Source organism: Nerophis ophidion, linkage group LG05 (genome assembly GCF_033978795.1).
Source record: "Nerophis ophidion isolate RoL-2023_Sa linkage group LG05, RoL_Noph_v1.0, whole genome shotgun sequence".
Taxonomy (NCBI): Eukaryota; Metazoa; Chordata; class Actinopteri; order Syngnathiformes; family Syngnathidae; genus Nerophis; species Nerophis ophidion.
In genome coordinates, this window is record NC_084615.1 from 14,149,577 (window position 1) to 14,209,586 (window position 60,010).

Genomic DNA, 60,010 nt, shown 5'->3' on the forward strand with positions numbered 1-60,010 from the left:
AAACACTAAAAACACAACAGAATATCCGAATAAAGGAGGTGATGTAAACCGTTTTTCGCCAGAGCGTGCTAGAGACTGTACAAGAGTACAGACCAGACGTTTCTCCTCAAAATTGAGCCAAATTGAATTTTTGTCTCTGTTTGATTCTTTGCTTCTTGTCCTGTTTCATAGATGTCATCAGTGTTTGAACCTGACAGCGATGATAGTCACACACACACCTGGTGCGGCGATATTGTTCTCTGCATTTGACCCATCACCCTTGATCACCCCGTGTGAGGTGAGGGGAGCAGTGAGCAGCTGCGGTGGCCGCGCCCGGGAATATGTTTTTGTTGATTTAACCCCCCAATTCCAACCTTTGATACTGAGTACCACGCAGGGAGGTAATGGCTCCCATTTTTATAGTCTTTGGTATGACTCGACCTCCCCATCTCAGGGCGGACCATTTCTGTGTGTCCATCAGTGATGACATCATCAGCATCAGCATCATCCCACATAAGCACTAACTGTATTCTGGTTGTAGGCCTTTTTGTTGTATTGTTGTTTAATGCACACAAAGGTCGTCCCGATACCAATATTTTGGTACCGGCACCAAAATGTATTTCGATACTTTTGTATATAAAGGGGACCACAAAAAATGGCATTATTGGCTTTATTTTAACATTAGTAACATATGTTTATTATTGCAATTTAGTCTTTAAAAAAAAGTTGAACATACTCGACAACTTGTCTTTTAGTAGCAAGTAAACAAACAAAGACTCCTAATTAGTCTGCAGTAACATATTGTGTCATTTATACACCTATTATTTTGTACACATTATGAGGGACAAACTGTAAAAATGGACTATAAATCTACTTGTTCATTTACTGTTAATATCTCTTTCAACATATTCTATCTACACTTCTGTTAAAATGTAATAATCACTTATTCTTCTCTTCTTTGATACTTTACATTAGTTTTGGACGATACCACACATTTAGGTATCGATCCGATACCAAGTAGTTACAGGATCATACATTGGTCATATTCAAAGTCCTCATGTGTCCAGGGACCTATTTACTGAGTTTATGAATATAATATGAATTTTAAAAAAAAGAAGAAAGATTTTGTGACGATAGAAAATATCAATGTAATCATAGTAGTATTAACTGTCATACATGGACTTGGACCTGGATTGTTTCTTCTACGCAAAGGATAGTTGGGAGGAGCTAGACGTGAATGTGAGTACATTTTGATTTATTTAACACTATAAGTAAAAAAAAAAAAAAAGGCAAACAAAGGGCACGCACAATGGCGGAGAACAAATACTTGGCTACAAAAAAACAAATGACTAGCACAAGGGCTGCAAACTATAAACATGAACAAAAACTTGCGCTGTGGCATGAACAACAAAACTTACGTGGCGTGGACAAAACGAACAGCATAACATGGCATGAAGCAGATAGGAATAGGGAGGCATGTAGGTAGGTACAAAGTTGCCAGGACGAAGTACCGGCAACTGTGGTTTAAAAAACAGCTATGATAATGATTAGCAGGTGTGAGAACTGAGGACCGGGGCGTGACTTGGAGACGAGGTGAAAACTAATGAGTTACTATGGAAACAATAACAAACCAGGAAGTGCAAAACAGGAAACGAGTCTCCAAAAAACAAAACCGAACATGACAAAAACAAAACATGATCCATGGGTGTGACAATTAACTAGATACGTTCCTGTACTTGGTTTCATTACAGTATCATTATAATTTTTTTTTTAAATAAGAAAGATTTTGTGATGCTAAAAAATATCAATGTAATCATAGTAGTATTAACTGTCATACATGGACTTGGACCTGGATTGTTTCTTCTACGCAAAGGATAGTTGGGAGGAGCCAGACTTGAATATGAGTACATTTCGATTTATTTAACACTATAACTATAAAAAAAAAAGGCAAACAAAGGGCACGCACAATGGCGGAGAACAAATACTCGGCTACAAAAAAACAAATGACTAGCGCAAGTGCTGCAAACTATAAACATGAACAAAAACTTACGCTGTGGTATGAACAACAAAACTTACGTGGCGTGGACAAAACGAACAGCATAACATGGCATGAAGCAGATAGGAATATGGAGGCATGTAGGTAGTTACAAAGTTGCCAGGACGAAGAACCGGCAACTGTGGTTTAAATGATAACTATGATAATGATTAGCAGGTGTGGGAACTGAGGACCGGAGCGTGACTTGGAGACGAGGTGAAAACTAATGAGTTACTATGGAAACAATAACAAACCAGGAAGTGCAAAACAGGAAACGAGTCTCCAAAAAACAAAACCGAACATGACAAAAACAAAACATGATCCATGGGCGTGACAATTAACTAGATACGTTCCTGTACTTGGTATCATTACAGTATCATTTGAATTTTTTTTTAAAATAAGAAAGATTTTGTGATGCTAAAAAATATCAATGTAATCATAGTAGTATTAACTGTCATACATGGACTTGGACGTGGATTCTTTCTTCTACGCAAAGGATAGTTGGGAGGAGCCAGACGTGAATGTGAGTACATTTTGATTTATTTAACACTATAACTAAAAAAAAAAAAAAAGGCAAACAAAGGGCGCGCACAATGGCGGAGAACAAATACTCGGCTACAAAAAAACAAATGACTAGCACAAGGGCTGCAAACTATAAACATGAACAAAAACTTACGCTGTGGCATGAACAAAACTTACGTGGTGTGGACAAAACGGACAGCATAACATGGCATGAAGCGGATAGGAATATGGAGGCATGTAGGTAGGTACAAAGTTGCCAGGACGAAGAACCGGCAACTGTGGTTTAAATAATAGCTATGATAATGATTAGCAGGTGTGAGAACTGAGGACCGGGGCGTGACTTGGAGACGAGGTGAAAACTAATGAGTTACTATGGAAACAATAACAAAACAGGAAACAAGTGTCCAAAAAACAAAACCGATCATGACAAAAACAAAACATGATCCATGAGCGTGACAATTAACTAGATACGTTCCTGTACTTGGTATCATTACGGTATCATTTGAATTTTTTTTTAAAATAAGAAAGATTTTGTGATGCTAAAAAATATCAATGTAATCATAGTAGTATTAACTGTCATACATGGACTTGGACGTGGATTGTTTCTTCTACGCAAAGGATAGTTGGGAGGAGCCAGACGTGAATGTGAGTACATTTTGATTTATTTAACACTATAACTGTTATGTTTGACTAAAGGAGGACGTGACGGAAAACGGACACCAGGTGGCAGTATGTCCAAATATTTATTAATATATATATATATATATATATATATATATATATATATATATATATATATATATATATATATATATATATATATTTATATTAATTAACAAATGTATATATGTAATAATCAATCAACAGAAAACATACTAAGTAAATGGAGCGTGGCAAAAACTATAGAGTGTATGGTGTTAGTCTAAGTGTGTAAATTAACTGAAGTGTGTTTTACCCAAGTGTTGACAAAAGAGAACGCGAAAGTCCGTGGGGCAGGCAGAGGGTTCAGGTCAAACGAGCGAGGAGTCGAGGTACAAAGGAGGCAGTCAGAATCCAGAGGGAGATCCAGGGAAAAGAGTGAGACGCACAGCTCACCTTGCGGGCGATGGAGAATTCTGTGGGGACACGGGAGAAGACACCGAGAACACGTAGAGGTACAGGGCACAGGGAGAGCAGGTTTGCATAACGCAGGGTGATTGCTTACAGTACGCATTTGGAACTAAGTTCCCGCCCGGATCCCTGTGTCCACTGGTCTTTTATGCTGCTCATCGTCAGTCACAGGTGTGTCCTGCAGCCGGCTGTGGCGGAGAGTGGGCGCGGTCCGCTTGATGAATGCGGGGGCGTGTCTGGAGTGCGCTGTCGGCGGGTCCTCTGGTTGGACTCGCAGCGGAGAGAGACGCGGAATGCGCATGCCCCACAACAGTATCCCCCCCCTATGGACAGATTCCAGATGTCCTAGAATCTGAACACCCCCAAAAGCAGGAACAAAAATCAAGGGAGGGTGGAGGGGTGAACTGGTGGTGGGTCGCCAGCCCAAGTGTCTCAGAAGCCATCGGGGACAAGTCTGGTGGCGGCGTCGGGTGGACCGCCGCTGCGGCCGGCGAGGTGGACGACCAAAGAACGGTCAACGTCTTGGCCGTCGGTAAGGCGGGCGCGAATGGTGCCCTGGTGCGGGCCGCCGGACACGAGGAGGTGGACGGCACTGTAGTGAGTACCGCCGGACACAAGGAGGTGGGCGGCGCCGTGCTGCAGCCCGCCGGACACGAGGAGATGGCTGAGGAGCTGAAACCAGTGCTACTGGCTGAGGGGCGGAGGTCAGGGCCAGCCTGGGTATGGGTGCTAGCTCACAGGCTAGCCTGGGGACAGGTGCTAGCTCAGGGGCTTGCCAAGGGGCTGGTGCTAGCTCGGGGGATAGACCGGGGGCTAGCTCGGGGACTGCCGCTGGCTCGGGGGCTAGCTCGGGGACTGCCGCTGGCTCGGGGACTGCCGCTGGCTCGGGGACTGCCGCTAGCTCGGGGGCTGGCTCGGGGACTGCCGCTAGCTTGGGGGCTGGCTCGGGGACTGCCGCTAGCTCGGGGGCTGGCTCGGGGACTGCCGCTAGCTCGGGGGATGGCTCGGGGACTGACGCTAGCTCGGGGGCTGGCTCGGGGACTGACGCTAGCTCGGGGGCTGGCTCGGGGACTGACGCTAGCTCGGGGGCTTGCTCGGGGACTGACGCTAGCTCGGGGGCTGGCTCGGGGACTGGCGCTAGCTCGGGGGCTAGCTCGGGGACTGGCGCTAGCTCGGAGGCTAGCTCGGGGACTGCCGCTAGCTCGGAGACTAGCTGTGGGTCTTGTGCTAGCTCAGGGGCTAGTCGAGGGGCTGGTGCTAGCTCAGGCGCTAGCTTCGGGACAGGTACTAGCTCGGAGGCTAGCCAGGGGACTGGTGGCTGCGGCTGGGAAAAACGGAAGATAGGTGGGATATCTCGGGCACGGGGAAGTCTGTCTGGTTGCAGCTGTGCTACCACATTAGCACAGCCACCAGTACAAAAATGAAAAACAGATGGTATAGGTATGGCAGGGGTTTGCCTGGCTGGGTGTGGATGCGCCACCACATCAGCACAGTCACCAGCACTATCCCCCCCTTCCGAACGCGGATGCCAAACGCCTCCAGCTGACTGAAGAATTGTCACTAAGGGTGGGAGGTGGGTGGCCAGGCGCCGGGCAAATTCATCCCTCCCCGTATTGAAATTAAACAGTCCCTTGACGGAGTGTTGAGGGCTATAAAAATTGTCCATGGTGGAGGAAAAAGACATCCTGAGAGGGGCAAAAAGGAAGGAGGAAAGGCGAGAAAACAAAAAAAAAAAAAAAAAGTCACTGGGACAGAGCTAAAGTCACTGGGGGCTATGAAAACAAAAACAACAAAAAATACTGTGCCGTCAGGTCCTACTATTTAATTTTTCTGGCGGGAACTTACTGTTATGTTTGACTAAAGGAGGACGTGACGGCAAACGGACACCAGGTGGCAGTATGTCCAAATATTTATTAATATATATATATATATATATATATATATATATATATATATATATATATATATATATATATATATATATATATATATATATATATATATTTATATTAACAAATGTATATATGTAATAATCAATCAACAGAAAACATACTAAGTAAATGGAGCGTGGCAAAAACGATAGAGTGTATGGTGTTAGTCTAAGTGTGTAAATTAACTGAAGTGTGTTTTACCCAAGTGTTGACAAAAGAGAACGCGAAAGTCCGTGGGGCAGGCAGAGGGTTCAGGTCAAACGAGCGAGGAGTCGAGGTACAAAGGAGGCAGTCAGAATCCAGAGGGAGATCCAGGGAAAAGAGTGAGACGCACAGCTCACCTTGCGGGCGACGGAGAATTCTGTGGGGACACGGGAGAAGACACTGAGAACACGTAGAGGTACAGGGCACAGGGAGAGCAGGTTTGCATAACGCAGGGTGATTGCTTACAGTACGCATTTGGAACTAAGTTCCCGCCCGGATCCCTGTGTCCACTGGTCTTTTATGCTGCTCATCGTCAGTCACAGGTGTGTCCTGCAGCCGGCTGCGGCGGAGAGTGGGCGCGGTCCGCTTGATGAATGCGGGGGCGTTTCTGGAGTGCGCTGTCGGCGGGTCCTCTGGTTGGACTCGCAGCGGAGAGAGACGCAGAATGCGCATGGCCCCACAACAATAACTAAAAAAAAAAAAAAGGCAAACAAAGGGCGCGCACAATGGCGGGGAACAAATACTCGGCTACAAAAAAACAAATGACTAGCACAAGTGCTGCAAACTATAAACATGAACAAAAACTTGCGCTGTGGCATGAACAACAAAACTTACGTGGCGTGGACAAAACGAACAGCATAACAAGGCATGATGCAGATAGGAATATGGAGGCATGTAGGTAGGTACAAAGTTGCCAGGACGAAGAACCGGCAACTGTGGTTTAAATAATAGCTATGATAATGATTAGCAGGTGTGAGAACTGAGGACCGCGGCGTGACTTGGAGACGAGGCGAAAACTAATGAGTTACTATGGAAACAATAACAAACCAGGAAGTGCAAAACAGGAAACAAGTGTCCAAAAAACAAAACCGAACATGACAAAAACAAAACATGATCCATGGGCGTGACAATTAACTAGATACGTTCCTGTACTTGGTATCATTACAGTATCATTTGAATTTTTTTTTAAATAAGAAAGATTTTGTGATGCTAAAAAATATCAATGTAGTCATAGCAGTATTGACTAGATACGCTCCTGTACTTGGTATCATTACAGTGGATGTGAGGTGTAGATCCACCCATGGCATTTGTTTACATTGTGACGCTGGTGAGCTATTGTATCCTCCTACGGTGTGTAGTGAAGCATGTTTAGCTATTCCTCGTCCTCCAGTGATAATACTACTTGTAAGAAACTTACTTTATTTGTTGCCATGGAGGCGAGGATTAGTGATTTAGAAGTAGCTAAAACACTGCTGACTGCGGATGGATGTTAGCCGCTAGCTCGCTAGCCATGTCATAAAGGACAAACTGTAAAAATGGACTATAAATCTACTTGGTCATTTACTGTTACTATCTACACTTCTGTTCAAATGTAATAATCACTTATTCTTCTCTTCTTTGATACTTGACATCAGTTTTGGATGATATCCTCGTCATCTTGGTGAGGATTGTGTTGAGGGGGTGTGTGAACTCCCAGCATCCTCATGTCATGCTACCACTCCTGCTCCTCTCCTGAGTCACGCCGTAGCTCTCGCCGCACACATTTCACTTTGGGCCACACCTCCGTATCGCTCCAATTTGTCCTCACTGTGAAGACACAAGACTGGGAGGACTGCTGCTGACCTTCAACACACCACATCAACCATCCAACTGGGCTTGACCTCGCTTTAGGAGACATGACTCACAACTAGCCACCCTTTGCTCTGATTACTGCTGTGCACACTCTTGGCATTCTCTCCATGAGCTTCAAGAGGTAGTCACCTGAAATGGTGTGCTTAAATCCCCTGAAGAGCAGAGAAACCTGCAAGACAGGCTGGTAGGGTTGAAATTGCCTCTGTGTTTTTTCCTGACCTAACACACACACACGTGTATATATATATATATATATATATATATATACATATGTATATATATATATATATATATATATATATATATATATATGTATATATATATATATATATATATATAAACAAACCCCATTTCTATATGAGTTGGGAAATTATGTTAGATGTAAATATAAACAGAATACAATGATTTGCAAATCCTTTTCAACCCATATTCAGTTGAATGCACTACAAAGACAACATATTTGATGTTCAAACTCATAAACTTTTTTTTTGTTGAAAATAGTAATCAACTTAAAATTTCATGGCTGCAACACGTGCCAAAGTAGTTGGGAAAGGGCATGTTCACCAGTGTGTTACATAACATTTTCTTTTAACAACACTCAATAAACGTTTGGGAACTGAGGAAACTAATTGTTGAAGCTTTGAAAGTGGAATTCTTTCCATTTCTTGTTTTATGTAGAGCTTCAGTCGTTCAACAGTCCGGGGTCTCCGCTGTCGTATTTTAAGCTTCATAATGCGCCACACATTTTCCATGGGAGACAGGTCTGGACTGCAGGCGGGCCAGGAAAGTACCTGCACTCTTTTTTTACAAAGTAACGCTGTTGTAACACTTGTCTTGCTGAAATAAGCAGGCGCGTCCATGAAAACGTTGCTGGGATGACAACATATGTTGCTCCAAAACCTGTATGTACCTTTCAGCATTAATGGTGCCTTCACAGATGTGTAAGTTACCCATGCCTTGGGCACTAATACACCCCCATTCCATCACAGATGCTGGCTTTTGAACTTTGCGCCTATAGCAATCCAAATGGTTATTTTCCTCTTTGTTCTGGAGGACACCACGTCCTCTGTTTCCAAATATAATTTGAAATGAGGACTCGTCAGACCACAGAACACCTTTCCATTTTGCATCAGTCCATCTTAGATGAGCTCGGGCCCAGGCAAGCCGGCGACGTTTCAGGGTGTTGTTGATAAATGGATTTGGCTTTGCATAGTAAAGTTTTAACTTGCACTTACAGATGTAGCGAGCAACTGTAGTTACTGACAGTGGTTTTATGAAATGTTCCTGAGCCCATGTGGTGATTTCCTTTACACACTGATGTCGGTTTTTGATGCAGTACTGCCTGAGGGATCAAAAGTCCGTAATATCATCGCTTACGTGCAGTGATTTCTCCAGATTCTCTGAACTTTTTGATGATTTTACGGACCGTAGATGGTAAAATCCCTATTTTGTTGTTCTAAAACTGTTCGACAATTTGCTTACAAAGTGGTGACCCTCGCCCCATCTTTGTTTGTGAATTACTTAGCATTTCATGGAAGCTGTTTTTATACCCAATCATGGCACCCACCTGTTCCCAATTAGCCTGCACACCTGTGGGATGTTCCAAATAAATGTTTGATGAGCATTCCTCAACTTTACCAGTATTTATTGCCACCTTTCCCAACTTCTTTGTCACGTGTTGCTGGCATCAAATTTTAAAGTTAATGATTATTTGCAAAAAAATAAATAAAAAATGTTTATCAGTTTGAACATCAAATATGTTGTCTTTGTAGCATATTCAACTGAATATGGGTTGAAAATGATTAGCAAATCATTATATTCTGTTTATATTTGGAAATGGGTTTTGTGTATATATATATATATATATATATATATATATTGTTTTCATTTCATTTCAGGATTTGTGTAACAGTCTTATGAAAAAGGCATTGAAACAACCACTCACTTGTGTTTATAATTTCTTTCTTTATTTATTTTTCTAAACAAAACAAAGCATTGCTTCTAGCATGTATTCAATAAAAAAAACACAGACATCAACAGTGTTAATGGGTTATTATACATGAATTATATAACATGACTTGGACAAACGGCTTCAGTAATTAATAGCTGACAATAGGTCCAAAAATATACTCTTATGATTAGACGCTTTAAATATTTTACATTATTTCTAAACTGCAAAGAGTAATAGAAAAAAAGATTATAATGAATAACTATAATACATAATGATATTTAACAGAAAACACAGAAAAAAAGGTAAGAGATCCAAGGTATTAACAGGACATTCATGTCATATTTACTTCAGGCACAAGAGGTTCATGTTCTTGTCTAAGATTAAAGGCTACTAAAAGGATAAAAAGGCAAAGTAAAACTCTGTCAGTGTTGTGTTGTGTTGTGTTGTGTTGTGTTGTGTACGAGTGTGGGCGGCTGCGATGGCCGAGTCACTCTTGGCTGCAAACCATCCAGCACTCGTCCGCTTGCTTTCTTTTGCCAGCACCTCAAAGCTGGCAGTGACGTCTCTACATGAACTGAAATAGGTGATATGAACTAAGTCAGGGGTGTCCAAACTTTTTCCACTGAGGGCCGCACACTGAAAAATCAAAGCAAGCGGGGGCCATTTATTTTAAAAACCAATACAATGTATGTGTAAAAATATACATTTAGGCCTCCACTCAGGCTTGATCCCAAGGACCCCACAGGATTTTGGTCGAAAAAATATTTAAAATGTGTCATTTTTTTATTCAAGGTTTAAATCTCTAGATCAACATTAGGTCTATCTGTCAATATAACGTTTTTAAAGATTTAAGTTGAATGCCCTTTTTGTCAAAGAAAACCCTGTTTTGTTATGGAAAAAAAACACAAAAATATGCAATAGTGGAATATTTGAGATTATAGAATAATTGGAGCCTTAAAAATGTCAACAAATAACACCATTGATTTCAATGTGTTATTTTTTTTAGCAATGACAGAAAAAAAATGCACTTAAATTATATTATTTGGGATTCAAAAGGGTCCTACTCATTAAAAATATAATTTTTTTTTTTTTTTACTGTTTACTTTTAACACAATCGTCTTGAGATCAACTTCAGATCCATCTGTCAATTATAACTTTTATTGTTGTTTATGTTTTTTGTTTGTTCTTATTAGGCCCTACTTTAGAAAAAAAACAACGTTGTTTTTTATATGGAAACACAAAATATGCAAGTTTCCCCCAGTAGAATATTTGAGATTATAGAATAATTGGAGCCTTAAAAATGTCAACAAATATGTTATTTTTTTTAGCAATGACAGAAAAAAAAAAATCGCACTAAAATGATTGGGGATTCAAAAGGGTCCTACTCATTAAAAATAAAAAACTTTTTTTTTTTTTACTGTTTACTTTAAACACAATCGTCTTGAGATCAACTTCAGATCCATCTGTCAATTATAACTTTTATTGTTGTTTATGTTTTTTATTTGTTCCTATTAGGCCCTTCTTTAGAAAAAAAACAACAACTTTGTTTTTTATATGGCAAACACAAAATATGCAATAGATTCCTCCAATAGAATTTTAAAGTGGAATATTTGAGATTATAGAATAATTGGAGCCTTAAAATGTCAACAAATATGTTATTAATTTTTTTTAGCAATGACGGAAAAAAAAATCGCACTAAAATGATTGGGGATTCAAAAAGGTCCTACTCATTAAAAATAAAAAACTTTTTTTTTTTTTACTGTTTACTTTAAACACAATCGTCTTGAGATCAACTTCAGATCCATCTGTCAATTATAACTTTTATTGTTGTTTATGTTTTTTATTTGTTCCTATTAGGCCCTTCTTTAGAAAAAAACAAAACACTTTGTTTTTTATATGGCAAACAAAATATGCAATAGTTTCCCCCAATAGAATTTTAAAGTGGAATATTTGAGATTATAGAATAATTGGAGCCTTAAAAATGTCAACAAATAACAACATTGATTTCAATGTGTTATTTTTTTTTTTTTTTAGCAATGACAGAAAAGAAAAAAAATCGCATTAAAATTATTGGAGATTCAAAAGGGTCCTAGTCATTTTTTTTTATTGTTTACTTTAAACACAATCGTCTTGAGATCAACTTCAGATCTATCTGTCAATTATAACTTTTATTGTTGTTTATGTTTTTTGTTTGTTCTTATTAGGCCCTTCTTTAGAAAAAAAACCAACTTAGTTTTTTATATGGCAAACAAAAAATATGCAAGTTTCCCCCAGCAGAATTTTAAAGTGGAATATTTGAGATTATAGATTAATTGGAGCCTTAAAAATGTCAACAAATATGTTATTATTTTTTTTAGCAATGACAGAAAAAAAAAATCGCACTAAAATGATTGGGGATTCAAAAGGGTCCTACTCATTAAAAATAAAAACCTTTTTTTTTTTTTTTTTTTTTTTTTTTTTACTGTTTACTTTAAACACAATCGTCTTGAGATCAACTTCAGATCCATCTGTCAATTATAACTTTTATTGTTGTTTATGTTTTTTGTTTGTTCTTTTTAGGCCCTTCTTTAGAAAAAAAAACAACAACTTTGTTTTTTATATGGCAAACACAAAATATGCAAGTTTCCCCAAGTAGAATTTTAAAGTGGAATATTTGAGATTATAGAATAATTGGAGCCTTAAAAATGTCAACCAATATGTTATTATTTTTTTTAGCAATGACAGAAAAAAAAAATCGCACTAAAATGATTGGGGATTCAAAAGGGTCCTACTCATTAAAAATAAAAAACTTTTTTTTTACTGTTTACTTTAAACACAATCGTCTTGAGATCAACTTCAGATCCATCTGTCAATTATAACTTTTATTGTTGTTTATGTTTTTTATTTGTTCCTATTAGGCCCTTCTTTAGAAAAAAAACAACATTGTTTTTTATATGGCAAACACAAAATATGCAACAGTTTCCCCCAGTAGAATTTTAAAGTGGAATATTTGAGATTATAGAATAATTGGAGCCTTAAAATGTCAACAAATATGTTATTATTTTTTTTAGCAATGACAGAAAAAGAAAATCGCACTAAAATGATTGGGGATTCAAAAGGGTCCTACTCATTAAAAATAAAAATACATTTTTTTCTGTTTACTTTAAACACAATCGTCTTGAGATCAACTTCAGATCCATCTGTCAATTATAACTTTTATTGTTGTTTATGTTTTTTATTTGTTCCTATTAGGCCCTTCTTTAGAAAAAAACAACACATTTGTTTTTTATATGGCAAACACAAAATATGCAATAGATTCCTCCAATAGACTTTTAAAGTGGAATATTTGAGATTATAGAATAATTGGAGACTTAAAAATGTCAACAAATAACACCATTGATTTCCATTTGTTATTATTTTTTTAGCAATGTTTTTTGTTTGTTCTTATTAGGCCCTTCTTTAGAAAAAAACTTTGTTTTTTATATGGCAAACACAAAATATGCTACATTTTCCACTAAAGATATCTCCAAGTGGAATATTTAATGTGACATTGATATTATTATTTAAAGAAAATAAACGCCTGCATGGCAGCTTTGTGTTATTAGAGTAAACATTGCAACATTTTCTTGTCACATTTCACCTGTTTACTCTTTTATAACATTTTTTTAGTTTTTTATTCTTTTAATCGTATTTTTAGAATGTGCTTAGAGCCGTTAAAAAACTATCCGCGGGCCGCAAATGGACACCCCTGAACTAAGTACTAAGATCCACCTCTGAATTTATTGTGTGAATGCTCCAAAACATTCACACATATTTTTTCTACACATCTTCTTCTTCTCCTCCAGATTTTGTCGTGCTCTACCTTCCACATTTTTCACCCGATTGAAACAGTTCCAACTTCAAACTGTTCAGCCTATTCGGGAATCGTGGACTTTCCCTTGAATAAATAAAAACATTCCCAGAATTCCAGGTTTTCTCGGGACATTTTTCCCCCACTAAAAAAAGAATTTCAAACTCAATTTCCACATTTTCCAACCGATTCAAACTATTCCACATTCGACACATTCCACTCATACTGGACATTCAAACTATTTTTTTTTCAAGTTCCCAAAAATTCCAGGAATTCCTATAATTCCTGTTTTTTTCCCACCCTTATATTCCTTCCACGTTTTTCAACCCCTGTCAACCGTTCCACCGTCCAATCATTCCTCTTAATCAGGACAAAAACGGAACTTGTTTGAACTTGAAAAAAATTCCCGGTTTTCTCAAAATTCCCTAATACCCATCCATCCATCCATTTTCTACCGCTTATTCCCTTTCGGGGTCGCGGGGGGCGCTGGCGCCTATTTCAGCTAAAAACTGTTTCTACTTCAACATTTCTTGCCTGATTTAAACAATTCCAGCACCAACCAATTCAGATATAATGTTAAAAACTCTATTTAAAGGGCTGTTAAACATTTTTCATGCTCTGGTTCTCAAAATATTCGACTTATAATTAATTATTCCTACTTTGCAATCATTCATATATCGCGGTCAAGCGGCTTTTTTCCTCCACGTTGAACCCTGTGATTTATACAATGCTGCAGTTAATTTATGGATTTTTACACGCTTTAAATGCCGCCAATAAATTAGGCTTTGTCGCATCGAAGCAATGGAATTACCGAACGGATCAACGGCGGATTGATAAAATTGTTAGCATCAAATTGAACGCAATCGCACAATCGTTCGGTCGGCCATTTAGCATGTTATGGACTCACCATCATCATGGAGAAGCAACAACAAAATGCAACAAAACACGGCCCCAAAATCCACCATCACTGACGGGGAAGGCCGGATTGCCACGCTCCCAAGAAGACGTATTTAGCGTTTTAGAGTCCTACTGAAACCCAACTTCTACCGACCACGCAGTCTGATAGTTAAATGCCGCCAATAAATTAAGCCTTGTCGCATCACAGCAATGGAATTACCGAACGGATCAACGGTGCACCGATTAAATTGTTAGCATTAAATAGAACGCAATCGCACAATTGTTCGGTCGGCCATTTAGCAGGTTGTGGACTCACCATCATCACGGAGAAGGAACAACAAAATGCAACAAAACACGGCCCCAAAATCCACCATCACTGACGGGGAAGGCCGGATTGCCACGCTCCCAAGAAGACGTATTTAGCATTTTAAAGGCCTACTGAAACCCAACTTCTACCGACCACGCAGTCTGATAGTTAAATGCCGGCAATAAATTAAGCCTTGTCGCATCAAAGCAATGGAATTACCGAACGGATCAACGGTGCACCGATTAAATTGTTAGCATTAAATAGAACGCAATCGCACAATCGTTCGGTCGGCCATTTAGCAGGTTGTGGACTCACCATCATCACGGAGAAGGAACAACAAAATGCAACAAAGCACGACCGCAAAATCCACCATCACTGACGGGGAAGGCCGGATTGCCACGCTCCCAAGAAGACGTATTTAGCGTTTTAGAGGCCTACTGAAACCCAACTTCTACCGACCACGCAGTCTGATAGTTAAATGCCGCCAATAAATTAAGCCTTGTCGCATCAAAGCAATGGAATTACCGAACGGATCAACGGTGCACCGATTAAATTGTTAGCATTAAATAGAACGCAATCGCACAATCCTTCGGTCGGCCATTTAGCAGGTTGTGGACTCACCATCATCATGGAGAAGCAACAACAAAATGCAACAAAACACAGCCCCAAAATCCACCATCACTGATGGGGAAGGCCGGATTGCCACGCTCCCAAGAAGACGTATTTAGCGTTTTAAAGGCCTATTGAAACCCAACTTCTACCGACCACGCAGTCTGATAGTTAAATGCCACCAATAAATTAAGCCTTGTCGCATCAAAGCAATGGAATTACCGAACGGATCAACGGTGCACCGATTAAATTGTTAGCATTAAATAGAACGCAATCGCACAATCCTTCGGTCGGCCATTTAGCAGGTTGTGGACTCACCATCATCATGGAGAAGCAACAACAAAATGCAACAAAACACGGCCCCAAAATCCACCATCACTGATGGGGAAGGCCGGATTGCCACGCTCCCAAGAAGACGTATTTAGCGTTTTAAAGGCCTATTGAAACCCAACTTCTACCGACCACGCAGTCTGATAGTTAAATGCCACCAATAAATTAAGCCTTGTCGCATCAAAGCAATGGAATTACCGAACGGATCAACGGTGCACCGATTAAATTGTTAGCATTAAATAGAACGCAATCGCACAATCCTTCGGTCGGCCATTCAGCAGGTTGTGGACTCACCATCATCACGGAGAAGCAACAACAAAATGCAACAAAACAAGGCCCCAAAATCCACCATCACTGACGGGGAAGGCCGGATTGCCACGCTCCCAAGAAGACGTATTTAGCGTTTTAGAGTCCTACTGAAACCCAACTTCTACCGACCACGCAGTCTGATAGTTAAATGCCGCCAATAAATTAAGCCTTGTCGCATCAAAGCAATGGAATTACCGAACGGATCAACGGTGCACCGATTAAATTGTTAGCATTAAATAGAACGCAATCGCACAATCGTTCGGTTGGCCATTTAGCAGGTTGTGGACTCACCATCATCACGGAGAAGCAACAACAAAATGCAACAGAACACGGCCCCAAAATCCACCATCACTGATGGGGAATGCCGGATTGCCACGCTCCCAAGAAGACGTATTTAGCGTTTTAAAGGCTTACTGAAACCCAACTGCTACCGACCACGCAGTCTGATAGTTAAATGCCACCAATAAATTAAGCCTTGTCGCATCAAAGCAATGGAATTACCGAACGGATCAACGGTGCACCGATTAAATTGTTAGCATTAAATAGAACGCAATCGCACAATCGTTCGGTTGGCCATTTAGCAGGTTGTGGACTCACCATCATCACGGAGAAGCAACAACAAAATGCAACAAAACACGGCCCCAAAATCCACCATCACTGACGGGGAAGGCCGGATTGCCACGCTCCCAAGAAGACGTATTTAGCGTTTTGAAGGTCTACTGAAACCCAACTTCTACCAACCACGCAGTCTGATAGTTAAATGCCGCAAATAAATTAAGCCTTGTCGCATCACAGCAATGGAATTACCGAACGGATCAACGGTGCACCGATTAAATTGTTAGCATTAAATAGAACGCAATCGCACAATCCTTCGGTCGGCCATTTAGCAGGTTGTGGACTCACCATCATCACGGAGAAGCAACAACAAAATGCAACAAAACACGACCCCAAAATCCACCATCACTGACGGGGAAGGCCGGATTGCCACGCTCCCAAGAAGACGTATTTAGCGTTTTAGAGTCCTACTGAAACCCAACTTCTACCGACCACGCAGTCTGATAATAAAATGCCACCAATAAATTAAGCCTTGTCGCATCAAAGCAATGGAATTACCGAACGGATCAACGGTGCACCGATTAAATTGTTAGCATTAAATAGAAAGCAATCGCACAATCCTTCGGTCGGCCATTTAGCATGTTATGGACTCACCATCAACACGGAGAAGCAACAACAAAATGCAACAAAACACGGCCCCAAAATCCACCATCACTGAAGGCCGGATCGCCACGCTCCTGAGAACACGACTTTAGCGTTCTAAGCAGGACGAGGAGAAGGATGAAGACCACGCTCAACGACTTTTCCGGTAGGCTACTGCATGCCGCATCACGGGCGCCGTATTTTGTTACATTTGTGAACCTGTGTAAATATTTCAGTGTGTACACTTGCTGCTTATACATTTGTACGAAATCTAAGTGTACTCTGTAGCCCCGAAATTACGGCAGTGTTCTTGTTAAATTGTATTGTTATGAATAAAATGTAAACAACTTTGGACACCCCTGCTGCAGACAACATCTGCATAGTTTGCTGCTAGAACTACAAGCTCACCAACTTCCTGTGTTGTGTGTCATTCATTACTTCCTTCTTCCAAAAGGTCCTTTTTTGTTTTAAAAGGATGTGCTTACAAGAAGAAGTTGCTGATTTTAAGCCTCTACGTCACCGCGACTCTGCGTCTGAAACAGATCCTGACTGCCTGGACTGACTTCTGTCCCCGACCTGCAGCTCCAGGGGGTGACTGGAAGGGATTGAGATCCCGTGTTTTTGTTTTGAGTTGAGAGGAGCAGAAGAGGGGAAATCGGAGAAGAAAAGGAAGTGAAAGAAATGACAGTTTCAACCAAAAAGGAAATGGAGGAAGAATGTGACAATGGAGAAGAAGAGAGGGTGGAGGAGGACCGGACTGGGAGCTAAGGACGAGAAGGAGGAGGCAAACGCTGGATTTTCATAGCCTGAGGCGCAGTCCGGCTCAAAGCAGCGGATGGAGGCATCTTCGTTGCCGTAGTTGGCCCAGTACTCTTCCGTGTCAAGCTTTGGGAGAGCCACCTCCGCCTCGGATAGTTCATACTTTGAAGCTTCAACGATGGTCTTGGGAAGATACTTTGGGAACGCCTTCACTGTCTCTGTGTTCTTCTGGTACAAAGCCTTCGAGGCGGACTTGTGCTTGGAGAACCACCAGCGGGTCTTGGTGCTGAAGGAGGTGGTGGTGGTACCAGCCAGAGAGCCAGGGTCAGGCATGGGGCAGAGGGCGAAGTCCATCTCCCGGAGGAATCGGAGGTCTTGCCCGCGACGCTGGGATGGCGACAAGCACAGCAACTCGGAGGAGGCGATACGAGCCTTACGGAACCACTCCCAGAGAGGACGAGCCTCGCAACCGCAGGACCAGGGGTTGCCATTGAGGCGGAGGAACTGAATGCCTTGAGTGTCTTTCATGGCCTGTCCTGGCAATTCAGCCAGGGAGTTGTTGAAAAGGTAAAGAATGGTCAGGCGGCCCAGATCGCGGAAAGAGCGACGGTTCACCTGCCGGATTCGGTTGTCGTGGAGGAGCAGGCGGTCCAGGTTGACCAAGCCTCGGAAAACATTCTCAGACAGGGCGCGGATGCGGTTTCCGTGGAGAAACAGATGGGTGAGGTTGACCAGATCTGAGAACAGGTCATCCTGCAGGATGTGAAGTTGATTGTCCTACAAAAATGACAAAACATAAAACACAATAATGTCAGGAACTAAAATATTCTCTTATCTTTCATCCCAAAGACATGGCAACTAGAACTGGACTGTAAAATAGCACCAAAGGAGAATATATGTACAAACCTTGTTTCCAAATGAGTTGGGAAATTGTGTTAGATGTAAATATAAACAGAATACAATGATTTGCAAATCATTTTCAACCCATATTCAGTTGAATATGCTACAAAGACAACATATTTGATGTTCAAACTGATAAACGTATTTTTTTTTTTTTTTTGCAAATAATTATTACATTTAAAATTTTATGCCAGCAACAGGTGACAAAGAAGTTGGGTATGTTGGCAAGAAATACTGATAAAGTTGAGGAATGCTCATCAAACGCTTATTTGGAACATCCCACAGGTGTGCAGGCTAATTGGGAACAGGTGGGTGCCATGATTGGGTATAAAAACAGCTTCCCAAAAAATGCTCAGTCTTTCACAAGAAAGGATGGGGCGAGGTACACCCCTTTGTCCACAACTGCGTGAGCAAATAGTCAAAAGGTTTAAGAACAACGTTTTCTCAAAGTGCAATTGCAAGAAATTTAGGGATTTCAACATCTACGCTCCATAATATCATCAAAAGGTTCAGAGAATCTAAAGAAATCACTCCACATAAGCGGCATGGCCGGAAACCAACATTGAATGACCGTGACCTTCGATCCCTCAGACGGCACTGTATCAAAAACTGACATCAATCTCTAAAGGATATCACCACATGGGCTCAGGAACACTTCAGAAAACCACTGTCACTAAATACAGTTTGTCGCTACATCTGTAAGTGCGAGTTAAAGCTCTACTATGCAAAGCGAAAGCCATTTATCAACAACATCCAGAAATGCTGCCAGCTTCTCTGGGCCCAAGATCATCTAAGATGGACTGATGCAAAGTGGAAAAGTGTTCTGTGGTCTGACGAGTCGACATTCCAAATTGTTTTTGGAAATATTCGACATGGTGTCATCCGGCCCAAAGTGGAAGCGAACCATCCAGACTGTTATCGACGCAAAGTTGAAAAGCCAGCATCTGTGATGGTATGGAGGTGCATTAGTGCCCGAGGCATGGGTAACTTACACATCTGTGAAGGCACCATTAATGCTGAAAGGTACATACAGGTTTTGAAACAACATATGCTGCCATCTAAGCGCTGTCTTTTTCATGGACGCCCCTGCTTATTTCAGCAAGACAATGCCAAGCCACATTCAGCACGTGTTGCAACAGCGTGGCTTTGTAGTAAAAAAGTGTGAGTACTTTCCTGAACCGCCTGCAGTCCAGAAAATGTGTGGCGCATTATGAAGCGTAAAATACGACAACAAGACCCCAGACTGTTGAACGACTGAAGCTCTACATAAAACAAGATTGGGAAATAATTCCACTTTCAAAGCTTCAACGATTAGTTTCCTCAGTTCCCAAACGTTTATTGAGTGGTGTTAAAAGAAAAGGTGACGTAACACAGTGGTGAACATGCCCTTTCCCAACTACTTTGGCACATGTTGCAGCCATGAAATTCTAAGTTAATTATTAGTTGCAAAAAAAAATAAAGTTTATGAGTTTGAATATGTTGTCTTTGTAGCATATTCAACTGACTATGGGTTGAAAAGGATTTGCAAATCATTGTGATTCGTTTATATTTACATCTAACACAATTTTCCAACTCATATGGAAACGGGGTTTGTAGACTAATCCCAAAACTTTTTTGTTTTGTGTTTATTTAGGATTCTGTGTGTGGGCCTAAAAAGTGTAGGGATGCAGTCTTCACCTGCAAGTAGAGAAACTGCAGACTGTAGAGCTTGAGGAAGAGGTCATGGGGCAACATGGCCAACTTGCAACGGTGCATGTGCAAGCTCTGCAACTTCTCCAACCCTCTGAACGCTCCGCCTTCAAGGTGCCGAAGTGAGGGGTTGTCACCCAGGTCCAGCTCCTCCAGAACCCTCAGGTTGCTAAAGGCCCCGGCCTCGATCAAGGTGATGTTATTGCCGTAAAGCCACAGCACCTGGAGGAGGAAAGGAAAAAGACGTGGGAGTATGTGCTCCAAACATACACCGTACAAGGCGTCGGCATTTTTACCTGCGTCTCGAAGCCAAAGGAGTCGGCGCGGAGCTCGGTGATGCGATTGTTTTGCAGGAACACACGTTGCGAGTCGTAGGGCACGCCGGCTGGCACGATGGTGAGGTTCTGGGACTGGCAGCTGACCGTCATGGGTGTAGGGTAACACACACAGAGCCTGGGGCATGGCGCCACACTGCTGGGCTTGACTACCACCAGCCACAGGATCAGCCACAGGGACAGTCCACCTGGGTATGACACACACACAAATTAGTCCTTGGACCAGGGTTTTTCAACCTTTTTTGAGCGCGTTGAAAAAATGCGGAGGCACACCACCAGCAGAAATCATTAAAACACGAAACTCAGTTGACAGTAAAAAGTCGTCGCAATTGTTGGCTATGACTTTAAAGCATAAGCAAGCATGCATGACTATAGCTCTTGTCTCAAAGTAGGTGTACTGTCACCACCTGTCACATCCCACCCTGACTTATTTGGACTTTTTTGCTGTTTTCCTGTGTGTAGTGTTTTACTTCTTGTCTTGCGCTCCTCTTTTGGTGGCTTTTTCTCTTTTTCTGGTATTTTCCTGTAGCGGTCTCCTCTAGTGGGGGTGGGAGGGGTCACGCACATTTGCGGTCCTCTCCAAGGTTTCTCAAAGTCATTCTTATCGACGTCCCACTGGGTTGTGAGTTTTTCCTTGCCCTTATGTGGGCGCTGAACCGTGGATGTCGTCGTGGCTTGTGCAGCCCGTTTAGACGCTTGTTTTACCTGTGGCCCTCTGTCAGAATAATTGTTTCTACATTATCACAAAAAACTTTGTATTACATCGTGTCCCTAACAAGAAGACACTGGGACTTCCAAACGGACAGATGGCAGGATCAGCCCAACTTCCAGAAGAATTATTTTTGAATAATTTTATGAACTCTTTTTGAAATATTTTATGGAACTGAACTCTCTTTGAACTATTTCATGGGACTGTCTTTGAACTATTTAATGGGACTCTCTTCAAACTATGTTATGGAACTCTTTTTGAAGAATGTTATGGGACTCTCTTTGAACTATTTTATGGGACTCTTTTTGAACTATTTGACAAACTCCCTTCGAACTGTTCGGTAACCGAAGGCAACGCTGTTTACGACCCACTGCCCTCAGGAAGCAGCTGTGGGAAGGAGGGGGGAGACAGTCGAATAAAGAAGGAGGAGTACAATCTTGCCGCAGAGCGTGGTGCAGGACTGTACAGAGAGTACAGTGGCCATGTCTCTCCTCAGATCTGAGTCCAAATTTAATTCTGTCTCTGTTTGATTATATGCCTTTTGTCTTGTTTAATAGATGTCATCAGTGTTTGAACCTGACACCCTCCTTGTTTTGTTTTTACCATTGAGGCTGTTGTTGTTGTTTTTTTTGCATGTGCTCTCATTCGTAACTTGTTTCCTAAGCCTTGTGCATAATTCAACAGGTTGCACGGCAGAAATCGTTCAAGCGTTCATAGCCACCTGATCACTTAACACAGGGAGCTCTGGCTACTTTGTCACAGGTACATAACTCCAAAATAATCAGCTGGGTGAGGAAAAACTAATTAAATGAAATACAAGAACAGCAAAATATCTCAATAGGGATTCCATATTCTAATAAAAATGGGGATGCTCTGGAAAATATATATTTCCTATTGAAGAGTTTGCAAAAAGGACACAGGTAAAAAAACAGTAACTGTACCCGGATCAGTTTCAATTTGTGGCAGGTTTCTTTGGTAGAGCTCAGATGACAGCACAAACACAAAAAGACCACGGCGGTAAAAGTATACTCATTAAACGATAATGAACTTCCCATTCGCAACATTTTCCAATGGCCCACCTCCTGACCTCTCAACAAGTCTGGACATTTATCTACGCCGGACCTTCAGCAGAACACGAGACATGGATTTCAAACGGAATAAGATACCGATCTGAAATCTTGGTCAGTCTTATTTACTGCACAGTTTTCAAGCCTGCACAGTCAATTTTCAAATTATCCAATGGTGCAGGTCGGCTGTATTTGCAGAAAGGTTACATTTATTGAGCTTTTGGAACATTTCTGCATGCATGTTCTCTCGGACTGGGTTTTCGCCGGATGCTCTCTGGTCTTATCAACCTAAAACATGCATGCTGGGCTAATTTGAGACTCACAAAAAGCTCCAGCTAACCCAGACCTGGGCAAAATACGGCCCGTGGGTCACATGCGGCCCAGTCGACATAATTTTTTAGACCTTTAACATCAAAATGGTTGAAATCGGCGCTTTTGGGTGTTATAGGAGTTACCGTATTTCCTTGAATTGCCGCCGGGGCGCTAATTAATTTAAAACCTCTTCTCACTCCGGCGTTTACCAAAGGCATGTGGTAAAGGCAAGCATGCGCTAATTATTCTAAAGCCTCTTCTCACTCCGGCGGTTACCAAAGGCATGCGGTAAATTTAGGCCTGCGCTTATAAATTTGAGTGTGATGTAAGGATACCATCATGAAAAGGACATTTAATTAAAAAAAAAAACGTTATTATGGTCTTACCTTTACTTATAAATGAAGTCCATGCGCAGCTCCTTCTGATCAAAAGCATCGATAACTTGTTTATAGAAGTCTTCCTTATCTTTCTTCAGTATTAAAAGTCTCTCTGTCTCGATGGAGATCTTCCTTTATTACCTCCTGCTTCGATTGAAAGTCCTGTTTAGAAAACTGTTTTATTTTAGATATGTAATCCTCCATGTTAAAAGTGCAAGCGAGAGGAAAAAATAAACGATCGCTGCTCACTCTTGCTGCTTGTTGTCACTTCTTCTGCAGCAGAGTAGTCGCAAGAAGGATCACTAGCGCCCTCTACCACCAGGAGGCGGGAGTCATTTAATGACTCATATTTGACACACGCAGCTACGGTATATTAATAAAACATAGCTGCTTACTGTTCTTTTTAGCATATTCAATAGCTTGGACCTTAAATCCTACCGAATAGTTCTTAATCTTCTTCCCTTTATGCGATTTCAAATGATTGAAATCAGCCTCCTCCATTTTGAAAATGATGACAGGTGAAGTGTCACTCTAGGCATATGCTAATTATTTGGCGAAACGAGTGTGACCCGGCGGAAATTCTAGACACGTGCTAATAAAAATAATATTTTGCTAAACGAGTTTGACCCGGCGTTAATCCTCAACCGGCGGTAATGCTAAGCATAGGCTAATTATCTTGCGAAACGAGTTTGACCCGGTAGTAATTCTAGGCAGGCGCATACTATATACCCGGCGGCAATTCAAGGAAATACGGTATTACGGTAATCTACGTCACAGCAGCTCAGACCAGGAACCAAGCACAGTGGGCAGGGTTTGTTTCCAGAGCAGCCAGTCCCAAACGCATGTGTCAGGAACAGAAGCGGAAGCAAATTTTCACAACCAATTTCTGCATAAAAGTGATAATATATCACATTTTAGGTTTTTCTTACACTTTCCAGTTTGTTACATGTTTGTTGTGTTTTGCTCAATTGTAAAAGAGACACAACTTTGCAGGGGCTGGTTTGAGAAGTAAAATATGTTCATATGTTGTTAATATTCAGTGTTTTATGGTTCATAGTTAATATTGTAAATCTCAATGTCTTTCTTTTTTAATGTACATTTTGGGTGTCCCATTCAGTAAAAAACTGTAAAATTCCATTCCGTTTTTTAATGTTTTTTAGAATTCTATCGGACATTGTGACTTTTGGTTTTAGGGACCCAAACCCACGTACTGTACAGCAGGTTTTTACAGCTAAATGTGTATATATCATTTATACACATACACATTGGCCCCCCAGACACATTATTTTTCTCTCAAATATTTGCCCATCACTGAGCTAACCCATGACTCTTATCATGTGGACAAGTTGTTTTCCCGGGCGCGGCCCCGCTGCTGCCCACTGCTCCCCTCACCTCCCAGGGGGTGATCAAGGGTGATGGGTCAAATACAGAGAATAATTTCACCACATCTAGTATGTGTGACAATCATTGGTACTTTAACTACTTTAACTTTAGCAGAGCAGTGTTTTTCAACCTTTTTTGAGCGAAAGCACATTTTTTGCGTTCAAAAAATGCGGAGGCACACCATCAGCAGAAATCATTAAAAAACGAAACTCAGTTGACAATAAAAAGTCGTTGTCGCAATTGTTGGATATGACTTTAAAGCATAACCAAGCATGCATGACTATAGCTCTTGTCTCAAAGTAGGTGTACTGTCACATCACACATTTGGACTTTCTTGCTGTTTTCCTGTGTGTAGTGTTTTACTTCTTGTCTTGCGCTCCTATTTTGGTGTCTTTTTCTCATTTTTTTTGGTATTTTCCTGTAGCAGTTTAATGTCTTTCTTTGAGCGATATTTCCTGCATCAACTTTGTTTTAGCAATCAAGACTAATTGAGTTGTTTTTATCCTTCTTTGTGGAGACTTTGATGATTGTCATGTTATGTTCGGATGCACATTGTCTTTGCTCCACAGTAAGTCTTTGCTGTCGTCCAGCATTCTGTTTTTGTTTACTTTGTAGCCGGTTCGGTTTTAGTTTCGTTCTGCATAGCCTTCCCTTACCTTCAATGCTTTTTCGTAGGAGCACTCAGCGTTTGTTTATTTTTTGGTTTACGCGTTAGACACCTTTTTCCCTGCACACTGCCTCCCGCTGTTACCGACATCTATAAAGCTATTAGCTACCTGCTGCCACCTACTGACATGGAAGAGTAATACACCGTTACTCTGTCGAGCTGTAGACAGCAACGACACTCAACATCCATCCATCCATACTCTACTACAGGGATGAGCCAGATGTGGCTCTTTTGATGACTGCATCTGGCTCTCAAGAAATATCTTAGCTGACATTGCTTAACACGATAAGTAATGAATAATTCATCCAACGCCCTCGACGCGAATCCCTTAGGGGTGATGGACGGCTAGCCAGTGCATGAAAAGCTGCAGCCCGCCACCGTAGCCCCCACTCCCTCCCCTCTGTTGCAAGTCTGGAGTTGTATGTTTTGATACGTATATACGCTTTGCTCTTGAGTTTTTTGTCATAGCTGTTCTGTGACCCTAAACACTGTTTGTTTGCCTAATCAAATCAATCAGAATATCAACAACGTTTTTTTGTACTTGGGCAATAACATTACCTACCTACCTACCTAATTACACTGGTAATCACAGTGTCAAAATATCCGTTTTCTAGCGCACCTGTTCAAGAAGTCGCATTCATGGTAAGAAGTATTTTATTTATTATTGGTTAGCTTCAGAATAACAATGTTATTGAAAATATTAAGAGACCTACAATACTCTAAAAATGTTGGTCTTACTAAAAAAAATGCAGTTGTATTCAGTGTTAAAAAATATGATATCGCTCTCACAGAAATACATTTTAAAATATTTCGCTTTCATGGCTCTCTCAGTCAAAAAGGTTCCCGACCCCTGCTCTACTAAGTAGAGCAGTGTTTTTCAACCACTGTGTGTGCTGTGAGATACAGTCTGGTGTGCCGTGAGAGATTATATAATTTCACCTATTTGGGTTAGAAATATTTTTTGCAAACCAGTAATTATAGTCTGCAAATGATGTGTTGTTGTTGAGTGTCGGTGCAGTCTACAGCTTGGCAGAGTAACTATGTTATACTCTTCCATATCAGTAGGTGGCAGGAAGTAGCTAATTGCTTTGTAGATGTCGGAAACAGCGGTATGCAGGATGCAGGTAAAAAGGTGTCTAATACTTAAACCAAAAATAAACAAAAGGTGAGTGCCCCTAGGAAAGGGCATTGAAGCCTAGGGATGGCTATGCAGAACGAAACTAAAACTGACCTGCTTATAAAGTATACAAAAACAGAATGCTGGACGACAGCAAAGACTTACTGTGGAGCAAAGACAATGTAGATCTGAACATGACATGACAATCAACAAGGTCCCCACAAAGAAGGGTAAAAACAACTGAAATATTCTCGATTGCTAAAACAAAGTAGATGTGGGAAATATTGCTCAAAGGAAGACATGAAACTGCTAGGTAAAATACCAAAAAAAGAGAAAAAAACACCAAAAAAGGAGCGTAAGACAAGAAGTAAAACACTACGCACAGAAAAACAGCAAACAACTCCAAATAAGTCAGGGTGTGATGTGACAGGTGGTGACAGTACACCTACTTTGAGACAAGAGTTATAGTGATGCATGCTTGGTTATGCTTTAAAGTCATAGCCAACAATTGTGAAAACGACTTTTTACTGTCAACTGAGTTTTGTTTTTTAATGATTTCTGCTGGTGGTGTGCCTCCGGATATTTTCACGAGAAAAAAATGTGCTTCGGCTCAAAAAAGGTTGAAAAACACTTAGGTAGAGTATGGATGGGTGGATGGATGGATGACACCTGCACAATGTAATGAGATCCTCTTGTGGTGAAACAAAACAACAAATATAAATACAAATACAAACCCTGTTTCCATATGAGTTGGGAAATTGTGTTAGATGTAAATATAAACGGAATACAATGATTTGCAAATCATTTTCAACCCATATTCAGTTGAATATGCTACAAAGACAACATATTTGATGTTCAAACTGATCAACTTAATTTTTCTTTGCAAATAATCATTAACTTTAGAATTTGATGCCAGCAACACGTGACAAAGAAGTTGGCAATAAATACTGATAAAGTTGAGGAATGTTCATCAAACACTTATATGGAACATCCCACAGGTGTGCGGGCTAATTGGTAACATTTGGGTGCCATGATTGGGTATAAAAGCAGCTTCCATGAAATGCAAAGTAATTCACAAACAAGGATGGGGTGAGGGTCACCACTTTGTAAGCAAATTGTCGAACAGTTTTAGAACAACATTTCTCAACGAGCTATTGCAAGTAATTTATGGTTTTTCCCATATACGGTCCGTAAAATCATCAAAAAGTTCAGAGAATCTGGAGAAATCCCTGCACGTAAGCGATGATATTACGGACTTTTGATCCCTCAGGCGGTACTGCATCAAAAACCGACATCAGTGTGTAAAGGATATCACCACATGGGCTCAGGAACACTTCATAAAACTACGGTCAGTAACTGGAGTTGGTTGCTACATCTGTAAGTGCAAGTTAAAACTCTACTATGCAAAGCAAAACACATTTATCAACAACACCAAGGAACGCCGCTGGCTTTGCTGGGCCTGAGCTCATCTAAGACGGACTGATGCAAAGTGGAAAAGTGTTCTGTGGTCTGACGAGTCCACTTTTCAAATTATATTTGGAAACAGAGGATGTGGTGTCCTCCAGAACAAAGAGGAAAATAACCATTCGGATTGTTATAGGCGCAAAGTTCAAAAGCCAGCATGTGTGATGGTATGGGGGTGTATTAGTGCCCAAGGCATGGGTAACTTACACATCTGTGAAGGCACCATTAATGCTGAACGGTCCATACAGGTTTTGGAACAACATATGTTGTCATCCAAGCAATGTTATCATGGACGCCCCTGCTTATTTCAGCAAGAAAAGTGTTATAACAGCGTGGCTTCGTCCAGACCTGTCTCCCATCGAAAATGTGTGGCACATTATGAAGCACAAAATACGATAGCGGAGACCACGGACTGTTGAACGACTGAAGCTCTATGTAAAACAAGAATGGGAAAGAATTCCACTTTCAAAACTTCAACAATTAGTTTCTTCAGTTCCCAAATGTTTATTGAGTGTTTTTAAAAGAAAAGGTGATGTAACACAGTGGTGAACATGCCCTTTCCCAACTACTTTGGCACGTGTTGCAGCCATGAAATTCTAAGTTAATTATTATTTGCAAAAAAAAACCCACATCAAATATCTTGTCTTTGTAGTGCATTCAACTGAATATGGGTTGAAAATGAATTGCTAATCATTGTATTCAGTTTATATTTACATCTAACACAATTTCCCAACTCATATGAAAACGGGGTTTGTATTTTTTTCACACATTCAATCGCATCTAGTTCTATTAACCTAAGTCAGAAACAACAGTGGCATTCGGAAGCAACTCACTCTTGAAGTTGTGGGATGCTCTGCTGGAACTCCTCCAAGTGCAACGGGTCTCCATGGCGAACCAAAGCCGAAAGCGAGTTAGCCTGCTCGGCGAGGGAGTGCCTGCTTGCTGCTATCTCTGCTGGGGGTTCAGCTCTGGGAACGGAGCCGCTGTGCCTGGCCTTCAGGGGAGTGGAACTGAGGTCCCCCGCTCGCTCTTTATACTTGCGGCCGCTTTGTCGCCCACCGGCGTAGGCAGCGAGGATCCTCACCTACGTCACCGGGAGGAGGGAGGACAAACACCGGAGGAAGGGCCAAGAAAGGTAAGACAAGCGGCGGCGTCACATCGGCTAACAATACAGAACCAACAATGGCGCCTGGCTATCAAAACTAACTGACCCCTACGTTTTTGTGTCTTTTAACCAGTTTCATCCAAATTATTTCGACGGCAAATTAATAAACAACAACAACAGTGTGTTTAATTAGTCAAAAAGATACCAAAAGTTGTTTTATTTTTACTTATTTAGTTACGTTTTAAGACAGGGGTCACCAACCTTTTTGAAACCAAGAGCTACTTCTTGGGTACTGATAAATGCCAAGGGCTACCAGTTTGATACACACGTCCGCTTTCCCACAATATAAACAGCGAGCCTGCCCAATGACGTTATAACTGTAGAATGATCGAGGGCGAGTTCTTGGTTTCTTATGTGGGTTTATTGTTAGGCAGTCTCATTAACGTCCTCCCAGCACGATAACAACACACAACAACAGCAGTCATGTTTTCGTCTACTGTAAAGCAGTTTGTCTGCCGTAAGCAGCAATGTTGTGACACTCTTAAACAGGACAATACTGCCATCTACTGTACATGAATATGTGACATTAACATCTACAGCAGGGGTCACCAACCTTTTTGAAACCAAGAGCTACTTCTTGGGTACTGATTAATGCGAAGGGCTACCAGTTTGATACACGCTTAAATAAATTTGCCAGAAATAGCCAATTTGCTCAATTTACCTTTAACTCTATGTTATTATTATTAATTAATGATATTTATCTTTGTGGAAAACACTGATCATTTTATTGATTTCTCACAATAAATATATATTTTTGTTGTCTTGTTTTAAATAGGTTAAAATCCAATCTGCACTTTTCTAGCTGTAAATATACTCCTCCCCTCTTAACCACAAGCCCACCCCCCACCTTCCGAAGTCAGAGGTCTCAAGATTGGCAAATATGGAGGAGTGGACTAACACAAGTTGGAATCAGTACAGTCAATCACCTTTTATTAATTTAAAAATAAATTCAAAAGAATCCCTTATCAAGCTTGTCAATCGTACACATAATGTGCACAATAGCCTGTTTTCACGTCCACTTTCCCACAATATAAACAGCGAGCCTGCCCAATGACGTTATAACTGTAGAATGATCGAGGTTTCTTATGTGGGTTTATTGTTGGGCAGTCTCATTAACGTCCTCCCAGCGTGGTAACAACACACAACAACAGCAGTCATGTTTTCGTCTACTGTAAAGCAGTTTGTCTGCCGTAAACAGCAATGTTGTGACACTCTTAAACAGGACAATACTGCCATCTACTGTACATGCATATGTGACAGTAACATCTACAGCAGGGGTCACCAACCTTTTTGAAACCAAGAGCTACTTCTTGGGTACTGATTAATGCGAAGGGCTACCAGTTTGATACACACTTAAGTAAATTGCCAGAAATAGCCAATTTGCTCAATTTACCTTTAACTCTATGTTATTATTATTAATTAATGATATTTATTTTTGTGGAAAACACTGATCATTTTAATGATTTCTCACAATAAATATATATTTTTGTTCTTTTGTTTTAAATAGGTTAAAATCCAATCTGCACTTTTGTTGCTGTAAATATACTCCTCACCTTTTAACCACAAGCCCACCCCCCACCTTCCGAAGTCAGAGGTCTGAAGATTGGCAAATATGGAGGAGTGGACTAACACAAGTTGGAATCACTACAGTCAATCACCTTTTATTCATTTAAAAATAATTTCAAAAGAATCCCTTATCAAGCTTGTCAATCGTACACATAATGTGTACAACAGCCTGTTTTCACGTCCGCTTTCCCACAATATAAACAGCGAGCCTGCCCAATGACGTTATAACTGTAGAATGATCGAGGTTTCTTATGTGGGTTTATTGTTGGGCAGTCTCATTAACGTCCTCCCAGCACGATAACAACACAAAACAACAGCAGTCATGTTTTCGTCTACTGTAAAGCAGTTTGTCTGCCGTAAACAGCAATGTTGTGACACTCTTAAACAGGACAATACTGCCATCTACTGTACATGCATATGTGACAGTAACATCTACAGCAGGGGTCACCAACCTTTTTGAAACCAAGAGCTACTTCTTGGGTACTGATTAATGCGAAGGGCTACCAGTTTGATACACACTTAAATAAATTTGCCAGAAATAGCCAATTTGCTCAATTTACCTTTAACTCTATGTTATTATTATTAATTAATCAATCAATCAATCAATGTTTATTTATATAGCCCCAAACCACAAATGTCTCAAAGGACTGCACAAATCATTACGACTACAACATCCTCGGAAACACCCACAAAAGGGCAAGGAAAACTCACACCCAGTGGGCAGGGAGAATTCACATCCAGTGGGACGCCAGTGACAATGCTGACTATGAGAAACCTTGGAGAGGACCTCAGATGTGGGCAACCCCTCCCCTCTAGGGGGGGGGGGGGGGTTAATGATATTTTCTTATATAATGATATATAATCATTATATAATTAATGATATTTAATTATATAATGATATATAATTAATGATATTTATCTTTGTGGAAAACACTGATCATTTTAATGATTTCTCACAATAAATATATATTTGTGTTGTCTTGTTTTAAATAGGTTAAAATCCAATCTACACTTTTGTAGCTGTAAATATACTCCTCCCCTCTTAACCACAAGCCCACCCCCCACCTTCCGAAGTCAGACGTCTCAAGATTGGCAAATATGGAGGAGTGGACTAACACAAGTTGGAATCACTACAGTCAATCACCTTTTATTCATTTAAAAATAAATTCAAAAGAATCCCTTATCAAACTTGTCAATCGTACACATAATGTGTACAACAGCCTGTTTTCAAGTCCACTTTCCCACAATATAAACAGCGAGCCTGCTCAATGACGTTATAACTGTAGAATGATCGAGGTTTCTTATGTGGGTTTATTGTTGGGCAGTCTCATTTACGTCCTCCCAGCGCGGTAACAACACACAACAACAGCAGTCATGTTTTCGTCTACCGTAAAGCAGTTTGTCTGCCGTAAACAGCAATGTTGTGACACTCTTAAACAGGACAATACTGCCATCTTTTGTACATGCATATGTGACAGTAACATCTACAGCAGGGGTCACCAACCTTTTTGAAACCAAGAGCTACTTCTTGGGTACTGATTAATGCCAAGAACTACCAGTTTGATCCACACTTAAATAAATTTGCCAGAAATAGCCAATTTGCTCAATTTACCTTTAACTCGATGTTATTATTATTAAGCCCGCCTTCCGCCCGATTGTAGCTGAGATAGGCGCCAGCGCCCCCCGCGACCCCGAAAGGGAATAAGCGGTAGAAAATGGATGGATGGATGGATGGATATTTATCTTTGTGGAAAACACTGATCATTTTAATGATTTCTCACAATAAATATATATTTTTGATGTCACGTTTTAAATAGGTTAAAATCCAATCTGCACTTTTGTAGCTGTAAATATACTCCTCCCCTCTTAACCACAAGCCCAACCCCCACCTTCCGAAATCAGAGGTCTCAAGGTTGGCAAGTATGGAGGAGTGGACTAACACAAGTTGGAATCAGTACAGTCAATCACCTTTTATTCATTTAAAAATAAATTCAAAAGAATCCCTTATCAAGCTTGTCAATCGTACACATAATGTGTACAACAGCCTGTTTTCACGTCCGCTTTCCCACAATATAAACAGCGAGCCTGCCCAATGACGTTATAACTGTAGAATGATCGAGGGCGAGTTCTTGGTTTCGTATGTGGGTTTATTGTTAGGCAGTCTCATTAACGTCCTCCCAGCACGATAACAACACACAACAACAGCAGTCATGTTTTCGTCTACCGTAAAGCAGTTCGTCTGCCGTAAACAGCAATGATGTGACACTCTTAAACAGGACAATACTGCCATCTACTGTACATGCATATGTGACATTAACATCTACAGCAGGGGTCACCAACCTTTTTGAAACCAAGAGCTACTTCTTGGGTACTGATTAATGCGAAGGGCTACCAGTTTGATACACACTTAAATCAATTTTTACGCACTATAAGGCACACCGGATTATAAGGCGCAGCTTCAATGAATGGCCTATTTTAAAACTTTGTTCATATATAAGGCGCGCCGCATTATAAGGCGCATAGAATAGATGCTACAGTGGAGGCTGGGGTTATGTTATGCATCATTTAGATCAGGGGTCACCAACCTTTTTGAAACCAAGAGCTACTTTTTGGGTACTGATTAATGCGAAGGGCTACCAGTTTGATACACACTTAAATGAATTGCCAAAAATAGCCAATTTGCTCAATTTACCTTTAATAAATACATTTATATATAAAAAATAAATGGGTATTTCTGTCTGTCATTACGTCCTACATTTTTTTTCCTTTTACGGAAGGTTTTTGTCGAGAATAAATGATGAAAAAAACACTTAATTGAACGGTTTAAAAGAGGAGAAAACACGAAAAAAATGAAAATTAAATTTTGAAACATCGTTAATCTTCAATTTCGACTCTTTAAAATTTAAAATTCAACCGAAAAAAAGAAGAGGAAAAAATAGCTAATTCGAATCTTTTTGAAAAAATAGAAAAAAAGAATTTATGGAACATCATTAGTAATTTTTCCTGATTAAGATTAATTTTAGAATTTTGATGACACATTTTAAATAGGTTAAAATCCAATCTGCACTTTGTTAGAATATATAACAAATTGGACAAAGCTATATTTCTAACAAAGACAAATCATTATTTCTTCTAGATTTTCCAGAACAAAAATTTGAAAAGAAATTCAAAAGACTTTGAAATAAGATTTATATTGATTCCAAAGATTTTCTAGATTTGCCACAATATTTTTTTTGAATTTTAATAAGTTTGAAGAAATGTTTCACAAATATTCTTCGTCGAAAAAACAGAAGCTAAAATGAAGAATTAATTTAAGATGTATTAATTATTCTTTACAATAAAAAAATTAATTTACTTGAACATGGATTTAAATTGTCAAGAAATAAGAGGAAGGAATTTAAAAGGAAAAAAGGTATATGTGTTTAAAAATCCTAAAATCATTTTTAAGTTTGTATTTTTTCCCTAAAATTGTCTTTCTGAAAGTTATAAGAAGCAAAGTAAGAAAATAAATGAATTTATTTAAACAAGTGAAGACCAAGTCTTTAAAATATTTTCTTGGATTTTCAAATTCTATTTGAGTTTTGTCCCTCTTAGAATTAAAAATGTGGAGCAAAGCGAGACCAGCTTGCTAGTAAATAAATACAATTCAAAAAATAGAGGCAGCTCTATTTGAGCTATTTTTAGAACAGGCCAGCGGGCGACTCATCTGGTCCTTACGGGCATCGCGTTGGTGACCCCTGATTTAAGATATCAAAAAGCACAACATGTTTTTTATTAATTTTTATTTTTTAAATTTTTTTATTGAACAATAAACATACATTTATAACATACACAAAAGTCAAGGCCCTTTCAACACCAAGGAAAAAACCCAAAAGCGAATACAGTTGAGTACTAATGCTAAAATATATGAAAAAAAAAAAAAGACAAAAGGGCTACCTAAATCAATCAATCATCAATCAATGTTTACTTATATAGCCCTAAATCAAGAGTGTCTCAAAGGGCTGCACAAACCACAACAACCTCGGCTCAGATCCCACATCAGGGCAAGGAAAAACTCAACCCGATGGGATGACAATGAGAAACCTTGGAGGGGACCGCAGATGTGGACCTAGCATAATAGTGTGAGTCCAGTCCTTAGTGATCTAACATAATAGTGAGAGTCCAGTCCTTAGTGATCTAACATAATAGTGTGAGAGTCCAGTCCATAGTGGATCTAACATAATAGTGAGAGTCCAGTCCTTAGTGATCTAACATAATAGTGTGAGAGTCCAGTCCATAGTGGATCTAACATAATAGTGAGAGTCCAGTCCTTAATGATCTAACATAATAGTGTGAGAGTCCAGTCCATAGTGGATCTAACATAATAGTGAAAGTCCAGTCCTTAGTGATCTAACATAATAGTGTGAAAGTCCAGTCCATAGTGGATCTAACATAATAGTGAGAGTCCAGTCCATAGTGGATCTAACATAATAGTGTGAGTCCAGTCCTTAGTGGATCTAACATAATAGTGAGAGTCCAGTCCATAGTGGATCTAATATCATAGTGAGAGTCCAGTCCATAGTGGATCTAACATAATAGTGAGAGTCCAGTCCTTAGTGATCTAACATAATAGTGTGAGAGTCCAGTCCATAGTGGATCTAACATAATAGTGAGAGTCCAGTCCTTAGTGATCTAACATAATAGTGAGAGTCCAGTCCATAGTGGATCTAACATAATAGTGTGAGTCCAGTCCTTAGTGGATCTAACATAATAGTGAGAGTCCAGTCCATAGTGGATCTAATATCATAGTGAGAGTCCAGTCCATAGTGGATCTAACATAATAGTGAGAGTCCAGTCCATAGTGGATCTAACATAATAGTGTGAGTCCAGTCCTTAGTGGGTCTAACATCATAGTGAGAGTCCAGTCCATAGTGGATCTAACATAATAGTGAGAGTCCAGTCCTTAGTGATCTAACATAATAGTGTGAGAGTCCAGTCCATAGTGGATCTAACATAATAGTGAAAGTCCAGTCCTTAGTGATCTAACATAATAGTGTGAAAGTCCAGTCCATAGTGGATCTAACATAATAGTGAGAGTCCAGTCCATAGTGGATCTAACATAATAGTGTGAGTCCAGTCCTTAGTGGATCTAACATAATAGTGAGAGTCCAGTCCATAGTGGATCTAATATCATAGTGAGAGTCCAGTCCATAGTGGATCTAACATAATAGTGAGAGTCCAGTCCTTAGTGATCTAACATAATAGTGTGAGAGTCCAGTCCATAGTGGATCTAACATCATAGTGAGAGTCCAGTCCTTAGTGATCTAACATAATAGTGAGAGTCCAGTCCATAGTGGATCTAACATAATAGTGTGAGTCCAGTCCTTAGTGGATCTAACATAATAGTGAGAGTCCAGTCCATAGTGGATCTAATATCATAGTGAGAGTCCAGTCCATAGTGGATCTAACATAATAGTGAGAGTCCAGTCCATAGTGGATCTAACATAATAGTGTGAGTCCAGTCCTTAGTGGGTCTAACATCATAGTGAGAGTCCAGTCCATAGTGGATCTAACATAATAGTGAGAGTCCAGTCCATAGTGGATCTAACATAATAGTGAGAGTCCATTCCATAGTGGATCTAACATAATAGTGTGAGAGTCCAGTTCATAGTGGATCTAACATAAAAGTGAGAGTCCAGTCCATAGTGGATCTAACATAATGGTGAGAGTCCAGATCATAGTGGATCTAACATAATAGTGAGAGTCCAGTCCATAGTGGATCTAACATAATAGTGAGAGTCCAGTCCATATTGGATCCAACAAAATAGTGAGAGTCCAGTTCATAGTGGATCTAGTCAATAGTGTGAATTCAGTCCACAGTGGATCTAACATAATAGTGTGAATTCAGTCCACAGTGGATCTAACATAATAGTGTGAGAGTCCAGTCCATAGTGGATCTAACATAATAGTGAGAGTCCAGTTCATAGTTGATCTAACATAATAGTAAGAGAGTCCAGTCCATAGTGGATCTAACATAATAGTGAGAGTCCAGTCCATAGTGGATCTAACATAATAGTGAGAGTCCAGTTCATAGTGGATCTAACATAATAGCGTGAGAGTCCAGTTCATAGTGGATATAACATAAAAGTGAGAGTCCAGTCCATAGTGGATCTAACATAATGGTGAGAGTCCAGATCATAGTGGATCTAACATAATAGTGAGAGTCCAGTCCATAGTGGATCTAACATAATAGTGAGAGTCCAGTCCATAGTGGATCTAACATAATAGCGTGAGAGTCCAGTTCATAGTGGATCTAACATAAAAGTGAGAGTCCAGTCCATAGTGGATCTAACATAATAGTGAGAGTCCAGTCCATAGTGGATCTAACATAATAGCGTGAGAGTCCAGTCCATAGTGGATCTAACATAATAGCGTGAGAGTCCAGTCCATAGTGGATCTAACATAATAGTGAGAGTCCAGTCCATAGTGGATCTAACATAATAGTGAGAGTCCAGTTCATAGTGGATCTAACATAATAGCGTGAGAGTCCAGTTCATAGTGGATCTAACATAAAAGTGAGAGTCCAGTCCATAGTGGATCTAACATAATGGTGAGAGTCTAGATCATAGTGGATCTAACATAATAGTGAGAGTCCAGTCCATAGTGGATCTAACATAATAGTGAGAGTCCAGTCCATAGTGGATCTAACATAATAGCGTGAGAGTCCAGTCCATAGTGGATCTAACATAATAGCGTGAGAGTCCAGTCCATAGTGGATCTAACATAATAGTGAGAGTCCAGTCCATAGTGGATCTAACATAATAGTGAGAGTCCAGTCCATAGTGGATCTAACATAATAGCGTGAGAGTCCAGTTCATAGTGGATCTAACATACAAGTGAGAGTCCAGTCCATAGTGGATCTAACATAATAGTGAGAGTCCAGTCCATAGTGGATCTAACATAATAGTGAGAGTCCAGTTCATAGTGGATCTAACATAATAGCGTTAGAGTCCAGTTCATAGTGGATCTAACATAAAAGTGAGAGTCCAGTCCATAGTGGATCTAACATAATGGTGAGAGTCCAGATCATAGTGGATCTAACATAATAGTGAGAGTCCAGTCCATAGTGGATCTAACATAATAGTGAGAGTCCAGTCCATAGTGGATCTAACATAATAGCGTGAGAGTCCAGCTCATAGTGGATCTAACATAAAAGTGAGAGTCCAGTCCATAGTGGATCTAACATAATAGTGAGAGTCCAGTCCATAGTGGATCTAACATAATAGCGTGAGTCCAGTTCATAGTGGATCTAACATAATAGCGTGAGAGTCCAGTTCATAGTGGATCCAACATAAAAGTGAGAGTCCAGTCCATAGTGGATCTAACATAATGGTGAGAGTCCAGATCATAGTGGATCTAACATAATAGTGAGAGTCCAGTCCATAGTGGATCCAACATAATAGTGAGAGTCCAGTCCATAGTGGATCTAACATAATAGCGTGAGAGTCCAGTTCATAGTGGATCTAACATAAAAGTGAGAGTCCAGTCCATAGTGGATCTAACATAATAGTGAGAGTCCAGTCCATAGTGGATCTAACATAATAGCGTGAGAGTCCAGTCCATAGTGGATCTAACATAATAGCGTGAGAGTCCAGTCCATAGTGGATCTAACATAATAGTGAGAGTCCAGTCCATAGTGGATCTAACATAATAGTGAGAGTCCAGTTCATAGTGGATCTAACATGATAGCGTGAGAGTCCAGTTCATAGTGGATCTAACATAAAAGTGAGAGTCCAGTCCATAGTGGATCTAACATAATGGTGAGAGTCCAGATCATAGTGGATCTAACATAATAGTGAGAGTCCAGTCCATAGTGGATCTAACATAATAGTGAGAGTCCAGTCCATAGTGCATCTAACATAATAGCGTGAGAGTCCAGTTCATAGTGGATCAAACATAAAAGCGAGAGTCCAGTCCATAGTGGATCTAACATAATAGTGAGAGTCCAGTCCATAGTGGATCTAACATAATAGCGTGAGAGTCCAGTCCATAGTGGATCTAACATAATAGTGAGAGTCCAGTCCATAGTGGATCTAACATAATAGTGAGAGTGTATCAATCAATCAATCAATGTTTACTTATATAGCCCTAAATCACTAGTGTCTCAAAGGGCTGCACAAACCACTACGACATCCTCGGTAGGCCCACATAAGGGCAAGGAAAGTCCAGTCCATATTGGATCTAACAAAAATGTGAGAGTCCAGTCCATAGTGGATCTAACATAATAGTGTGAGAGTCCAGTCCATAGTGGATCTAACATAATAGTGAGAGTCCAGTCCATAGTGGATCTAACATAATAGTGAGAGTCCAGTTCATAGTGGATCTAACATAATAGTAAGAGAGTCCAGTCCATAGTGGATCTAACATAATAGTGTGAGAGTCCAGTCCATTGTGGATCTAACATAATAGTGAGAGTCCAGTCCATAGTGGATCTAACATAATAGTGAGAGTCCAGTCCATAGTGGATCTAACATAATGTGAGAGTCCAGTCCATAGTGGATCTAACATAATGTGAGAGTCCAGTCCATATTGGATCTAACATAATAGTGAGAGTCCAGTCCATAGTGGATCTAACATAATAGTGTGGGGCCGTTAAAGGCCTTTGAAGGATAAATTCCATTAATAATTTGAAATCGTATTTCTTTAATTTTGGGAAGGATTGGGTATGTAATATATCTTGTCCTTATTTTCCTTCGCTCATCTTTTGAAAACTCTTTCAGGATATATTGTCTATGAGTTGTGCCCGGAAAATATTATTTCACTAAAACTGGCCTCATATATTTGTCGGAACATTTTTTCATCGCAGAATTGAACATCTTCAATGTTAAGGTTTCCCAGACTAGAGTAGTATTTGAATACAAAACATCCTGAGTCATCAAAAATATTTTCGAACAACATTGATACTTTTCATGCATTTTTTCATACGTTAAAAAAAACTGCCACAACTGTCTAATAATGGCGTTTTTCTATCAAAACAAACTGACCAAGGAAGTCCCCTATGTCTTTTGTTCATTTTAACCAGTTTCTTCCAGCCTTACTCTTGGTAGGTTTCAAAGACAGCTTTTGCAGTAACACAAAGTTTTTGTGATAACTTAATAACAATTATTCTAACAAAAATTAACTTTTATTCACCTACAAACGCTGTTTCCATACGAGTTGGGAAATTGTGTTAGATGTAAATATAAACAGAATACAATGATTTGCAAATCCTTTTCAACCCATATTCAGTTGAATATGCTACAAAGACAAGATATTTGATGTTCAAAACTCATAGACTGTATTTTTTTTGGCAAATAATAATGAACTTAGAATTTCATGGCTGCAACACGTGCCAAAGTAGTTGGGAAAGGGCATGTTCACCACTGTGTTACATCACCTTTTCTATTAACAACACTCAATAAACGTTTGGGAATTGAGGAAACTAATTGTTGAAACTTTGAAAATGGAATTATTTCACATTCTTGTTCAACAGTCCGCCTAGAAATTCTGTCCATAAAAGTTATGAACAGAATGGGTGACAAAGGGCAGCCTTGGTGGAGTCCAACCTTCACTTGAAACGAGTCCGACTTATTGCCGGCAATGCGGACCAAGCTCTGACACTGATCATACAGGGAGTGGACCGCCACAATGAGACAGTCCGATACCCCATACTCTCTGAGCACTCCCCACAGGACTTCCCGAGGGACACGGTCGAATGCTTTCTCCAAGTCCACAAAGCACATGTAGACTGGTTGGGCAAACTCCCATGCACCCTCAAAGACCCTGCCGAGGGTATAGAGCTGGTCCACAGTTCCACGACCAGGACAAAAACCACACTGTTCCTCCTGAATCTGAGGTTCGACTATCTGGTGTAGCCTCCTCTCCAGTACACCTGAATAGACCTTACCGGGAAGGCTGAGGAGTGTGATCCCACGATAGTTGGAACACATCCTCCGGTTCCCCTTCTTAAAGAGAGGAACCACCACCCCGGTCTGCCAATCCAGAGGTACCGCCCCCGATGTCCACATGATGCTGCAGAGTCTTGTCAACCAAGACAACCCCACAGCATCCAGAGCCTTAAGGAACTCCAGGCGGATCTCATCCACCTCCGGGGCCTTGCCACCAAGGAGCTTTTTAACTACTTCGGCAACCTCAGTTCCAGTTACTGCTTACGTCAGCAGACTAATTAGGAGTCTTTGTTTGTTTACTTACTACTAAAAGACAAGTTGTCTCGTATGTTCACTATTTTATTTAAGGACTAAATTGTTCTCTGATTGCAATAATAAACAGATGTTTAATGTACTCTAAGATTTTACAAACCCCGTTTCCGTATGAGTTGGGAAATTGTGTTAGATGTAAATATAAACAGAATACAATGATTTGCAAATCCTTTTCAACCCATATTCAGTTGAATATGCTACAAAGACAACATATTTGATGTTCAAACTGATAAAAAAAAATGTTTGTGCAAATAATCATTAACTTTAGTATTTGATGCCAGCAACACGTGACAATGAAGTTTGGAATGGTGGCAATCAATACTGATAAAGTTGAGGAATGCTCATCAAACACTTATATGGAACATCCCACAGGTGTGCAGGCTAATTGGGAACAGGTGGGTGCCATGATTGGGTATAAAAGCAGCTTCCATTAAATGCTGAGTAATTCACAAACAAGGATGGGGTGAGGGTCACCACTTTGTAAGCAAATTGTCGAACAGTTTTAGAACAACATTTCTCAAGGAGCTATTGCAAGGAATTTAGGGATTTTACCATTAACGGTCCGTAAAATCGTCAAAAAGTTCAGAGAATCTGGAAAAATCGCTTCACATAAGCGATGGTGTTACGGACTTTTGATCCCTCAGGCGGTAGTGCATCAAAAACCGACATAAGTGTGTGAAGGATATCACCACATGGGCTCAGGAACACTTCAGAAAACCACTGTCAGTAACTACAGTTTGTCGCTACATCTGTAAGTGCAAGTTAAAACTCTACTATGCAAAGCCAAACCCATTTATCAACATTATCCTGAAACGCTGGGCCCGAGCTCACCTAAGATGGACTGATGCAAATTGGAAAGGTGTTCTGTGGTCTGACGAGTCCACATTTCAAATTATATTTGGAAAAAGAGGACGTGGTGTCCTCCGGAACAAAGAGGGAAATAACCATTAGGATTGTTATAGGCGCAAAGTTCAAAAGCCAGCATGTGTGATGGTATGGGGGTGTATTAGTGCCCAAGGCATGGGTAACTTACACATCTGTGAAGGCACCATTAATGCTGAAAGGTCCATACAGGTTTTGGAGCAACATATGATGTCATCCAAGCAACGTTATCATGGTGGCCCCTGCTTATTTCAGCAACAAGTGTTACAACAGCGTGGCTTTGTAAAAAAAGAGTGCGGGTACTTTCCTGGCCCGCCTGCAGTCCAAACCTGTCTCCCATCAAAAATTTGTGGCACATTATGAAGCGTAAAATACGACAGCGGAGACCCTGGACTGTTGAACGACTGAAGCTCTATATAAAACAAGAATGGGATAGAATTTCACTTTCAAAGCTTCAACAATTAGTTTCCTCAGTTCCCAAACGTTTATTGAGTGTTGTTAAAAGAAAAGGTGATGTAACACAGTGGTGAACATGCCCTTTCCCAACTACTTTGGCACATGTTGCAGCCATGAAATTCTATGTTAATTATTATTTGCAAAAAACATAAAGTTTATGAGTTTGATCATCAAATATCTTGTCTCTGTAGTGCATTCAACTGAATATGGGTTGAAAAAGATTTGCTAAACATTGTATTCTGTTTATATTTACATCTAACACAATTTCCCAACACATATGGAAATAGGGTTTGTATGTGAAAATAAAGCCAATAATGCCATTTTTGTGGTGCCCTTTATTTAGAAAAGTATCAAAATACATTTTGGTACCGGCACCACAGTGCAAACTATGAAATTGTCTGTACTATTAGTGGAGGTTTTGCATGTAATATATAACAAGTGCAATTGGAGTGCCCGCTCCACGGGGCTCTTTTCCATAGGCTGTAAAAGAAGAAACATGAATGAAATAGAATATTGATAGAGCCAAATATATCTTTAATCATTAGTATTGTAAATAAAAATCTGTTGCAGGGCTGGCTGGGATATCCTACCATGGCCATCTGTTATTTCTGCATGTAATCAAGCAGGCTTCCTTCCAACATGGCCCACATGAAATGAGACATGGGTGTGAAGCTAAATGAAGTGTGGGAAAAAAAAAACTGTTATGTGTCACCACACATTATTATAATGCTATACACACACGTTTGTTGACTTATGCAATTGTGTTTTTTTGTGGAACTATTTCAGCCACTGAAGCTGTTTGGATGACTTAAAAACGCTTTGGGGCATGGTTCTATGCCACTGAGGTCTGAACAGTGGTGCTGGCCTAACATAAACCATGATCATACAAACCCCGTTTCCATATGAGTTGGAAAATTGTCTTAGATGTAAATACAAACGGAATACAATGATTTGCAAATCCTGTTCAACCCATATTCAGTTGAATATGCTACAAAAACAAAATATTTCATGTTCAAATTGATAAACATTTTTTTTGTTGCAAATAATCATTAACTTTCGAATTTGATGCCAGCAACAAGTGACAAAGAATTTAGGAAACGTGGCAATAAATACTGATAAAGTTGAGGAATGCTCATCAAACACTTATTTGGAACATCCCACAGGTGTGCAGGCTAATTGGGAAAAGGTGGGTGCCATGATTGGGTATAAAAACAGCTTCCATGAAATGCTAAGTAATTCACAAACAAGGATGGGGTGAGGGTCACCACTTTGTCCACAACTGCGTGAGCAAATAGTAAAACAGTTTAAGAACAACCTTTCTCAAAGTGCAATTGCAAGAAATTTAGGGATTTCAACATCTACGGTCCATAATATCATCAAAAGGTTCAGAGAATCTGGAGAAATCACTCCACTTAAGCGGCATGGCTGGAAACCAACATTGAATGTCCGTGACTTTCGATCCCTCAGACGGCACTGTATACAAAAACCGACATCAATCTCTAAAGGATATCACCACATGGGCTCAGGAACACTTCAGGAAACCACTGTCACTAAATACAGTTGGTTGCTACATCTGTAAGTGCAAGTTAAAGCTCTACTATGCAAAGCGAAAGCCATTTATCAACAACATCCAGAAACGCCGCTGGCTTTTCTGGGCCCGAGATCATCTAAGATGGACTGATGCAAAGTGGAAAAGTGTTCTATGGTCTGACGAATCCACATTTCAAATTGTTTTTGGAAATATTCGACATTGTGGCATCCGGACCAAAGGGGAAGCGAACCATCCAGACTGTTATCGACGCAAAGTTCAAAAGCCAGCATCTGTGATGGTATGGGGGTGCATTAGTGCCCAAGGCATGGGTAACTTACACATCTGTGAAGGCACCATTAATGCTGAAAGGTACATACAGGTTTTGGAACAACATATGCTGCCATCCAAGCGCCGTCTTTTTCGTGGACGCCCCTGCTTATTTCAGCAAGACAATGCCAAGCCACGTTCAGCCCGTGTTACAACAGCGTGGCTTCGTAAAAAAAGAGTGTGGGTACTTTCCTGGCCCGCCTGCAGTCCCGACCTGTCTCCCATGGAAAATGTGTGGCGCATTATGAAGCGTAAAATACGACAGCAGAGACCCCGGACAGTTGAACGACTGAAGCTCTACATAAAACAAGAATGGGAAAGAATTCCACTTTCAAAGCTTCAACAATCAGTTTCCTCAGTTCCTAAACGTTTATTGAGTGTTGTTAAAAGAAAAGGTGATGTAACACAGTGGCGAACATGCCCTTTCCCAACTACTTTGGCACGTGTTGCAGCCATGAAATTTTAAGTTAATTATTATTTGCAAAAAAAAGAAAAGTTTATGAGTTTGAACATCAAATATGTTGTCTTTGTAGTGGATTCAATTGAATATGGGTTGAAAGGGATTTGCAAATCATTGTATTTCGTTTATATTTACATCCAACACAATTTCCCAACTCATAAGGAAACGGGGTTTGTAAGTACTCCGTGTGCGCGCGCTGCTGAACATGCTCCTCTGCTCCTAAAAGCAGCAATGTCACGACGTGACGTCGCGCCAAACAGAGTATGGCACCGTTTTTGATTCACTACTATACCGTACAACCCTACATTGTACACACGTTAAAAGACAGTAACACCCTTTTTAATGATTATTAATTATTTGTTTGTGTCCTTCTTTTTTTAGTCCGGTTCCTCCACCAAAGTGCAAAGAGCGTGCAGACTGGATGTGGGAGACAACTCAGGGCGCTACCCACTAATTGGTCCTCCCGCCACCGCCTGGGTCAAGGTCAGTGTTGTCGCCATGCGCGTCATCTGTTCCCGTTTGCAAGTACAAACCGCATGCCTGAAATGTCAATAGTTCCTTGGCATGTATATTTGGAGGATGCATGCTGTACTGGAACTATCACTCCACGGACATTGGGTGGTATGGGACAGTTTCACATGTGTGATTGTGGGATTTCGTCATCTTCCCTGGCCCTGGGGTTACATCACCAGACTCCCTGGAGGTGGGTGTTTTGGGCTGAATGTGTGTGTGTGTGTGTGTGTGTGTGTGTGTGTGTGTGTGTGTGTGTGTGTGTGTAGTGTAGCTGCAACATTGTGTGTCTCCATCCATTTATGATACATCATCTCACGTCGCCTGCTGTGTCTCCCATGAATCACGGGCACACTGGCATTTGAACTGGTGTAAGCACAGCATGTTCATAGGATCTGTCCATGTGTCACTGTCTCTGTCTATAACCACCTCACACACACACACACAGACACACACACACACACACACACACACACACACACACACACACACACACGCACACACTGTCACATGCAGATGAAGACCTTCTGTGTGTTTCCGCCCACTATAGTCCGTACCATCAAGCCGGTGAGGGTACAAACCTCTGGGATGGATGTCCGCCGTTTCATTGTTTGTACAAACCCCGTTTCCATATGAGTTGGGAAATTGTGTTAGACGTAAATATAAACGGAATAAAATGATTTGCAAAGCCTTTTCAACCCATATTCAGTTGAAAATGCTACCAAGACAGGATACCGTGTTTACTTGAATTGCCACCGAGGCGCTAATTAATTTAAAACCTCTTCTCACTCCTGCGCTTACCAAAGGCATGCGGTAAAAGTAAACATGCGCTAATTATTTTAAAACCTCTTCTCACTCCGGCACTTACCAAGGGCATGCAGTAAAAAATTTGAGTGTGATGTAAGGATACCATCATGAAAAGCACATTTAATAAAAAAAACTGTTGTGATCCGATGGTCGGATCATCCCCGTATTGTTATTTTTGTTCCATTTTTATATCACTCTGCGGTTTGAGATGCTTAGTTCCTGTTTTGTTCGTTTCCATGGTCACTCATTAGTTTTAGCTGCTACTCTCTTTTCCAGCACACCTGTCTTTACTAATCAACACCTTTTATAAGCCAGCCTTTTCTGTTCACTCATAGTCGGATCTTAGTTTGTTCACATACATCTGTTTATGACTTGTCTCTCACTCTCGATTTCGCTAGCCCCCACGCTAAGCTTTATTTTATTCCTAGCTTTCACGCTAGTTGTTTTGTGTTTCCTTTTGTGTGCCTTTGTGCCAAATGTTTGTGTTTCGGTTAGTTTGACCTAGCTTTCCATGCTAGCGCTTTTATTTGCCTTTTCTATTTGTACCAGTGTTTTTGTTCATAGCTCCTTTTGTTTAATAAATCCCTTAGTTCTTACATTTTTGCTGTGTTCTTGCTGACGCATTCACGGAGGACCGAATCCGGCATTACAACGCCACACAAGCCTAACAAAAACATTATTATGGTCTTACCTTTACTTATAAATATAGTACATGCCAGTTCTTTCTGATCAAAATCATCGATAACTTGTTTATAGAAGTCTTCCTTATCTTTCTTCAGTTTTAAAAGTCTCTCTGTCTTGATGGAGATCTTCCTTTATTACCTCCTGCTTCGATTGAAAGTCCAGTTTAGCAAACTGCTATCAGAAGGTCCGTCATATCCGTCCCAGCACATGTCACGTTACTCAGTCACTTCTTCTGCAGCCGAGTAGTCGCAAGAAGGATCACTAGCGCCCTCTACCACCAGGAGGCGGCAGTCATTTAATGACTCATATTTGACACACGCAGCTACGGTATTGTGACGGTCTCAAGCCGTCGTCTTGCGGGTTCCCAGGACCACCAAGGAAGGACATGGCTTGAGCAGTTTGACTTTGTTTATTTTTCAATAAAACCTCAGGACAGGTCGCTCTTCCGCTCCTCTTCTCCGCTCGCTCGCAGCCTCCTCGCCGCCATCTTGGGCCAGGCTCCAGCGCGCCCTGCCTGTCTGTCGGACCGTCGGCTCCACAGGTATATTAATAAAACATAGCTGCTTACTGTTCTTTTTAGCATGCCATTCAATAGCTTGGACCTTAAATCCTACTGAATAGCTGTTAATCTTCTTCCCTTTTTGCGATTTCAAATTACCAATATTGAAATCAGCCTCTTCCATTCTGAAAATGATGACAGGGGAAGTGTCACTCGTGACGTCACGCGTTTGACCCTACGGTAATACTAAGCTTGCGCTAATTATTAAGCAAAGCGGCAGTAATTCAATACAGGCGCATACTATATACCCGGCGGCAATTCAAGGAAATACGGTATTTGATGTTTAAACTCATAATTTTTATCTTTTTTTTGCAAATAATAATTAACTTAGAATTTCATGGCTGCAACATGTGCCAAAGTAGTTGGGAAAGGGCATGTTCACCACTGTGTTACATCACCTTTCCTTTTGACAACACTCAGTAAACGTTTGGGAACTGAGGAAACTAATCGTTGAAGCTTTGAAAGTGGAATTCTTTAACTGTCAATAAAAATGACCTGCATAACAGTAAATGAAATAGCAGTGGTGCTACTTTTTGTAGCAACGCTTTTGGCGCATAAATGTTCAACATATTCCCGCTTGAAGCCAAACCACCTTCAGACGATGGACCCCGTGCTGTTTATCTTGGGAATTAATTCTTCCTTCATTTGTTACCAGATTAGCACCTTGTCTCTCTCGTATTATCACTTGCAACGCACCCTTAGCATACGCAGCTAACGTGACCCATGTAGCTACCTCTCTGCTCGGGGAGGGTGTCTGACGTTGCACGCCTGATGTATAAGAAGGTGCACTCGTTTAAGTCCCTGAGAGAAGGAGAGACAAGAAATAGTGAGAAATCTGTAGTGTAATGTCCGCAGCTAAAAGCTGATATGGAGAACGTATACTCCAATAACTCGATATAGTCATTGTCTATATCGCACAGAGAGAAACCCGCGATGTATCGAATACTGTATTTTTTGGACTATAAGTTGCAGTTTTTGTCATAGTTTGGCCAGGGGTGCGACTTATACTCAGGAGCAACTTATGTGTGAAATTATTAACACATTACCGTAAAATATCAAATACCGTATTTTTACGCACTATAAGGTGCACCAAATTATAAGGCGCAGCTTCAATGAATGGCCTATTTTAAAACTTTGTTCATATATAAGGCGCACTGCATTATAAGGCGCATAGAATAGATGCTACTTTTTGAAACCAAGAGCTACTTTTTGGGTACTGATCAATGCGAAGGGCTACCAGTTTGATACACACTTAAATAAATTGCCAGAAATAGCCAATTTGCTCAATTTACCTTTAATAAATAAATCTAAATACAGTATATAAAATGAATGGGTATTTCTGTCTGTCATTCCGTCATACATTTTTTTTCCTTTTATGGAAGGTTTTTTGTAGAGAATAAATGATGTAAAAAACACTTAATTGAACGGTTTAAAAGATGAGAAAACAAGAAAAAAAAAGGAAATAACATTTTGAAACAGTTTATCTTCAATTACGACTCTTTAAAATTCAAAATTCAACCCAAAAAAATGAAGAGAAAAACTAGCTAATTCAAATCATTTAACATTTTTTTTTAAATAATTTATGGAACATCATTAGTAATTTTACCGGATTAAGATTAATTTTAGAATTTTGATGACAGGTTTTAAATAGGTTCAAATCCAATCTGCACTTTGTTAGAATATATAACAAATTGGACCGAGCTATATTTCTAACAAAGTCATATCATTATTTCTTCTAGATTTTCCAGAACAAAAATTTTAAAAGAAATTCTAACGACTTTGAAATAAAATTTAAATTTGATTCTACGGATTTTCTAGATTTGCCAGAATATTTTTGGGGAATTTTAATCATAATAAGTTTGAAGAAATAGTTCGTAAATATTATTCGTCTAAAAAACAGAAACTAAAATGAAGAATTAAATCAAAATGTATTTATTATTCTTTACAAAAAAAAATACTTGAACATTTATTTAAATTGTCAGGAAAGAAAAGGAAGAAATTTAAAAGGTAAAAAGGTATATGTGTTTAAAAATCCTAAAATCATTTTTTAAGGTTGTATTTTTTCTCTAAAATTGTCTTTCTGAAAGTCATATGAAGCAAAGTAAAAAAAAAAAAGAATTTATTTAAACAAGTGAAGACCAAGTCTTTAAAATATTTTCTTGGATTTTCAAATTCTATTTGAGTTTGGTCTCTCTTAGAATTAAAAATGCGGAGCAAAGCGAGACCAGCTTGCTAGTAAATAAATACAATTTTAAAAATAGAGGCAGCTCACTGGTAAGTGCTGCTATTTGAGCTATTTTTAGAACAGGCCAGCGGGCGACTCATCTGGTCCTTACGGGCGACCTGGTGCCCGTGGGCATCGTGTTGGTGGAGCTGCGCTAAAGGGAATGTCAACAAAACAGTCATATACTCTTTCTGTCCGTCAAATTCATGCCGTCATTAAAGGGGTTGGCACAAGGCCAAGTGCCAGTCTACTTAGGGAGGAGCTGGGATCCTGCTCAGGTGTTGCTGAGTGGAGGCGCAACAGTTTTTTCGGTAGTATTTGTTTGCTCTTGTGTATTTTCCGTTTTTGTTACAAAGTGAGTTTTATTAATGTGACTTTATGATAATAAATATTTTGTTAAACATGGACACAATTCTGGACATCAATTATTAGCCGGCTGCACTCGTCTGAACTAGCTTCATTTATATTCGGCAACCAGTAGCAGTCATGGTTTAGGACTTTACCGCTACAGTCAGATAGGTCAGTCAAACTTAATTAATAGATTACAAACTAAAAACTATTGATTAAAAAGTAGTGATTTAGGGCTATATAAGTAAACATTGATTGATTGATTGACAAACCAGCTTTCTGACAACTCCGCTGTTTTATTTTCCCCGATTCAATAAACACGTAAAAAACAGTCTGATACTGTTACGGTAAATCAAACGTTAGTGCAATCACAATATAGTAACACTCGAAATAGTGCAAAGCAATAATATATTGTAGTGGAAATTCTGACCTTTATACCATATTTTGTGACTGTTTTAGTTTAAAAAGAAAGTCTATCTAAAAGCCTCTAAACCACTGCTGAGCATATGTGGGGGAAAGTTCAGTTTGTGGTCGCTCTGAGCATTCTAAGAAATGTTATGACTGTTTGTTATGACTAAGGGATCCACATTTGTTTTGGAGCCAGCAGTTGCAAAACAACAAGGTTTAGACACATGAGGAAAACATATAAAAAGCCAGTGGACCAATATTTGATATGATTTGCATGATTTCGCTTGATTCTGAATCCTTCGGAGGATGCTGTCTGCAATTCAATCCAACTTGTACTTTTGAAAAGGGTAAATAACCCTTTTGTACTAAAACCACTTTGTTTGCAGTTTAAGCTTCGGGCCTATCCACCACAATATTAAAAACTCAACGTTGCTCAAACGATAATGTCACACAACACAACACACAAAATAAACATGTAAAGCTCACTTTATTAAGTTATTCCTCATCCACGAATCCCTCAAATTCTTCTTCGTCAGTGTTCGAAACAAACAGTTGGCCGAATACGGCATCCAACACGAAGTCGTCATTACAGGGGAACATTATCACCACACCTATGCAAGCGTCAATATATACCTTGATGTTGCGGAAAAAAGACCATGTATTTTTTTAACCGATTTCCGAACTCTAAATGGGTGAATTTTGGCAAATTAAACGTCTTTCTGTTTATCGGTCTTTTAGCGATGACATCAGAACGTGACGTCACCGAGGTAACACACCCGCCATATTCATTTTCACATTACAAACACCGGGTCTCAGCTCTGTTATTTTCCGTTTTTTCGACTATCTTTTGGAACCTTGGAGACATCACGCCTCGTCGGTGTGTTGTCGGAGGGTGTAACAACACTAACAGGGAGGGATTCAAGTTGCACCACTGGCAAGAAATCTGCCGCCAGACCCCCATTGAATGTACCAAAGTGTCTTCACATTTGACCGGCGATGCTAAGACAGACATGGCACAGAGATGTATGGATAACCTGCAGATGCGTTTGCAACGATTAAGTCAACGAAATCACAAAGGTGAGTTTTGTTGATGTAGTTGACTTATGTGCTAATCAGACATATTTGGTCACGGCATGACTGCCAGCTGATCGATGCTAACATGCTATGCTAATCGATGCTAACATGCTATTTACGCTAGCTGTATGTACATTTGAAACTAGATACCCACATTTAATGCGAAACAAACACTTACCAATCGACGGATTTAAGTTGCTCCAGTGTCACAAGATGCGAAAGTCCTGATCGTTTGTTTGGTCTGCACATTTTACCGGCGAGGCTAATAAGGCAGCCATGCTATGGGCCACTTCATTAGGTACACCCACGCTATGGCCGAATAGCGTCAATAGCTATTCGCTCAATAGCTTCAATTTCTTCTTCAATTTCGTTTTCGCTATCTGCCTCCATACTCCGACCATCTGTTTCAATACATGCGTAATCTGTTGAATCGCTTAAGCCGCTGAAATCCGAGTCTGAATCCCAGCTAATGTCGCTATATCTTGCTGTGGTAACCGCCATGTTGTTTGTATTGGCAGCCCTGTATGACGTCACAGGGAAATGGATAGTGGTTTCGAAGGTAGCGAAAATAAGGCACTTTAAAGCTTTATTTAGGGATATTCCGGGACCGGTAAAATTTTGAAAAAAACTACAAAAAATACAACAAGCCACTGGGAACTGATTTTTCTTGTTTTTAACCCTTTTGAAATTGTGATAATGTTCCCCTTTAAACGAGTCAGTTGCTGTTAATGTTAAATTCTCTCGCTGCTGCTCTATTCCCGTGTTCTACTGTGTGACTGATCGCCTTGAGTTTAAACTCTGCGTCGTAAGCGTGTCTCTTAAATGGAGCCATTTTGGGGTTGTGACGGTCTCTTACTGTCGTCGTACGGGTTCAGTGGACCACCCAGGAAGGACATGGCTTTTAAGTAGGTTTGACTCTTTTATTTTACAATAAAGGCAGTCTTTTGCGCCGTCATCGGTCCCTCTGCTCGTTCCTCCGTGTGACCGCTCTTTAGTCGGCCGCGTCTCCGTCTCTCGTGTCTTGCTCTCTCTTCTCGGTCGCTGTTGCCGGCTCTCCAACTCCTTCAGATCTCTCCTCCTTCTCCCCTTTTATACACTGCGAGGAGATATGTTGATTGTCTGCCGGTGCGCGATCCACGCACCTGAATTAAATTGCGGCGGCATCGCTCCTGGAATGCCCCGCCTCTCCGCTCCGCCGCATTCTCCGCCTCCTTGCCGCCATCTTGGGCAGGGCTGCAGCGTGCCCTGCCCCACCGCCGGCTTCGCCTCTCTACAGGGGTCTTTACATAAACACACAGAAACGGCACGCCTCCCGCAGTCATACATCCCAGCATGCACCGCACGCTTCTTCTTCTTCAACGAGGGAAAAGGAAGTCGGCGGCTGCTTATCGTAGAAGAAAAAGCGCACTTCTTCTTCTTTGGGGGAAAATGAAGTCGGCGGCTGCTTACCGTAGTTGCGAGACCTGCTGTGGCTCACTATTGGACCACATATAAGGCGCATCGGATTATAAGGCGCACTGTCAGTTTTTGAGAAAATCTGAGGTTTTAGGTGCGCCTTATAGTGCGGAAAATACGGTAGTATTAATTAGCTCATTCACGTAAGAGACCAGACGTATAAGATTTCATGAGATTTAGCAATTAGGAGTGACAGATTGTTTGGTAAAGGTATAGCATGTTCTATATGTTATAGTTATTTGAATGACTCTTACCAGAAAATGTTAGGTTAAAGGCCTACTGAAAGCCACTACTAATGACCACGCAGTCTGATAGTTTATATATCAATGATGAAATCTTAACATTGCAACACATGCCAATACGGCCGGTTTAGTTTACTAAATTGCAATTTTAAATTTCCCCCGGAGTTTGTAGCGGACATATTAGCCCAGCACCACTTACAGCTAAAAGTCGTCTCTTTTAATCGCATAATTACACAGTATTTTGGACATCTGTGTTGCTGAATCTTTTGCAATTTGTTCAATTAATAATGGAGACGTCAAAGAAGAATGCTGTTGGTGGAAAGCGGTGTATTGCAACTGCCTTTAGCAAGCAAAACACAGCCGGCGTTTCTTTGTTTGTTGTGAAGCTTTAACACAGAGCGGTCAAGCGAACACGTTTCTCTACGTCAAAGAGCATGTTTTTGGAATGGGAAAATTGTGATAAATATCTTACCAGAGACATCAGTGGATTATGCGTCCTCCTGCAGTAGCTGTCAAAACAGGCAGCTGTGAGCTTGGCTCCTCGGCTTCTCTCTGAGACACTGGCGTGTTCACCGCAGCCATCCGACTTTGAGGTATGTCTTTACAATCTCTCTAAAACACTATTAAAACAATAAGCAGATAAGGGATCTTCCAGAATCATCCTAGTAAATGTGTCTAATTACATCTGAAACGCTCACACTGCCGCCGCCCGGAGACGTCGCTTTTTATTTTATTTTATTTTTTAACTTTTTTTCTAGTCCTTCACTATCAATATCCTCATCCACAAATCTTTCATCCTCGCTCAAATTAATGGGGAAATTGTCGCTTTCTCGGTCAGAATCGCTCTTACTGCTGGTGGCTCACATTATAAACAATGTTCAGATGTGAGGAGCCCTCACACCCGTGACGTCACGCGCATATCATATGTCTGCTACTTCTGGTACTATATACCCGTTTTTTTTTTGTTTTTTTTTTCTTTGTCATGAAAAATGGACGTTTTTGTCATGAAAAAGGGAGGTCTTTGTGGTCGGTGCACTAATTGTAAGTGTATATTGTGTTTTTTATGTTGATTTAATAAAAAATAACATTTTATTTATTTATTTTTTTTTTTAATAAAAATGAATAAAAAAAAATTCCTCGGCCCTGTACCAATTGGGCCACGGCCCGGTGGTTGGGGACCACTGGTCTAGAACATACTTAGCTTTATTCATTATTGAGGTGTTTCTACCTACTTTATGTTGTATATTTTTAAATGAGGTTTCCAGTTCAATTTATCATCAATCATTAAAGCTAGAAATTTGGTTTAATTTTCTGTTTCAATTTCTATTCCGTCTATCTGCACTTCTGTTTGACTTTCTTTTCCACTATTACCAAATAGCATTGTTTTAGTTTACTGAGATTCTATGATAGTCTGTTTTTGTCAAACCATCTCTTTAATTTGTTCATTTCTTCTGTTATTATTTGTATTATCTTCTATGTGTTCTCTCCTGAACAAAACGCTGTTGTATCATTTTTTTCCCTTCTTTATTATGCATTTTCGGCAGGTGCGATTTATACTCCGGTGCGATTTATAATCCGAAAAATAGGTTATATCGCCCAGCCCTGTGAAGCCCCATATTGTTCAGTAGCATTGTGTAGCATGACATTAACCAGATGAAGTGTGGGCGTGAATGGCTCAGCAACAAGTCTTCACGGTGAATCATTTGGTATTTTGTCTTAGTGTGACTGAACTTCATTTTCTTCAGCACCTATCCTAACCTACTCCAGCCCACATAGCTTTCTATCACACCGAATGCATTCTTCATTTTTCCAAAAAGTATGTGCCAAATAATGAGAAACAGTTGAGGAAAGTTGTGTGAAAATGCTAATCGAGTATTAAGAAATTCATTAACTCTTGTGGAGGATTGAATTTGTCAGCTACAAGCAGATGGAGGCCAACACATCACACCGAGAACGTGAAGTTGTCATTTTCACCCTCGGCTCCTCCCCACTTTTCATTTCTATTTTCGTCGTTGTTTGTGTGAGTAATGTGCACAAACCTCATCCAAAAATAGGTGCAGCGCTGGATGTGGTGTTCCTCAATGACTTGCCGTCTCCCAAAGCACGGAAAAATCAACAAGACCATGTTGTTGGGACATATGCACGAACACACACCCACTTGACAGACGCGGTGAAGACTTTGTCAGGGGCGGGGGGGGGGGGGGGTTGATGCTATTTCTGAGTGAGGCGCCAGACTCAAAACTGAAGCTGCTGATTGTCAGACTGTCAGAGGACTTGGTGTTCCCATCACTTTGATCCATGTGAGTTGGGAAATGCTGTTAGATGTAAATATGAACGGAATACAATGATTTGCAAATAAGTATCAACTCATATTCAATTGAATGCACTACAAAGACAAGATATATAATGTTAAAATTCATAAACTTTTTTTTTTTTTTTGCAAATAATAACTAACTTAGAAATTCATGGCTGCAACACGTGCCAAAGTAGTTGGGAAAGGGCATGTTCACCACTGTGTTACATCACCTTTTCTTTTTTAACAACAATCAATAAAGGTTTGGGAACTGAGGAAACTAATTGTTTAAGCTTTGAAAGTGGAATTATTTCCCATTCTTGTTTTATGTAGAGCTTCAGTCGTTCAACAGTCCGGGGTCTCCGCTGTCGTATTTTACGCTTCATAATGCGCCACACATTTTCCATGGGAGACAGGTCTGGACTGCAGGTGGGCCAGGAAAGTACGAAGCCACGCTGTTGTAACACGTGCTGAATGTGGCTTGACATTTTCAAGCAGGGGCGTCCATGAAACGGACGGCGCTTAGATGGCAGCATATGTTGTTCCAAAACCTGTATGTACCTTTCAGCATTAATGGTGCCTTCACAGATGTGTAAGTTACCCATGCCTTGGGCACTAATGCACCCCTGTACCATCACAGATGCTGGCTTTTCAACTTTGCGTCGATAACAGTCTGGATGGTTCGCTTCTCATTTGGTCCGGATGAAATGTTGTCAAATATTTCCAAAAACAATTTGAAATAAGGACTCGTCAAACCACAGAACACTTTTACACTTTGCATCAGTCCATCTTAAATGATCTCGGGCCCAGAGAAGCCGGCAGCGTTTCTGGATGTTGTTGATAAATGGCTTTCGCTTTGCATAGTAGAACTTTAACTTGCACTTACAGATGTAGCGTCCAACTTTATTTAGTGACAGTGGTTTTCTGAAGTGTTCCTGAGCCCATGTGGTGATATCCTTTAGAGATTGATGTCGGTTTTCAGTCCATATTACATGATCTTCGACCCACCTACCCCGACACCGAACACCCCCGCCCCCCCACCCACCCCACCCCCCCCCCCACCCCAAATCTCCCGAATTCCAAGATCTCAAGGTTGGCAAGAATGCCTGCCTTGAAGTCGTAAAAATACGGTATACACAAAACTCAGATATTAAAACCCTGTTTCCATATGAGTTGGGAAATTGTATTGGATGTAAATATAAACAGAATACAATGATTTGAGAATCATTTTCAACCCATATTCAGTTGAATATGCTACGAAGACAACATATTTGATGTTCAAACTGATAACTTTTTTTGTTGTTGCAAATAATCATTAACTTTAGAATTTGATGCCAGCAACACGTGACAAAGAAGTTGGGAAAGGTGGTAATAAATACTGATAAAGTTGAGGAATGTTCATCAAACACTTATTTGGAACATCCCACTGGTGTGCAGGCTAATTGGGAACAGGTGGGTGCCATGATTGGCTATAAAAACAGCTTCCCAAAAAATGATCAGTCTTTCACGAGAAAGGATGGGGCGAGGTACACCCCTTTGTCAGCAACTGTGTGAGCAAATAGTCAAACAATTTAAGAACAACTTTTCTAAAAGTTCAATTGGAAGAAATTTAGGGATTTCAACATTTACGGTCCATAATATTATCAAAAGGTTCAGCGGATCTGGAGAAATCACTCCACGTAAGCGGCATGGCCGGAAACCAACATTGAATGACCGTGACCTTCGATCCCTCAGACGGCACTGTGTCAAAAACTGACATCAATCTCTAAAGTATATCACCACATGGGCTCAGGAACACACGACTGTCACTAAAAACAGATTGTCGCTACATCTGTAAGTGCAAGTTAAAGCTCTACTATGCAAAGCGAAATCCATTTATCAACAACATCCAGAAACGCAGCCGGCTTCTCTGGGCCCGAGATCATCTAAGATGGACTGATGCAAAGTGGAAAAGTGTTTTGCGGTCTGCCGAGTCCACATTTCAAATTGTTTTTGGAAATATTCGACATTGTGTCATCCGAACCAAAGGGGACGCGAACCATCCAGACTGTTATCGACGCAAAGTTCAAAAGCCAGCAACTGTGATGGTATGGGGGTGCATTAGTGCCAAAGGCATGGGTAACTTACACACCTGTGAAGACACCATTAATGCTGAAAGGTACATATGTTGCCATCTAAGCGCTGTCTTTTTCATGGACGCCCCTGCTTATTTCAGCAAGACAATGCCAAGCCACATTCAGCACGTGTTACAACAGCGTGACTTCATAACGAAAGAGTGCCGCCCGCAGTCCAGACCTGTCTCCCATGGAAAATGTGTGGCGCATTATGAAGCGTAAAATACGACAGCGGAGAACGACTGAAGCTCTACATAAAATAATAATGGGAAACAATAATGGGAAAGAATTCCACTTTCAAAGCGTCAACAATTAGTTTCCTTAGTTCCCAAACCTTTTTTTGAGTGTTGCTAAAAGAAAAAGTGATGTAACACAGTGGTGAACATGCCCTTTCCCAACTACTTTGGCACGTGTTGCAGCCATGAAATTCCAAGTTAATTATTATTTGCAAAGAAAAAAAGGTTCATGAGTTTGAACATCAAATATGTTGTCTTTGTAGCATATTCAACTGAATATGGGTTGAAAAGGATTTGCAAAACATTGTATTCTGTTTATATTTACATCTAACACAATTTCCCAACTCATATGGAAACAGGGTTTGTACGGTATACACAAAACTCATATATTAGAATCGTTCATTTGAAGTTTTACCCCCCCTAACAGTCTTTAGTGGTATGTTTAAAATACAGGAATATTGTGTCTGTGTTGAATACCCCCAACCCTGACCCCAATCCGTTGAAAGATTAGTGCTCATAATTATAGTTAGATATCATTTCCATCGGAACAAAGACTAAAGAACCACACTTGTCAACATATTTCCAGTCATTTATTTCTCTTTATATTTCTTTAAATGCAAAAATACATGTTTTAAACAAAATAATGCAGCTCGTTATGTGGACTTGGCACATTTGTTCCGGGCTGTGGCTCTTGGATGGCAGTGCTGAGTCATCCTGGTGGCTCCAAATAACAGGCATGTGTAACTGGCAAATAACTCAGGTTTTTTGGACTCTTCATATCACCTGCCCAAACTGCTCTTTATGGCCACTCAATGTCCATAAACATTTTTATATTGACCAAAATACCTCAATGACACTCCTGATGGGAAAATGTTCGTGGTTTGCTGTTACTACGTTGTTGCTGTCGCTCACAAAAAATACCATATAAAAATAATTTCTAACGGTACTTAAATATCACCTAGCCTATGTGGAGTTGAACAGTAACCCGGTGATCATTTACCGTATTTCCTTGAGTTGCCGCCGGGGCGCTAATTAATTTAAAACCTCTTCTCACTCCGGCACTTACCAACGGCATGCGGTAAATTTAGCCCTGCGCTTGAAAATTTGAGTGTGATGTAAAGATACCATCATGAAAAGCACATTTAATTAAACAAAACATTATTATGGTCTTACTTTTACTTATAAATAAGTCCATGCGCAGCTCCTTCTGATCAAAAGCATCGATAACTTGTTTATAGAAGTCTTCCTTATCTTTCTTCAGTTTTAAAAGTTTCTCTGTCTCGATGGAGATCTTCCTTTATTACCTCCTGCTTCGATTTGATAGTCTAATTCAGAAAACTGTTTTATTTCAGATATGTAATCCTCCATGTTAAAAGTGCAAGCGAGAGGAAAAAATAAACACACGCTGCTCACTCTTGCTGCTTGTTGTCACTTCTTCTGCAGCCGAGTAGTCGCAAGAAGGATCACTAGCGCCCTCAACCACCAGGAGGCGGGAGTCATTTAATGACTCATATTTGACACACGCAGCTACGGTATATTAATAAAATATATCTGCTTACTGTTCTTTTTAGCATATTCAATAGCTTGGATCTTAAATCCTACTGAATAGCTCTTAATCTTCTTCCCTTTGTGCGATTTCAAATTATTGAAATCAGCCTCCTCCATTTTGAAAATGATGACAGGAGAAGTGTCACTCGTGACGTGACAAGTTTGACCCGGTGGAAATTGTAGGCATATGCTAATTATTTTGCGAAACGAGTTTGACCCGGCAGTAATTCTAGGCAGGCGCCTACTATATACCCGGCGGCAATTCAAGGAAATAAGGTATGTTGAGTTGAACAGTAACCCTTTGATCAATTATACATACTGAGATAATGTAAAAAAAAACCTGACTTCCTATTATTTATTTCCAATACAGTGCGGTGTTTCTTAACCGAGAGCCCCTGAGAAGGCCGCTTGGGGTCCATATGCAGATCCCAAATATACATCAGCAGGTACCAGTAAGTAAGAAAAGTTAGTTTTGCATAATATTGTGACACCAAATGTCAGATAATCTGTCTCCTAATAGGTGGCATTTTGGGGGTACTTATACACCCATCATGATAATACCCATATTTTGAAGCACAGTACGTCTGACTACTGTAGCCGTGAGGCTCCGACAATCGGTGCAGCTTCGTAGCTTACCGACGTCGTGTGTAATGTTCTGTATTCTCATTGAAACATCAACGTTTTGGTCTTGCTTGCTACTTCCTAGCGTCATTTATTGAACAGGCGTCTACCCGCTGTCCACACGTACATTTCAGACTGTATGGCCAACTAAACAACAGGTGCCATGTTTGCCACCAAGTATATGTGCGACTGTTACCGGAAACTTGCATTGCGGTCGTTTTTTTTTGTCACGAAATATGATAATATTATGTCCAAATATAGTTTCAAACATACTCCAGCTCACAAGCGTACAATAAAACAAGCTTTTATTTGCTCAGAATATACTTTTGCGGCCGTATTTTGCTGCACTCCGCTGTATTCGTTCATGCGGTGTTTAGTGACCAGGAGGCTGGCTAAGACGCTCCAGACGGTGAAATAAAAGTAAAAAAAAGTGTGTGTGTGTGTGTGTGTGTGTGTGTATGTATATATATATATATATATATGAATATGCATATATATGAGTGAGTGTGTGTTTATATATATATATATATATATATATGTGTGTGTGTGTGTGTATATATATATATGTATGTATGTATGTATGTAGATATATATATATATATATATATTTGGAGGTGACTAATTACTTTATTATTGAATAT

General features: G+C 40.3%; 1 protein-coding gene and 1 long non-coding RNA gene across 2 annotated transcripts in view; one reads left to right on the forward strand and one right to left on the reverse strand.

Moving 5' to 3' along the window:
• Positions 1-638, forward strand: part of LOC133552336 (uncharacterized) — a 2,513-nt gene extending 1,875 nt beyond the window's left edge. Inside the window, exon 2 of the long non-coding RNA XR_009806657.1 lies at positions 172-638. This is a non-coding gene — a long non-coding RNA (uncharacterized LOC133552336). The remainder of the gene's footprint in view (positions 1-171) is intronic.
• Positions 639-11,074: 10,436 nt separating this feature from the next.
• On the reverse strand, positions 11,075-28,787 carry LOC133552706 (reticulon-4 receptor-like 2). The gene is made up of 4 exons (XM_061900103.1): positions 28,455-28,787; positions 20,487-20,713; positions 20,179-20,412; positions 11,075-18,378 (listed from the first exon to the last, which is right to left on the reverse strand). The coding sequence occupies exons 1-4, from the start codon at positions 28,507-28,509 to the stop codon at positions 17,533-17,535; spliced, it is 1,362 nt and encodes a 453-aa protein (XP_061756087.1). The 5' UTR covers positions 28,510-28,787; the 3' UTR covers positions 11,075-17,532.
• Positions 28,788-60,010: the final 31,223 nt, after the last annotated feature.

What these genes read in the sequence shown, in the direction of transcription:
- LOC133552706 (XM_061900103.1), bottom strand. Translation starts at nt 28,509, where the DNA reads ATGGAGACCCGTTGCACTTGGAGGAGTTCCAGCAGAGCATCCCACAAC. An exon ending in AGCATCCCACAACTTCAAGA is followed by an intron (nt 20,714 to 28,454) that starts GTGAGTTGCTTC and finishes TGTCATACCCAG; the next exon opens with GTGGACTGTCCCTGTGGCTG. An exon ending in TGCAGTTTCTCTACTTGCAG is followed by an intron (nt 18,379 to 20,178) that starts GTGAAGACTGCA and finishes TCATTTTTGTAG; the next exon opens with GACAATCAACTTCACATCCT.